Source organism: Ahaetulla prasina, chromosome 1 (assembly GCF_028640845.1).
Source record: "Ahaetulla prasina isolate Xishuangbanna chromosome 1, ASM2864084v1, whole genome shotgun sequence".
Taxonomy (NCBI): Eukaryota; Metazoa; Chordata; class Lepidosauria; order Squamata; family Colubridae; genus Ahaetulla; species Ahaetulla prasina.
In genome coordinates, this window is record NC_080539.1 from 74783074 (window position 1) to 74855162 (window position 72089).

Sequence of the window (72089 nt, forward strand, 5' to 3'; positions counted from 1 at the left end):
GAATATTGTCCAATTAATTGTCTAATGAAAACCATGCACCATTCTTTACCTTCGTGGCTCAGCAAAACTAAAGACAGTGTAACTGCATGCAGCATAATTATCTTTGCTATTCTTCTAGAGGGATTGTCTATGCCAGGGGTGTCAAACTTGCGGCCCACAGGCCAGATGCATCACGTGCTGGCTTCACCCCCATTCGGTTTAGCAAAGGAAAAAAGTCCCGATATGTCACATAACACCACCGTGACACCACGAGTTTGACACCCCTGGTCTATGCAATGAACCAAAGGATTGCTTCCTATCTGTGTAATATTCACCTTAAAATAAAAAGTCATTTGAATATCCACTGAAATCCATAAATTGTTTTGCACAGCCCAGATCAACTGGGAAGTAATGTAAGAGTTCGCTGTGATAAATCGTGTGATCCTTAAATAATTTTTAAAAATATATTTGTATCCACCTTTATTTTTTCAAATAATTCAAGGTGGTGAACATATCCAACACACCTTCCTCTTCTTATTTTACCCACAACAACAGTAATCTATAAGGGTTGGGCTGAGAATGACTAGTTCAAGGTTAACCAGCTGGCTTTCATGGCTAAAGCAGGATTTGATGCCGTGATGGCACAGTGGTTAGAATGCAATATTGAGAGCTACTTCTGCTGACTGCCAACTGCTAATAGTTTGGTAGTTCAATTCTCACCAGCTCAAGCCTTCCAATCTTGCGAGGTCGGTAAAATGAGGACCCAGATTGTTGGGGGCAATATGCTGATTCTGTAAACTGCTTAGAGAGGGCTGTAAAGCACTGTGAAGCAGTATATAAGTCTAAGTGCTATTGCTATTGATCTCATGATCTCCTGCTTTTTAGCTTGGTGCCTTAACCACTAGACCAAAATGGCTATTAATATCTGAATAGTATATTCATATATAATTTCTATCTTATATATTTATACATGAATAATGGAATTATTCATCAACCATATGAATAAATGCATATTTCTTACCCAACTTACCCAAAGTCAAATATAATATGGTTATATAAAATAAAGCAGAGACATCACCCTGCCAACAAAAGTACGTATAGTCAAGGCTATGGTTTTCCCAGTTGCAATGTATGGCTGTGAAAGTTGGACCATAAGAAAGGCTGAGCGCCAAAGAATTGAGGCCTTGAACTGGAAAAGACTCCTGCGAGTCCCTTGGACTGCAAGGCAAACAAGTCAGTCCTAGAGGAGATCAACCCTGACTGCTCTTTAGAAGGCCAGATCCTGAAGATGAAACTGAAATACTTTGGCCACCTAATGAGAAGGAAGGACTCACTGGAGAAGACCCTAATGCTGGGAAAGATTGATGGCAAAAGAAGAACGGGACGACAGAGAATGAGGTGACTGGATGGAGTCACTGAAGCAGTAGGCGTGAGCTTAAATGGATTCCAGAGGATGGTAGAAAATAGGAAGGCCTGGAGGAACGTTTTCCATGGGGTCGGACACAACTTCGCAACTAACAACAACAACAACAACAACAACATCAACAACAACAAAAGTAAAGGGCTTTTAGTTGATGCATAAAACACATTATGGTTTTGATTAAAATTATTTCACATTTTGACATGGAATACTTTTATTCCAACCTACCGCTCTGTTATATCAGGGATCTTAAAGTGTGTGTGTGTGTTGTTGTTGTTTTTTGAGGGAGAGAGGGTGGGTGAGGCAGAGATAGCCAATATTAAATTATCAATTAAATGTGAAAAAGAAGTAAATGGCACTGAAAAGAGAAAGATAATGAATAGCATGAAAAGATTGTTCGCTTTTAAGCACTAGCTCCTTATCTACTTCTTTTTAACCACACTTTGAGCTCATCTTATTTAGGTATTGCCTTCTTAGTAGAATTCTGCTCTGAAGGAACTAAGAAAGAGTGTTGAGTTTTAGAAAAAGTGGAATTCTCTTTCTCTAACATTAATGTAAATATTTTTCTGATGGTTAGTTAATACTATCCAATAGGTCTTGAGCAGGGGTGAATTTCAGCAGGTTCTGACAGGTTCTGGAGAACCGATAGTGGAAATTTTGAGTAGTTCAGAGAACCAGCAAATACCACCTCTGCCTGGCCCCGGAGTGGGATGGGAATGGAGATTTTGCAATATCCTCTCCCCAGGAGTGGGGAGGGAATGGGGACTTTGCAGTATCCTTCCCCTGCCACGGCCACCAAGCCAAGCCCTCCAAGCCACACCAACCCATCAAGCCATGCCCACAGAGCCAGTAGTAAAAAAATTTGAATTCCATCACTGCTCTTGAGCTAGCAGTGATGGAATTACTAGCCTAAAACCTGCTGCTTCCACTGGTGATCTTTATCTCTCACATAGGCAAGAATATTACAATACAAGCCCTTAACAGTGAACGAGGCACATTAAGAACAGGAGTGGGTGGATTCTCCCTGCTTTGTTTCACTGCCTTCCCACCAAACAGGTAGCTGGAAAACCAATCACTTTCCTACATGTGAGATACAACCTGGGCTTGGGGAAGGAGGCGAGTTTTGACAATGACTAGACTGGCTACTTTAATCATCTTTCAAAACTTGTTCTGGTTTTGCAGTTGTTGTTTTTTTGTTGACGCACTCAAAAGAAGCTCCATTATTAGGTAACTGGGCTCCTTTTAAATATAGGCTTAACATGCTCCAGAAATGTTCAAAAGTAGCCAAAAAAATAGCTGACAGGCACAGGTGGGGCTCAAAAAGGAGCAAGGAGAGAATCTCTGCCTTTTCTGTTTCTGCTGCCAGTTGTTGTTTAAGCTAATCTAGGCTTACCACCTGGGGGAAAGGAATCCAAGAGAGATCTCATTTTGAAAGAATAATGCCCAGAGACTGCTTGGAAGGGATATATATATATATTCCTATATATATCCAATCTAAAATGGCTGATGGAAGCCATGCTGATCACATCAAGGGTAACTGAGGAATGGCTGACAGAGTGCAATTACTGATATCCAAAGAAAGCTTATATTGGCATAAGGCAGGGCTGTCAAATTTGCGGATGTGTCATGCGCAGGCCTGGCCCATGCCCGGTTTAGCGAAGGGGGGAAAAGGGGGAAAAAGTCCCGATACATTAGGTGACACCGCTGTTTGACACCCCTGGCATAAGGGGAAAAGCCCAATTTAACAATGGTAGAGCTATGGATGATTTAAGGCTGCCTCAAGTATGGGCTTGGGATCAGGTGAAGGAAACGTCACAAGTACACAGCTACAAGAAGCTGGTATATGTTTATACTACAGTTACTTGTATGTGAGGAAAGGTTTTCAGTTTATTACTGTGTAAAGGGCCAACATTTAGCATCTCTGTCCATTCATAGAAGATGATTTCTAAATATCTTTGCCCTATTCTCCCGTGGCTCTGCCCTGTTTTGAACCAACAGTAAAGCAGGTGAAAACATGACTGTCCTTTACTTCTTTAAATATTTATTTATTTATTTTATTTATTTATTTTGTCACAACAATATATGTAAGTATCATACAGAAAGATTATATAGAATATAAACATATATATGAGTAAATATTAGGAGGTATAAGCATATATATATATATATATATATATATATATATATATATATATATATATATATATATATATATATATATATATATATATATATATATATATATATATATATATATATATATATATATATATATATATATATATATATATATATGAAGAAGAAAAGAAAAACAATAGGACAGGAACGGTAGGCACATTTATGTGCTTATGCACGCCCCTTATGGTCCTCTTAGGAATGGGGTGAGGTCAATAGTAGAAAGTTTTAGGATAAAGCTTTTAGGATTATGGGAAGAGACCACAGAGTCAGGTAAAGTATTCCAAACACTGATGGTTCTGTTACAGAAGTCATATTTTCTGCAATCTAGATTAAAGCGGTTGACATTAAGTTTAAATCTATTGGTTGTTCTTGTATTATTGCAATTAAAGCTGAAGTAGTCTTTGACAGGAAGGACATTACAATAGATGATTCTATGAGTTAAACTTAGGTCTTGTCAAAGGCGACGGAGTTCCAAGTTTTCTAAGCCTAGGATATTAAATCTGGTGGGATAAGGTATTTTGTTGTTTACAGAGGAATGGAGAACTCTTCTTGTAAAATATTTCTGGACACGTTCAATTGTATTGATGTCAGAGATATGGTGAGGGTTCCAAACAGGTGAGCTGTATTCTAGAATTGGTCTAGCAAATGTTTTATATGCTCTGGTTAGTAGTATAGTGTTTTTGGAAAAGAAGCTATGCAATATTAGGTTTACAACTCTTAGAGCCTTTTTTGCTATGTTGTTGCAGTGGACTTTGGCACTATATCTATATCATCTATATCTATATAACATCTATATCATCTATATCTATATCTATATCTATATCTATCTATCTATCTATCTATCTATCTATCTATCTATCTATCTATCTATATCTATCTATCTATCTATCTATCTATCTATCTATCTATCTATCTATCTATCTATCTATATATATATATAACATATATAATATATATTATATTATATTATATATAATGATATAATATATATAGTATATATATATATATATATATATATATATATATATATATATATATATATAGTATATATATATATATATATATATATATATATATATATATATATATATATATATATTTGTTTTCTGAGGTTTTCACGGGTGTTTGTATATAGGTCTTTGGTTGTTCGGGTTTTCTCCCGTGTAAAATTGGAAGTGTCTTGGCGACGTTTCGACGAAGTCTCATTCGTCATCTTCAGGCTTCAACCGTGCTTCTGGGAGCAATGTGTGATCGCAGCTGTTTCTTCCTTTTAACTGCTAGTGGGGTTTGAACTGATTGGGTGGGAGCTTGGCTGTGCTCTGATTGGATGGGGTTTTCTGTGCTCTGATTGGCTGGGGTGTGTCCTGTGTTGGTGGGGGCTTGGTTGTGCTCAGTCTAGTCTGTGCTGCAGGGGATTTGAGCTGGTGAGCTGCACTGCTGCTGTTTGGCCGTGTTCGTGGTGGTGCTACATCTTCATAGTGGGTGTCAGTCTGCTGCATGTATGGATTGGAGGGTTTGAAATGGCTAATGTTGCAGCTGCGGTCTGGCTTCTGGTCCTTGGTCGTGCTTCCTGATCAGTGTGGGTTTGGGTCTGCTTTCTGGGTGGATGTGGTGGTGACATCCTGTGTGGACCTCGTGAGTGTGGGTCTGGTGTCATTCCTCGTGTTAGGGACACGTTTGTCAATAAGGGCAGGTTTCCAAATGGCTGGTAGGCGGGAGGTATCATCTCGTTTGTTCATGCTGTGTGGGCGTTTTCTATCTCGATGGCTTCTCTGATTATTCTGTTGTTAAAGTGTTCAGTTTGGCGATAGTTCTGGTCTTTTAAAGTCAATATAGTGTCCTGTGACTTAAAAGTGTTGGACCAGGGAAAGTTGGTTCCTCTTTTTGAATGAGTTCTTGAAGAACACAAGAACTCGTTCAAAAAGAGGAACCAACTTCTTCCCTGGTCCAACACTTTAAAGTCACAGGACACCTATATTGACTTTAAAAGACCAGAACTATCGCCAAAACTGAACACTTTAACAACAGAATAATCAGAGAAGCCATCGAGATAGAAAACGCCCACACAGCATGAACAAACAGATGATACCTCCCGCCTACCAGCCATTTGAAACCTGCCCTTATTGACAAACGTGTCCCTAACACGAGGAATGACACCAGACCCACACTCACGATGTCCACACAGGATGTCACCACCACACATCCACCCAGAAAGCAGACCCAAACCCACACTGATCAGGAAGCACGACCAAGGACCAGAAGCCAGGCCGCAGCTGCAACATTAGCCACTTCAATCCCCTCCAATCCATACATGCAGCAGACTGACACCCACTATGAAGATGTAGCACCACCACGAACACGGGCCAAACAGCAGCAGTGCAGCTCACCAGCTCAAATCCCCTGCAGCACAGATTAGACTGAGCACAACCAAGCCCCCACCAACACAGGACACACCCCAGCCAATCAGAGCACAGAAAACCCCATCCAATCAGAGCACAGCCAAGCTCCCACCCAATCAGTTCAAACCCCACTAGCAGTTAAAAGGAAGAAACAGCTGCGATCACACATTGCTCCCAGAAGCACGGTTGAAGCCTGAAGATGACGAATGAGACTTCACGAAACGCCGCCAAGACACTTCCAATTTACACGGGAGAAAACCCGAACAACCAAAGACCTATATATATATATATATATATATATATATATATATATATATATATATATATATATATATATATATATATATATATATATATATATATATATATATATATATATATATATAACATCTATATCAGCATTTCTTAACTTTGGCAACTTTAAGAGAAGTGGATTTCAACTCCTTGCCAACTATGTTGGTTAGGGAATTCAGGAAATTGAAGTTCACCTATTTTAAAGTTGCCAAGGTTGAGATTTGCTAATCTATGTTATTTGCAAAATAATTCAACCCACTGCATGTTTTTTTTTAAAAAAAATGCTGACATTATTTATAGAAAACAAGATATTTAACCCAAAGCACCCCCCAAATATCATATATAGCCTTATATATGTCTCTTGACCCAATTAAAAGTTTAAATGGGAAATATAACTGGAAAGAAGAAAGTGAAACAAGCATCGAGAAATTTAGATATATTAAAAAATGTGTCAGCACCATGCTATTTAATGTTGTTTTTTGACTGCACGTTCTAGAAGATCCTCATTCAAAATTTCAAAGACTATCGGATCAATGCTTCTTTCACTAAGGAACAATTTATCTTAACTCCCATTGCAGTCCATAAACCTGTCATTTTGAGTATGTTGTTGTAACCTCCTGTTTTTGAAGGAATGTGCTGAGGATCAAATCGAGAGCTGACTATTTTTAAGGCTGAGTCAAGGACAAGGATAATTTATTGCTTTATGTCTTGCCAGAATAGGATAAGGATAGGACAAAACCATAACATATTGATTAAAGGTATTCCAAATGCAGTCGATCTCCAGCAAGATCTGTAAATTCAAGTTGATGTTATTGGTCAAAGCTCCAATGAACATGCAAGACAATTATTTCAAACAATTGTCCAATGAATAATATAGGTCCAATGATAATTAGATTAAAATAGAATTCCACTGCAATGAGGAATGTATAATCCGGGTTCATCGCCTTTCTACTTAAACCGTGGAAAGATTTGTTCAGCACCCCATATAGGGCTGGTTATTTATTAATTTCAAGATGGACAAAGCATCAGGAACATCCAATGCAATCTGAGCCTCAGGACCAAGTTTAGTACCAGATCTCAAATACTTCCAGAATGCTAAAGAAGGTAAGTTAAATTCCAATTTACAGTCCACAGTTGTATTTAAAACAATTGCCTGCTATTATTTATTTCTCCATTGGTACTATAACTCTCTGAATTCCTAATTAGCAATTACAATTTCTTATACTGAAATAGTACAGCCCACCATATGCTAGAGCAAGGGTGTTAAACTGGCAGCCCGGGGGCGGGATGCGTCACATGCAGGCCACGGCCACCCCAGCTCTTGTGAAGGGAAAAAATATCGCGATATGTCACGTGACAGCAATGTGATCAGTGGTGGACTTAGCCAGTTCACACCACTTTGGGAGAACCAATTAACTTTCTGAGCATTTTGGCAAACTGGTTGTTGGAAAAAATCATTAGGGCAGAGAACCGTTGTTAAATTACTTGAATCCCACCACTAAATGTGACCCAGAGAGTTTGACACCCATGTGATAGATACAACACTTGATTCATTGCTGAGTTTTCTGCAGAACTTTGGATCTTGTTCCTAATTTTATAGTGTGGTGATTTGTCCTAATAAAGGTGTATCTTTCTCTGGCAAATATTATTATTCCCAAGAAACCTATTAAATACTTCTTTGATACCAACTCCAAATCTATTTTACCCTGAAGTTAAAAGCAAAAGAAGATAGAATTGGTGAAAATTAAAGTATCACCGGTTCCAATGAAATGCATTTAAGCATATATTGAATTGTTTGGGATGATATCAATGGGTTATAACCAGTGGTGGGTTGCTACAGGTTCGCCCAAGATCGGGCGAACAGGTAGCGGTGGTAGTGGGAGGCTCCGCCCACCTGCCCAAACGCTTCAGTACATGCGCAGAAATGTCACACACGCGCACACGCCCACAAGTGAACCGATAGCGACAGGTTTTGAAACCCACTACTGGTTATAACACTGCAAAAATATCTGAGATCACACTCCTTATTTCATACCAGGAAACTTCAAAACCCGCATTAGAAAAGAAGCCATATGAGAATGCTTGCTTTGCCATGTAGTTCAAACCAGCCTTCTTTCTTTTGTGCATGCAGTGTCTCCTGAGTGGTTTACTGCTGTGAAAACAGTCAAGTTCTCACAACATCAGCATTCTCATTTGATGAGCTCAAGTAGAAGCAGTTGCTATTTTGTTCAAATAGTCTTTTCTATCCAGTAAAGTGGCAAGGGAAATAATCAAATACAAAACACTGAAAGGTATTATCTTAATTGCAAGATCACCTGATATATTTCTCTAGCGAGAGATTCCTTTCCAAAGAATAGCATTTTCTTAAAGGCAACATAACAGATTGCCTCAAACTTGCAGTGCAGCCAAAAACATCAGACTTCTGGTCAGTGCAGGTCCTGGAAAACTGTACTTTCTGAATCCATTATAGCTACTCTGAAAGACTATCTGGCCCTGCCAAAGATGAAACCATTCCCACAGACCCCCTCCCCCAATCCTCCAACATACTTCTAGTATGTATTTGCTGACTTGACAGAAAGGTAGAAAGTTCACATTTATTGAGTTCATGTCTTTTGTTTGGGCTTTGCTTTCTTCTCCTTGGAAATCAAGTCCATTCATACAACATGGTTAACCTGGTTAAAGTTATAGCACTTGCTGTACAGTAATACAATACACTGCATTTGTTACTTTCAGAATGTTAGCTTTTCTGCAGCTTATCCTGCTAGGTCAGGGGTGTTAAACTCATGTCCTCACGTGATGTATTGGGACTTTCTCCCACTTCGCTAAACTGGGTGTGGGTGTGGCCAGCACGTGACGCATCTGGTCCGTGGCCGGGAGTTTGATAGCCCTGTGCTAGGTGAACCTAAAGGTTATATGCAAAACACTTAAACCTGACAACTGATTTTCTGCATTTGTTGAGTAACCTAACCAAGTGGACGTGATTCACTCAAGATTCTAAAACAAAAAAGTCAAGATCAACCATACTTAGCATGTGCAGTAAATAAATCTGCTACCTCTTTTAATCGATCCAGCTAAATGTATTGTATGAAGTCACTAATTATAAGAACAAACTATATATACAGTACACCAGGTGCAACATATCTTGTTAAAGTAATGTTCTGCCCCATCGGATTGGGGTAGGAAGCCTGTTGTGAGATTTAGTTTTAGAAGCCTACTTGGAGGCTGGGAATTATGGGGAAAGCTATTCACATCTGCAAGGCACCAGATTTTGGATTATTATGGACAATTATGCAATGCAAAAGCTCCACTACTGTTCTTGATTTAATGCCCAATATAATTGCCTTCATGTATCACATGCATCAGAAATCTCATTAGGTAGAATTCCTTAATCGTTCCAACTCTGGCAAAATCTTAATGACTAACACTGCAGAGGTAACAAATGTTATGGGAAAATAGGCTATCCTATCTTTTTAAAATGGAATGAAAATCTAGCTTTGTGAAGATAAAAAATGAAAACAGATAACTTTATATCAGATTTTAAAGAAATGATGTATGTATGCTCCTACTTTAATAACTTCAAGTATGTGAGCATTAATCCCTAGAAGAGAGAACTCATGCAGTTCAATAACAGAACCATGTTTAGACATCCACTTCCACATGTACACAAATCTATGTATAGTATAGTCGATATAACAGAGTGACACAAGAGCTCCATTCACTAATTGAAAAACTCAAGAGTAGGAAAACCTGAACTGCAATAAAAATGAAAATACTATTTTAATTATAACACTAGTTTACACAGTTCATGACACAGAGATCCATTCTGTTCATATATCATACTTAACCTGGTTAAAGTCATAGCAATTGCTAAACAGTGCTACTACTAGTATGTAGTAGAGAACTACATAGTTAGAACTATGTAATGGAAATACCATATGTTAAATGATACTTGGTCACATTATGAAATAGTCAATTCTTTCATAATTATAAAGCAGTCGCAAACACGATTTTACATATTTATTCTTTATTGTATTGCACAAAGTATCTATGCAACTCAGGGCCATCACAATAGTCCCTGAATACCAATTGCTCTAGCACAACCTCTTCTGAGCATTGTAACTAGTTGGCGCTTCCTTCTAAAATGTAAAAGAATCCATCACAAAATTTTAAACATTTGTCAATATTAATAATCAAGAGGACAAAGTTAAAAGATCAAAATATGGATTTTATGTGAATGCACACAAATATACAGTTTATACTCAGATTCTCAAAAAAAATAAAAAGGAAAGAAACAACAGTTCTCTGGTGCAATCACAAGAGTTTCTGTTTGTAGAAGTTGTTAAAAGTGTAATGTGCATAGAAATAGATTTCAGCTCATAAAATAATGCAGCTTTAACTTCACTTTATTTCTTCAGATTGTCTAGTACTGAAAATGTATTGGCGTAAGAACTTGCACAGGAATCGCCCTTAACTTCAGTGGCACCAGTTTGTATTGGCTACACATTCTTAATAGTTGAACAGAAAAAGCCATTCCCATTTCAGCTTAAAACTATACATTAACACTAAACAATAACAGTGCAGCCAGAATGAAAAAAACATTGCTAATATAATAACAACAATAGTTATAGTAGTACTAGTAAAAAGAATTGCATCATTCTGGGGAGTTACAAATAATTTTGAATTAATTATTTTTATTTCATAAAACTTCTGCCTGGCATACATGGAATATTTGAGAATCAAACACTTTCTGATTTTCAGAATAAGTTCAAATTTTACATTGACATCTCTTGTTTTAATGAAACATTTTAATACAGCTGAAAATTGTGTCATTAAAATATGTACTTATTTGAAAACATTTGCCATGCTAAAAAATATGTAAAAAAATAGTTTAAAGTCATTTGTTTTTAGAAAACATGTCAATTGCAAAAAGAACCAATTTCTTTATATACACACAAAAGAGCACAATCCATCCAAAGGTAAGCCTATTTCTTTTCCATTTATTCTCAATAGCTGAGATTTAAATATTTACTTAATTTTGCTCATTCAAATCACTTGAGGTTTGACACCTTTTTATATGAATAAGCAAAAACACTGTGAGACTACTGCAAAAAAATCACCAATGCATTAGATTGCAACTTTAATTGCTTGATATTGGATGAATGGTGTCTGCACATTTCAAATATATTTATTTGAAGAAAACTGAGAGGGCACAAAGCAGCAAGTTCTATGATTTGTTTTTGTCCATTACACTGAGTACTTCATCCAAAAGTGAGGGTCCGAGGTCAAGCTGCAAAGAAAGGAGGGGTTCTGCCAGGTCTGACAGAGGGTCGTCTGATTTAGGCTGCATCTTGGTTTGATCACATGACAGATGAGGGTTGTCAAGGAATTCCTCTGTTTGCCATTTGGTGTATTGTTCTGAATGGCTAGTTGAATGACTGCCTGTTCCATTAGTATAATACGATGCTGGCGCTTTCTGTTTCCATGTGATGTCATCTTTGTATATTTTCCCATTCTCCAAGTGTTTGCTCTTCTCCTGCAACTTTTCTTCCATTACGGGCTCGCAACTATGCCTGGGATTCCTCAGGGGTCCCAACGAGTCCCGCTTTGAATTAAATGTCACTGGTGACAACAAGGGCAACATAAGGGCTTGAGAACCACCGATGGCAGGAAGCGATATGGCATTTTTAAGGACGGGAGAAGGAGTTTCAATAAACACTGAGTCAGAAGTGCTGTTTGCCCTTAGGAATTCATTGCATCCTTCATATTGGCTGGCTGCTGTTTCTCCCTCATTTCCAGGTAGAAGCTCATAATTTCCTTTCAGAAAAGAGATGTCTCCAAACACATCATGTTGTCCTTCTTTGCCAATGTGAATTGTGTGGCGGAAGTCACCCAAGGGTGGACTGATCATATCCGGAGACAAAATGTCCCTCAACTTGAATTTCTTTCCTTTCTTATTATTGTCAGCTTTCAAGTAGATGGGTGTTTTGGCTGGCATCTTTTGACTATATGTGGAAAGAGAAGACTTTGTCTTCTTTTGTCCAAAAAAAAAAAAAAAAAAAGGAGGGGTGTCAAAATACTCTAGATGTACAAAATCTTTTTCTCCAACCAATTCTTTTGTGTTGGTATAAATCTATGCTACATTATTGATTGCAGTATCATTTATAAAAACATTCATATAACTACCACGGATTCTGTCTCATGAACAAAATTTTGGAAGCTGAGTTGTTTTTATGTATTGTATGTTTCTTTAAGATGACTGAGAAAGCTAGAATGCGGTGTTGTTTTCTCTCCCAACCCTGTAAAAGAAAAAAAAAAGCTTAGTATTTACTCTCTATAATACATTCAATTTCTATTGCAGAAACGATGAATGGTACTTTTAATAGTTCTGGGCTGATTACCTCTGTGAAATAGCTTTTCTTCATTAAGCAAGATAAAAAAATAATCTAAGTATGAGCTAACCAGCCTTTTTTCTAACTTGGCTCCTTAGACACAATTGCCAAACACAACTATCTTAATACATTTACTATTTTGGTTTCGTGTTTCTTGTTCTATCAGGGAATAGAATTCTTATCTTCAGTGGTCAAACTTAAGGACATTCCATTTAAACATCTATGCTAAAAAGGACCTTAACATTTATTAGCCTTTGAAACACAAAGTTGAAATATGTTTCTATTTGAGGTTTTAAAGGTCAAAGCCAAAACTGTTTAAATAAATGCCTACAAATCTTTTGATTCATCCAGGTGATTAGTTCAAATACTGGCCTAACTTCCTATTTGTATAATGTGGTAAATTCTGTTTCAAGTAATACTTCACGCAGGGAGTTTAATGAGTTGGGTTGATTGTCCTGGTACCTGTGTGGTGTGTGTGTATACACATTAACATACAGTTGCAGAAAGCTCAGGTTGTAAGTGAAGATTAAATATAAGTATTGAAATCGTAATCTTAGTATTAAAACTGTAGTTTCAAACCTTATTGACATGTTTTGTTCCTGTCCAAATTTGCTTTTAGTGGCTAGTTTCCAATTTTAGGGCAAAACAATTTAACAAAATCAAACCATAATTAAATTATCAGTTAGAAGCCACCCATTGAAATCTAGCATTGTTATTAGTAACCAGTTAAATAATCACTATCTCAAAAAACAAATGGATTTTAAGCTGTGAAAGCAGATTTCAATCAAGGATTCAAATTAACTTCCTATTCTGCATTTCATATATTTCATAAGGACACACACTAAGTAATAGTTATTCTAATACATACAAAAATATAAGTGGCTCTTCTCATAATAAATAGAAGCAAAGAGAGGCCCTTTCTAAAAAAAAAGCAACAAAAAATTACTAGAAATATACAAAAATGCATTCCAATTATATAACAATAGAAAAAAGGAAATAACTGAATATTCTAAATCAGAAGTCCTTACATTTTGCAACACTACAGCCCTTTAAAATTAAAAGACAATTCTTAAAAAATGTTGTTCTTAACAGAATTTATTGTAAATAACTCATTTTAAAATATTAGAAGCATAAGAAAGAAAAATATGCTGAAACCAAGAGTAACATACCATGGGGGATAAAAAAAATTGAAACTTTGCGGGATTGAATGAAGTCAAATGCCTTCAAGAAGGAACTGTATTGTGAAAAGCAAGGGAACAGAAAATATTCCCAATGTTATGGAAAAGATCCAAGTGGCTTTCACAACAAGCTTTCATGATAACCTGAGTGAGGATGAAAGGCTTGGGCAATGAGATAGAGGCATGCACAATGACTGGAAACAGGCTTTTATCTTCAAGCAAGAAAGAATAAGAAAAGATATGTAAATCAAAGATGTTAATAACCAGAGGAATATAACCAGAAAACGGAAATGAGAGCTCTTTTAAGAGAAATGACAGGAAACTATAGGTAGAACAGGAATGCTCTAAAGAATAATCATGATCTGATAGAGCAAATGAGATTGAAGAAAAGAAGAAGTTGGAACAGATAAATATGTGCATGTACTAAAAATGCAAATAGGAGATTAAGGAGGAATGCAACAAAAATTTAGATAAGATTATGGAGGATAAGGTTATTTCGGTAACAGCAAAGCTGGAACAGTTTGGCAATAGTCTTTCTAGTAGTAATATGTGAAACACGAATACTGTGAAAAATAAGGGAAGAAACAGGAATCTTTAATTTATGGATTTGGAGATAGATTCTAAATATAACAAACTTTAAGAAAAACCAATCAATCATGCTAAGCTCCGTCATGATATTTAAGATTGCTTGGAGTGGTTTGTTAAGAATGTGCCTGCACTCTTCATGTTCTCAGCTCTGATTTTATTATTATTCCTGTACAGGGGTGAAATGCTCCCAGTTCGGACCGGATCGCGTGATCCGGTAGCGATCGTGGCCGCTGGTTCAGCGATTCGGTAGCCTGCCCGGGGTTTTTTACCTTCTGTGCATGAGCAGAAGGTTTTGTGCATGCGCAGGTCTGTGCGTGCATGTGGCGCTCACAGAGAACGTAAACTTCCAAACTGGTAAGGAAGGTAAGTAGATTTCACCCCTATTCCTGTAGTTGAAAAGCAGTAAAAACAGAACAAAACATGGTTGCTTTTTCTGTCCTTACTTCCCATAAGGCTAAAAAAAATCCAAAATATACCACAGGTATGATTTCATCTCTTGAAAAAGGTGGGATGATAATGCCTATAGAAAATAGAAGGAAACATAATCTATGGCGCTCTGGCTTATGTAACTTCAAGTTGAAAAATGTGTTAATCAAATAGTATGTTGAAGAGGCTAGTCCTCTTTTCTGATATGCCTGTTAGCTAAGTGCCTGATAACATTTTTTTAAAAAAAACTGTTTTTCAATGGGTAAGAACAAAGTTGTGCTTCCATTGTTTCCTGTGAAGATGTATTTTATTGTTTTCAAAAATGTTTCAAAATCATACTCTATGCTAAATTTTCTGCAATTTAAGTGGTAGGCAGCACTATAGACTACTATTCAACTACTACCCGATTGCTTGCAGCCTTGGGTAAAAAAAAATCAAATAGCTGATCAAAATACCTAAATCATATTCTTATTTAGGGACAATGGTTTAAAATCCTGTCCTTAATCTAATCATTTTGATTTTTACAACTCATTCACAGGATAAAGAAATAGATTGCTCGAGTTTCTAGAGATATTTGGAATATAAATCTTTCTGATGAAATGCATTTAGAAGCAGTAAATCTATCCTATCATGGTTCTACATGTAAATGCTCAGAATTTGAACCCAACAGCTTAAAAAAGTATAACACAGGATCCAATCTGGGTTGGTGATCGGGACCAGACATTTAGTTTTTTGAGCTTTCGGACTTACAAGGGAGCCCATCCTTTAGGGCACTTGTCAGGAACCAAAAGCTTGGAAGATTAAAACTCTTATTCTGGTGACTGACCCAGTTTGGATCCTGTAAAATTAACCTTGGACACATGTATTTGCCTTCATTCTCAAGTATAACACAATCCACATCTCTTCTCCTGAAGGTGCCTCTCTGTGCCCTCAAAATATGTTTTTGGAAAAATATGTGTGATTTTAAACGTGCATATTTAATAAGTATTTAATTTAAGAGTCAAGGTGGCACAGTGGTTAGAATGCAGCATTGCAGGCTAACTCTGCCCACAGCCAGGAGTTCGATCTGACTGGCTCAAGAATGACTCAGCCTTCCATTCATGATAAAATGAAGACCCAAATCATTGGGGGCAATAGGCTGACACTATAAACTGCTTAGAGAGTGCTGCAAAGCACTATGGATCAGTATATAAACCTAAGTACCATTGCTATTTAATTTAACAAATCAACTGTTTGTGACAGACTGGCTTATGGGAAATGCTCACCTTTCGTTGTCTTTATAATGTTGCAAAGTTTGTGTCGTTGCAGTAGAGGGTAGATCTGAAAGAGAAGAAGAGACAAAATTGAAATAATAATATTTGTGATAAATGCATATTAAAATGTATTATTTAAATATACGTGTCCATTTTATATTTTGATAATCCTCTCCTGTCTCCTTAGTGCTTCTTCCATTGACTTATTTCAAATTATCTCATATGGGAAATCTGAACCAATTGCAGGTTTTATACCACAACAAAAGAATTGTACATTTGTGAACATACGTTTATTAATTATCTTATAGATTGTGTAAGGTCCACTAATTTATTAGGAGAAAATTTCATTTGAAATACTGAAATCAGTTATGAAATCCACATTTGCAAAACTATCATGACAATGACAATTTAAAACACAGCTAGATAATAAAAGCTATGTTACTCATTGTTTAGAGTTACACAATTCTTTTCCAAGCTTGCAACAGAATGTGGAAATTTAGAAATAAGGCACGCCCCTAGAAAGAAAAGAAAAAACATTAGCGTGATCTAGGTAAGTTTGAAATTAGTCGTTTTGACCATTTAAAAATAATTATGGTATTCTTCTAGAACATTTGTAAATCTCAGTTACATCTGTGGATTTTAAGACAGCTATGCTAATTTGTATTTTATTGTAATCAATAGGCTTGAACTTTTATTTCATCAATCATCTGCATGGGGAGAGTCGCAAGCTTTATTTTAAATAAATAATTGAACTTGCATGTCTTTATCTCTGTCTTTTTCTCTATCTCAAGTGAAACAAATAAGCAGTCTTTAAAAGGGAAGACTGTATGTATTCATGTCACCTATTTTTAAAAAAACAATCAATTTCTTTTTAATATTTAGATGTTAGAGAATGTGAGGATTGCAGCCTCCAGAATTTTTTGCTATATAATCCAAATATGTCAGAGTGCAGAATATAATAATAAATAAAATTTATGAATTATAAATAACCTAGCTCACACTCGGAATTTCTTTTGCTAGAGTCCCCTTATATGATTTGTGAGTAGCTATTCAACCTACTGTGGGAAATTTACAAGTTTGTTGATGGATTTAAGGTAAACATGAGCAGAAATTGGTATAAATATTATGAAGCTGGTATGATGAGAGTTGAACTTTTTCAGTGGACTTGTGAGTTTTTTATTTACCCATTACAAACTGGATAGGCCTGAAAATTATGGCTTTGTAGAGTTTCTTCGCCCAAAATCAATAGTTATTCTTCAAATGTTATGAGATTAGTATAAATGTTTGTGTAATAGCTGCCAGGAAAGGACATTAGTACTGTAAGACTATTGTGGAAAAACTATGTGCATATAAATCTGAGAAACCTGTGCAAATAATGGCTCGTGCAGAAAGCATGAAACCAGTTTTATATCTTCAAAAAAAGACAGCAAGAAACAAAAACACAGTAGAGTCAAAATATTGCTAATGTGCATTGAATTAGTGAAAAGACAGGCAAGAAAATACATGCAAACCATAATCTTTAAGCTAGTTTATTGCTTATATTTGATGTGGCAATGTTTATTCTTACTCCGTATATTAGCCTTGGAGGTTTAATTCAGTAATTCCACCTCTGCATGCTAAATGCAGCTGGACTGATCTATGTTAGCCTTTGTAGCACAGAATTGCCTTTAAAAATTCTAATATAGCATTTATATGTGTGTGTCTCTCTCTCCGTGTTCTTGTATGCGTGTAAATATGTGTATATATGACACGATCACAATTAAAAAAACATAAATAAAGTGAGCAAAAATCCATATTTTTTTAAAAAGCATAGAGCATGATAGCATATAAAAATTCATCTGTAGCATTAAATTCTCCATAGCAGAGGTAACTTATTGCCATAATTAAACAAGGGAGGCTAAATACGAGTTGACCAATTGTTAAGTAAAGGATTCTTCAAAACATTTTGTTGAATTGTTAATTTTGCTACTAGTATTTTCTGTGAATGTCCCTGAATGATGGATTATGTACTTTAGTTTTCCATTATTGGATGGAAAATGGAATTGTCATATCTGAACAATCTGGAACTGAACACACTCAAAACCGCAGAAATGGTGGTAGATTTTAGGAGAAACCGTTCCATACTTCTACCTCTTACAATACTAGACAACACAGTATCAACAGTAGAGACCTTCACATTTCTAGGTTCTACCATATTACAAGATCTAAAATGGACAGCTAACATCAAAAACGTCATCAAAAAATCATAACAAAGAATGTTCTTTCTGCGCCAACTTGGGAAGCTCAAACTGCCCAAGGAGCTGCTGATCCAGGAATTATTGAGTCTGTCATCTGCACCTCTATAACTGTCTGGTTTGGTTCTGCAACCCAACAAGACAGACACAGACTTCAGAGGATAATTCGAACTGCAGAAAAAACAATTGCTACCAACCTGCCTTCCATTGAGGACCTGTATACTGCACGAGTCAAAAAGAGGGCTGTGAAAATCTTTACAGACCCCTCACATCCTGGACATAAACTGTTTCAACTCCTACCCTCAGAACAACGCTACGGAGCACTGCATACCAGAATAACTAGACACAAGAACAGTTTCTTCCCGAACGCCATCACTCTGCTAAACAAATAATTCCTTCAACACTCTCAAACTATTTACTAAATCTACACTACTATTAATCTTCTCATCGTTCCCATCACCCATTTCCTTCCACTTATGACTGTATGACTGTAACTTTGTTGCTTGTATTCTTATGATTTATATTGATTGGTTCCTGATTGCTTATTTGTACCCTGTGACTATCATTAAGTGTTGTACCTTAGAATTCTTGATGAACTTTTCTTTTATGTACACTGAGAGGATATGCACCAAGACAAATTCCTTGTGTGTCCAATCATACTTGGCCTATAAAAAATTCTATTCTATTCTATTCTATTCTAAATTTTTAAAATGAAAACTATGAAGCTTCTTTAATATTCCATATTTCTATAATAAGATAAACAAATTGGAGAAAATGGATGTTCTTGTTTAGTAACCCTATTTATTTATTTTTTAAAAAATATGCTCTATTCATCTTTACTATTTATGCCTAAGTTCAGCAGTAAAGTTATGTCCAAATTTCCAGGTATTACATTTTAAACTTTTCTGAAAAACACACTTTTCATATAGAACAAAATACCCATTTTTGTTAGACATTGTTGATTATTACTGGTCCTTACATGTGTTCGAAGATTGCTATAGATAATTTCCAGTTTAGTTTGCCCATCACACTCCCAATCATTCCCCACATCCAGATCACATACCACTCCCAAAAGGTACCATAAATATAGCTTGATATTTATTAAACATCAGCAAAAATCTAATTCTGTATGTATAATAATAGAGTGAGAAGTAGCATCAACAATCCCAAATGCAGTGGTCTTTGGTTAGGTTTCATCTTTTTAATGTACATAATGGCAGCAGAATAGAGATAGAATATAGGAATGGCTCCTCTATTTTGCACCATTAAAGAAACAATTTGATTGGTGGGAATGATGTATCCAACAGAAGATTATATGGACGAATCACAGAAGGCCTGATTCAACATTCTCGTGGTTGGGTGCCATGTTAGTCTTTTATATAATTAAAGGTTAATACCCTAAATATCCCAAGTAAACCTTGTCTTCTGATTTCCATGCTTGTAATGAGTATTGCCAAATAACTCACTCTTTTTTTTTTTGTGCGACTGTGAAGGAGTTTCCCAGATCACAAGCTTCTATGCAAAGAACAGCGCCTCCACAAAAATATAAGGCATCTGATTCTGCCTTTTCTGTGAATGATAACTTTCCAAACCAATTTAATGAGGATCAGTCAAAAGAAAGGATGCACAAGCTTTCATTTTTGCAAAGCTCTTCATCAGATTATATACAAACTAAGGAAAAGAAACAAAAATGTTTTTAAAATATAGGTACGCTGACTCAGCTTTGAGGCTTGACATGTAAATCGGTCTCAAACTGCAGTATATAAGTACCAATTAGTACTGTAACTATTCATTAGCGGTAAGTGTTGTTGGAGAAGTAAGTCACACCTGTGATTCAAAGGGAAACAATAGTAGCTGCTCTCCTTTTAGTTTCTACCCTCTGCCCATTCTGAGGCACAATGGATATTGATTCAGGCTCTGGCTTTCAGTGAAATAGGTTAAGTTCCTGGCCTAGCACAGAGCAGAAATAAACTTTATACTAGGAAATTTCCACAAGTACCCTTTCAAAAAGGGATGCTTAAGGAGATACTACCATGTGATTTCCTGAACCTTTCAATATGCACTCACTAAATCTGAGAATAGTTTTTCAAGAGCACAGTTGTTTGACAGACTGGCTGTTGAAATAGAGCACATCACAAGGGATTTTTAAATTAATTATATGCTGGGATGTAACAATACGAGGTGGCATTCTAATGAATTTGTTCCATGTGTTTCACGAGTTGCCTTCTTGAATCTGAGAAGCCTCCTTCTATTTTGGTTCAGCCTCTCTATGAAGAGACTCTGCATTTGGGAAGGCAGAATTCCAATTCAAGCACGATTAGAAATATCAGGAAGTATCTATTGACCTTGAATGAGTTTAAATATGCAGGATTGGATGGTTTGCACTTAGGTTACAGATAGTTTGGCAGAATCTTTAGGTATTCTCTTTGAGAAATTTTGCAGAACAGGAGAAAAACCAGATGACTTGGAAAAAGGCAAATGTTCATATCTTGAACAGGGAGGGAATGAGAACTGGGGAACTACATACTTTTTCAAGGCCAGCCTTGTCAGACTAAATCTTAATTGTTTATTTATGATTCCAATAGAGGTAATGAAAATGCTATGGACACGCTATTTCTTGATATTTGACAAAGTACATGTCCGCCTTCCAAGGTAGACCAAATTTGGAAACCAAAAACATACCAGGTAATACTACTTTTATTATAAGGTTATAGTAACAGAATCTTGCATGCTGAGATGTTCTTCTCTCCCCCGCACCCCATCTTATCTTCTTGCAAATTAGGGAGATCCTTGCTTGAGATGTTGATTCAAATTACATTCTGTATGGGACTCAGATTTTTTTTTTATCTAACTCTTGTTATGTTGCATTTCTTTCTCTTCTTCCTAAAGGTTATTCTTTTTACCCATTACAGTAACCCATGATTTTCTGTTCTGAAATATAAGGGTTGGATAAAAAGTATTTGTTAACAGTTTTTCACCAGACTGGAATATAATATATGAACTGTAGGAGCCAGATAGTTATTAACAATACGAACAAGAGATGGAAGAAATGCTTATCATATTTGTAGATGATACAAATTTAGGTGGGATAGATAATGTTGTAGAACAGTGTTTCTTAAACATTTTCCCCCTCTCGGGACACTTTCTACCTATAAAAAATATTTTTTTTCCATGAATTGTATTTATTGATATTTGCCATATTAAAAATTAAAATTGATGCATTTGCTGCAACTTCTTCTTACGATTGTTTGAAGTGATTTAAATATTGTATTATTTTTCAACATAGGCTGGCAAACTATTTTGATCTTGCAGATCTCCAAGAGAGTCTTGGGGGACCATAAAGTTGCCAAAGCTGAGAAACAGTTCTTGGAAGACAGAAAATTCAACATTATATTGGTAAGTTAAAGAAGTGAACTGAAATAATAGAGCAAAAGGCAAAAATCAGTAGTAGTTTGGTAGCACTTTTTCAGATTAACCATTTTATCAGGGGTGAAATGGTCCTCGTTCGGACTGTATCATCCGATCCGGTAGCAATGGCGGCAAGTGGTTCGGAGAACCGGTAGCAAAAATCCCTGCCGCCCCCCTGGCCCAGCTTAAAAGCATTTTTTGTAGAAAAAAATGCTTTTAAAGGGTTCTGACAACCTCAGGTGAGTTGCCTGATCGCCAGAACCCTTTAAAAGTATTTTTACAACCTCTTCAGCTGAAGAGGTTGTAGAAAAAATGCTTTTAAAAGTAAAAAAAAAAAAGTTGGCCATGTCCACCCAGTCACAGTACGCCCCCACCAAGCCATGCCCACAGAACCAGTAGTAACAAATTTTGCATTTCACCCCTGCATTTTAGTCAAAGATCTTATGGAAGATTATGCTTTAATAAAGTGTCTTGTCTGAAATGATCATTTAATTTCTAGCTGGAGAGAATACATGTGAAAAGAAATTTTAAATTATATTTGATCACAAGTCGAAAATCACAAAGCATATGTCATGGATGAACTTTCTCCCAAGAATAAAATAAATTATGTACTATCAACATAATCCTAACTATGGGTTTTAAACTATGTTTCCCTGAAAATAAGCCCTAGCATGTTTTTATGCATGCGCCTAATATAAACCCTACCCCCAAAATAAGCCCTACTTAAGAGCCTGCGTAGCCACCCACCCACCCATTCCATCTGGTTTCTCATGGTGTTGCAGCCACGAGCTGAGGTGGTGCCCCACACGCCCCATACCGGCTTACCTCAGAGCCCTTGCAGCCAGGCCATCCACGCCTTGAAAATTGCCTCACGGCAGCAACACCTATATGCAGTAGGAGCCATGATCACCGGCCCACTTCTTCTGTTTGCTCATGGTCGCAACAGAGCAGGAGGCTGAGCGGTGTGTGTTAGTACCACAGCCGCAAGAGAGGTGTCGGGGAGTGAATGGTCTGGCTGCGGGGGGCCTAAGGTAAGATGGTGTGGGGCGCATGGGGCAGCTCCACCACCACTCCGTCTCATGGCCGCAGCATTGGTGTGTCACTCAGCCTCCTGTTCCATTGCGGCCATGAGCAAGCAGAAGTGGGCCGGGGACCATGCAGGATCCTGCTGGATGGGACTGCTGGAGCCGCCACTGCGAGGTGAGGCAGTTGTCCTGGTGTAGGTGGCCTGGCTGTGGTGGCCTAAATGTAAGCTGGTGCAAGGCCTTGCATCCCCTCAGCCTTGTGGTGATGGCAGCACTGGCATGCCGTACGGCCTCCTGCCCCACCACAAGCAAGCAGAAGAAATGGGCCTCCCGTACATGGGGGGAAAAAGACACCCTCTGAAAATAAGCCCTAGTGCTTATTTTGGGGCCCAAAAGAACGTAAGACCTGGTCTTATTTTCAGAGAAATATGGATAATATATTATGTCCTGTTCTGGATATTATACTTTAAGAAGCATTCAGAGAAATTGAAACAAGCATAGAGGGAGCCAACGAAGATGATAAACAGACCAGAAACTAATTCTTATGGGTAAAAATAACTATACTTAGTGAATTAAAAAGGAAATGACAGTACTTTTCAAATATCTGTGGTTTTGGAGGGATCAGAAAAAATGGTCAAATTCTGTTTTACAGTTATATGTAAAGAATACATAGTAATGATATTCAATTTCAGGAATGCTAAGAAAATCTTCCTATTAGTAAGTTAAATTCCATAATGGAACTGATTTTAATTACACTGATTTTAATTTTATGTTCATTGTACTACCTTTTTCCCCTGGCATTTATTTTACAGGTAGTTTTCAACTAATGAACAAGTTACATAGAAACCTGTCAAAGTTATAACAGATCCCCCAAAATTTACCTATCTCCCAGATTCAAAGTTCTAATATTTGCCCCACCGGACAAATGACCTTTTTGGGCACTCAGCAACTGGTCCACATTTATGGCCATTTGCAGCATCCCACAGTCACGTGCTCGCAATTTATATTTTTTTCTAGAAACTATTTCTGATGCCCCATAGCAAACAATGGGTTCACTTAATGACCATGGCAAAAAAGGACATAAAATCAGGAATGGTCATGTGGAGACTCACTTTATATAACCGCAATTGCAAGCTCAGTTATGGTTGTGAGTCAAGGACTACTTGTATTGCTGTAAGCTATTAACAACTTCCGTAAGCAGAACAGATTGGGCAGAAAACAGATAAATAAAAAATAGGATAAGAAATGAATGCATTCTCCCTTTGCTGAAAGTATAAAAGCACAAATTGGATTGCCGGAAATGCTGCAGCTGACATCCCCTCAATGAAGTGGAAGACTGGACTCAGTAGTCCAAATAGCCCCTTCCAACTGGGATCAAGCAAACAGAAAGGTTTAACATGTAAAAAAGTAAATTCATTAAACCGAACTCCTATGAAGAAGCTCAGCATTTAAGCTTGCTTCACTACAGGTAGTTCTTGACTTACAACAGTTCATTTAGGGACCGTTTGAAGTTACGACAGCTCTGAAAAATGTGACATGACCATTTTTCATACCTACGACAATTGCAGCATCCCCTGGTCACATGATCAAAATTCAGATGCTTGGTATTTATGACCGTTGCAGTATCCCGGGGTGATGAGATCACCTTTTGACACCTTCTGACAAGCAAAGTCACTGGGATTCACTTAAACAACCAAGCCAGATTCACTTAAACAACCGTGTTACTAATTTAAGAACTGCATTGATTCACTTAACAACTGTGGCAAGAAAGGTCATAAAATGGGGCAAAACTCACTTAACAAATGTCTTGCTTAGCAACAAAAACGTTGGGCTCAATTGTGGTTGTAAGTCGAGGACTACCTATATCTCTTTTTACAGTTATGTTTACTGTCACCAAACAATTCGTCAATGATGTAATTAGAGCTGTTTTAAAAATGTTCTACTGACATTTTCTGGTGTGTGAAAGGCAAGTCCTAAGTGGTAGTGACATTCTACAGTCTTACGTTTAGCTATCACCTTTGGCTAGGATGAGACACAAAGGAAGAGCAGCAAGAAGCATTTCTAGACTCCTCTTCCTCTTTTAATCCTCCTTGAGGTCATCTGAGCATTGTCCATTTATGGGCTATTACTTTGGTTTCTGCCTACTATAATAGAAAAAGACTGACTCCGTTTTGCAGAGCAGGTTCGCCTGGTCCGCCAGTTGCGCCCCTTTCTCGACCGGGATGCCTTATGCACGGTCACTCATGCTCTCGTCACTTCTCGACTGGATTATTGCAATGCTCTCTACATGGGGCTACCCCTGAAGTGTACTCGGAGACTTCAGTTAGTCCAGAATAGAGCTGCGCGGGTGATTGAGGGAGCACCATGTTGCTCCCGGGTAACACCACTCCTGCGCAGTCTGCACTGGCTACCTGTGGTCTTCCGGGTGCGCTTCAAGGTTTTGGTTACCACCTTCAAAGCGCTCCATGGCTTAGGGCCCGGGTACTTACGGGACCGCCTGCTGTTTCCACATGCCTCCCACCGACCCGTACGCTCTCACAGAGAGGGTCTTCTCAGGGTGCCGTCCGCCAAGCAGTGTCGGCTGGCGGCCCCCAGGGGAAGGTCCTTCTCTGTGGGAGCACCTACCCTCTGGAACGAACTTCCCCCCAGTTTACGCCATTTGCCTGACCTTCGGACCTTTCGCCGGGAACTGAAAACTTATCTATTTATTCAAGCGGGACTGGCCTGATTTTTAAATTCTAAATTTTAAATTTTAAATTATAATTTTACTGGATATTTTATATGGTCAATTTGACGGTTTTAATTTCGGCCTTTTATTGAATAAGCTTTTTAATTGTTATTTTAATATGTATATTAATTGTTTTAAATGAAGGCTGTACACCGCCCTGAGTCCTTCGGGAGAAGGGCGGTATAAAAGTTTAATAAATAAATAAATAAATAAAAATAATAAACTATGCCTCACTTTAGTGGGAAGAATAATCCGAGAAATTGACAAGGCTCATAAATCTACAAGGCAACAGTTATTTTATATTTCTTTTTTTTTTTTAATATGGTCCAAATATCTGTTTATCTAGGAATCAACATGGGAATCTCTGGCTGCGATTCTGAAGTCCTATCCTCAGTGTTTGCCTTCTGAAAGTCAACTTTATTATTATTTATCAAATGTATTATTTATCAAATGTATTGGTTGCCCGTCTTTAAAATGAGTTATATTTGGAATTGTGTTTATTTTAACTTTAGGTTTTTCAATAATAGCCAGTGATCTACTGTTGAAGGAAATAAATCAATTCTATGTATAAACAGGATATTTTATGAAATTAGTGTATGTTTACAAATTGTATAGCTTTGAGTCATGTATTTGTATAAAATGCAGAGTAGGAACTGAAGAGCTCTTATATATCAACATTCCTCTTAAAAATATGGATCACAAAGACATTCATTTAGAAACACATCCCACTGAATTCAGTTGAAAATATTTTCAAGTGACTTTAGAATTTACTGCAGGTAAACAACTCTATCCATAATCACAGCACTCCATACTGCCTACCAAAATTATACCTTTCTATCAACTTTTATCCAACTGATATAATTACTGTGGTAGAGCAATATTGCAATAGGGACTCAAGTGAATGGTTACTGTATGCTACAAGCCAGAATTTAGTCAATTATTTACCTAGGCATTTGATGATCTGTTTGTTGTAACTTTTTAAGTTGTGTTCATTGATCATATTACATCATTATAGGTAGTCCACAATTACCGTGCTTCCCTGAAAATAAGACCCTGTCGTATAATTTTTTGAACCCCGAAATAAGCCCTTGGCCTTATTTTTAGGGAGGTCTTATTATTTTGGAGCGCATGGAACAAGACAGGGGTTCTTTTGCTGTCTTACCTGATTTCCAGCTCTGTCTCTCTAACCCTAACCAGAGGAAATGGCGGGGACCGGCTGTGCATGCATTTAAATATTTTCAGGGGGGCTTATTTTAGCACATGCGCTCAAAAGCCCAATTGGGCTTATTATCGGGGATGTCTTATTTTGGGGAAAACATGGTATAATTGTTCATTTAATGACAGTTCAAAGTTATGAAGCCTCAGAAAGTGGTGTATGACTTGTCCTTAAGTTACAACATGATTACAATTGGGTACCTGGCAACTAGCTTGCATTTATGACCGTTGCAGTGTCTTGCTGCCATGTGATCATGATTTGCAACCTTCCCGGCTGACTTCTGGCAAGCAAAATTAATTGGGGGAAGCCTATTAATTGTTCAGTGCCAGTAAAACTATTTAGTTTTACTGGCACTGAATAGTTTTATTCAGTCAAACTATTTACTAAATAGTTTGACTGAATATTTATATTTAGTAAATATCCCCCTGCAACTCAGACTAATCTGAGCACAATCAAGCCCCCACCCAAACAGGACACACCCCCAGCCAATCAGAGCACAAAAAAAAACCCATCGAATCAGAGCACAGCCAAGCTCCCACCCAATCAGTTCAACCCCCCACTAGCAGTTAAAAGGAAGAAACAGCTGCGATCACACATTGCTCCCACAAGCATGAAGCTGAAGCCTGAAGATGACGAATGAGACTTCATCGAAACGTCGCCAAGACACTTCCAATTTTACACCGGAGAAAACCCGAACAACCAAAGACCTACAAATATATATATATATTTATATATAAATATTACATATAAATATTTACAGATCCCTCACATCCTGGACTGTTTCAACTCCTACCCTCAAAACGACACTATAGAGCACTGCACACCAGAACAATTAGACACAAGAACAGTTTTTTCCCGAAGGCCATCACTCTGCTAAACAAATAATCCCCTCAACACTGTCAAACTATTTACTAAATCTGCACTACTATTAATCTTCTCATCATTCCCATCACCAATCTCTTTCCACTTATGACTGTATGACTGTAACTTTGTTGCTGGTAATCCTTATGATTTATATTGATATTGATTGTTCCTGATTGCTTATTTGTACCCTATGCTTATCATTAAGTGTTATATCATTAAGTATTAAATTGTACCCTATGACCATCATTTGTGTTGTAAATGTTGTACCTTGATGAAGGTATCTTTTCTTTTATGTACACTGAGAGTATATGCACCAAGACAAATTCCTTGTGTGTCCAATCACACCTGGCCAATAAAAATTCTATTCTATTCTATTCTATTCTATTCTATTCTATTCTATTCTATTCTATTCTATTCTATTCTATTCTATTCTATTCTAATTACCAGTCTGGGTATCATATGTGCAATATACAGTGTGTGTCATTCAACCTAGCAATAAGAATAGTACTGGTCATTTTTGCATGTTTTGGCCAGTATGTGACAAGAGCAATCCTAATCCAGTTCTATTTCAAAGAGGTTTACCGGTCCGATGTAGAAATGGGCTAAATACAACACTATGCTAAGGTTGCAAAGCAATCTAAGAGAGAGTGTTCTTTTGTTTCTGGTTTTTTTAAAACATCTCTCTCTCTCTCTCTCTTTAATGTGTAGAAGACATACAGAGCTATGCAAAGCTGACTATCTGACTTGATGCTCCCTCTACAAAGGAAAAGGGAGGGGAGCCTGCAGCAAAAAGGAAATGACAAAGGGCACAGGAGGGGGGGATTTACAAGTCCCAAGCAGGGCTGAAAAAGAGTAAGAGTAGGATGAGCTGTGATTGTTACCTCAGTGTATTTTCATGGCAGACAGAGGCCAGAAGGAACTGACAGCCTACTCATGTTTTGCAAGTGGCAGCATTTTAAGAGAAGCTGATTTAAAGTAGGGAACCGCCTCTTGCCTTCCCCCCACCCTCCTGGCAAATGGGAGAGAATCAAACTTTCTGAATTTAGGCAAAATAAGCAAACTCATACTTCTCACTAAAATATAGTTTTGAACATTACTGGGGGATTGCTTATTTTATGAAATTCTTTCTGTTTGTTTTATCAAGTTATAAAATACTATCATTGTATTATTTGCTTTACAGATTAAATTTTATTAAAAAGGCCCAAACCTGACCCGTTACATCATTTGTTTTATTCATTGCACAAATCTGTGCTATTTTAAGGGAACTTGATATTGTAGTTTGATAACTTCATCCTAATACATGTGAAACTCTTCTTTTTCTTACCAAAAGACCATTATTACTTCTCATACTAATAACACAAAGTTTTATTCCCCTGACTTTTACTATGGCCAGAGAAATTTGTTAGGAGAACTGTGGAAGGATTAAAATGAGGATCTGACTTGAGCTCAAGAAAAAATGGATAGAAATCTAACAAAGGAATATATAAATGTTCCCTCCTAAAACACAGCAATTCAAAAGAATAACCGTAAACTAATTTATTTTCCAGCATAATTTTAGCTATTTGTCCTCAAGATTAATTTTTAGAGGTTAAATAAAACATTACAATTTGGCTGGTATTATACATTGCTTTCAGTAATATGGTTTGCTAAATAATCCACATTAACTGGATTTATACAGCATGTTAAACTAAAATTAGTTTTCCCTAAACCTTAATTGGCTGGCTTCACTCACTCACCAAACCAAAATCTTAGCATCGTGTGTGAAAGCAGCTTATAGCCATTGGTAATTTCTCATTGTGAGTCAAAACTGCTGACTCCCAGATATTATTGAAGCAGAACGATGACAAGATGCAAAACAGCAGGAGAATAAAATAAGCTGCTTATATTGCCTATGTGCTGAGATATTACAAATCAAAATTGTGGCTTGGTCCAGAAGAAGGAAGCTTTCTACTCTGGCGAGTACTCAAAACAGAAAATAAAATTAAGAATATAAACGGTTAAAATTACAGCTAAGCCTCACTTAAAAATGGTAATTGGTACCAGCAATTCTGATGCAGTCATAAAGCATGATGTTACAATGACATTGCCAACTTGCAACAGCAGCTGCAACACTCCCAGCTGCTATTGCTACAGTAGGTGAATCCTATGCAGTTGGAGGTTATGTGATCTTGCCATTTGAAACCTCCTGCCAGCTTCCCCCACTGAAACCAGCAGCGAAGGTTGCAAATGGCAATCACTTGACTGCTGTCACTTTGTTGTACGCCAGTTGTACCACAACTGTTGTAATTATGAGTCGGTTGCAGAGTACCTGAATTGCGATCATATGACTGCAACAGCCACAATTATGAGCAAAGCCGGAAGTCCCCCTTGTTTGGTGCTATGGTAACTTGGAAAGGCCATTGAATGAGGACTACCTATAACAGTGATGGCTAATTTTTTGCGGACCGAGTACCCAAAGCGCATGTGAACCCCCAAAATGCAATGCCTGTGTGGCCCCCTGCACGCGCCCCCCTCCCTGCACGTGCACCCCCACAAACGTGGCAGATCCGAAGACCAGCTGGCCGGTGGGAAGTGCATGTGTGGCAGAGCTGAACTGGGGCAACGGCTCATATGCCCACAGAGAGGGCGCTGTGTGCCACCCCTGGTCACATCACTGACTTATAAAGTCAAAACTTAATGACAAACGCTAAAATTGTCTAAACTATTAAAGCTTAGCGGAAGATAAGCTGCTTGACAGTTTTCCTAAACATAGAAAGTAGAGACTCCAATGAAACTCCTTCAGAAGCATGTGTTATGCCTGGAAGCAATTCAGTAGGAATATGGACCAGAAAAATGGGCATCTTCAAAAAATCAGATCTTAACAGCCAAATAAAGACTTGACAGAGAGTCAGTCAGGCCCTAAACTGTTTAAGGGCTTTAACACTCAGGACAAACAATTTACAATTTTCCCTGGTAAGTAATTAACAACCTATTATCAGAGGAAGGGAGGCAAATCACAAAATGAGCATTGCAGCATTGTGACATTTTTGTATGTGCGCTGTGACATTGCATGGATGTACATAAGGGTAGAGTTTGCATTGCAGTGCTTTTTTTAACCATCCTGGAAAAAAAAGGATTCTGCAGATGCGTCTGTAATATGACCTTATATTTTGTATTGATTGGTGGATTAGTTACTGCATTTTTTTATCAACAGCAACCTCTGCACACTTTTGAAGGATATCTTCAAAACAGTGTGGGTTGTAGTGAAAGCAGGCAATGAAAGTGTGGCTGTACGTTTTATGTACCTGTGAATGGCTCTGCGGATGTCCAAGGTATGCCAGAGTCTTTTGCGTGGATGTCTGGGGTTTGGGCAAAAATCTGGTAAAATTACCTACTGCGCCCTGTGAAACCAGGTGTTAATTTTCGGTACAAATATCGGATCTAGGCGGAGAATGACCCTATTTGGGTGAAAGATGCACAAGTCAGGTCGCCAGAAAGTGCCACCAGCTCCGAAATCCTGCGTACTGATTTGATTGCGACCAGAAAGGTCACCTTGAAGGTAAGCAGGCTAAAGCTGGTTGATGTTAAGGGCTCAAACGGAGGAGACATGAGCACCTGTAAAACCACTAACAGATCCCAAGTTGGGTATCTATGGACAGTTGCGGGTAACAGGAGACCCCTTTCAAAAAACTATGCACCTTAGGGTGCTGGGAAACAGGGGTCATTCCTTCACCTAATAGGACTGTGGCCAGGGCTGCCACCTGCCTGCGGAGAGTGTTTGTGGATAACCCCTTTTCAAGACCTACTTGCAGAAAGTCTAAGACCTGTGGAACAGTCACATCTGTCCTTAGCGCACTATCGACAGAATGAAGCCCATATGGCTTCATATATCCTGTTTGTTGAGTCCTGCTGTGCAGCCAAAATGGTTGGGAATCACTTTATTTGAAAATTGTCCTGTCCTGAGGATCTCCCTTTCAAGTGCCAAGTGGCCAACTGGAGCCACTGGGGGTCCGGATGTTGCAGAACCCCTTGGCTGAGGGAGATCCTGTGGGGTGGTATCTTCCATGGCCGCACAATGGATAGCACCACCAGGTCCACAAACCATGGATGCCGGGGCCAGTGGGATGCTACCAGGATCACCTCCGCTTCCTTCTCCAAGATCTTCTGATGACCCTCGGTATTAGAGGAGTCAGAGGGAAGGCATATAAGAGTTTGGCAGGCCACTGGCAATGGAGAGCGTTGGTGCCCTCTGCTGATTGCATCTGAAATCTGGAGAAAAATCTTGGAAGTTGAGTGTTTTGTAGGCTGGCAAATAAATCCAGGGTCGGGATTCCAAATCTGACTGTTATTTGGTGGAAGAGGTCTGGGTGGAGTCGCCACTTGGACTGGTCAATGGTTGTTCTGCTCAACCTGTCTGCTTGAGTATTGTCCACACTGGAAATGTGTTCTGTTCGTAATGACAGCAGATGTTTCTCCGCCCAAAGACTTAAGGCCTGCGCCTCGTGCATCAGATCCTTGGAATGAGTGCCGCCCTGTCTGTTGACATGCGTTTTGGCTGTCACATTGTTGGTTAGGAGCAGCACATGCTGACCTGTCAATGCTGTCTGAAAGTGTTGTAACGCCAGATGAGCTGCCCTCAGCTCCAGCCAATTGATGTTGTGAAGGAGCTCCTGTTATGACCACCGACCTTGGGTCACCCTGGAATTCAAATGGGCAACCCAGCTGAAGAGGCTGGCGTCCGAGGTGAGAACCATTTGGGAAGGTTCCCAGAACAGACTGCCTTTTTTCATGTCTCCTGACATCCACCAGTCCAAGGACCGGACTAGCTGCCTGGGAACCCTGATTGTGGCCAATGAATTGCTGCGCCCTGATCTCTGGCTGGGAAGTAGTAGCCATTTGCAAGGGCCCTGCATGCAAACGAGCCCATGGAACTATTGTTAAGCATGATATAATTTTCCCTAATAGTTGGGAAAGCAGGATCAAAGGAACTCTGTTCAAGGCCTTTATCTGCCTCACCATGTCCCTTATACTGTGATGTCTGCATGTTGATCACCGCCCCCAGATGGGTGATGATGGTGGAAGGTATAATGTGGTTTTCTCCCAGTTCACAGAAAATCCGTGATTCTGGAGAGTCTGGACCGTGATTTGAAGGTCCTGTTCTGCCAGTCTTAAGGACAACGACTGAAGCCTTATGGGTGTAGCCCGCAGATGAACTGCAATGACATCTAACAATTTGGTGAATGTTCGCGGGGCTGAGGAAAGGCAGTGCTCTTGTTCTGTTTCCCTCCCCCAATACTCCCAACAAAGAGTCAGTGAAAGACCTCCTCTTCTACTTTATTTACATAGATAAATGTCCTGGCCACGTCTACCCACGGGCCTGCCAAGTTTCTGGAGATAACGAGGAAATTATAGATAAGGCCAGAATTATTCACAAATATATTCTTCCCTCCATTGATACAGTTTGCCCGCGCAAATTCATTGCTTTGTCCAAGACAAAAAACCAGGAAGTCCCGCCTCCTATTTATAGTCTCTGCAGATGTCCATCATTCCTTGGCCTTATCCCAACGCTGTTTCTGCTGCGCGCGCCGGTCACGTCAGCGCAGTCTTGCATCACTCCAAAACTGTTCTTGGGACGTTGCCAAATCAGAAGAAGGCTCCAGAGAATCAGGCCTTGCCGGCCCCTCCTCCTCCCTTTGAGTGGGTGCCAGGGAGGGAGAGGGCCCAAGAGAAGAAGGACTTGCCAGGTCTTCTCCCTCACTTTCTGAATCATCCGAGTCCAGGAGTCCGGGTCCAGGAACCTGGGTCACAACAGCTCTGTACTGCCAATGGTTGCCTACAAATGAGAACCTGAGGAATCTCCTGTGGGATAGTCTGATCGATACATGGAAATATGCCTCCTTGAGATCTATTGAAGTCAAAAGAACTCCCTGTCTGATCCAATCCAAGATGGTATGCAAGGATTGCATCTTGAACCTTTTGTACTTTATGTGTACATTGAGGTCCTTCAAATTTAAAATGGCTCTCTGTTCTCTTGAACTTTTGGGAACCAGAAAGAAAACTAAATAAAAACCGAGGCCCCTTTGTTCTACTGGCGCTTGTTCAATGGCCCTGATGTTCAGCAAGTGCTGGATCTTGGCCTCCATTAGGGCCCTCTTGGTGACATCCCTGTGCATGGGGCAGTGAATGAAAAGTCGTGATGGGTTAGAACAAAACTCTAGAGTGAGCCCAAACCTCACTGTTTGTAGTGCCCAAGCATCTGTAGTGGTGTCCTGCCACTGGCTGGCAAACAGTTTCAATTGGCTGCCAATGGGGACGTGTGACTCAGAGTGTGAATGGTGGTAAGGTCAGGTACTGGCTCCCTGAAAGGGCCATTTGGATTAGGGTTGTCAAGCCCTATACCAGAACGATGGCCTGTCTTGTGTTCGGTCCATACCCTGTGGGTATGGCCTCCGGTAGTGTGGGGCGGAGAATCCTGCCTCAGATCCACGAAAGGGCTGCCTCCAATAATAGGGGGCAGTCCTCCTTTCCGCTCTTTTGTAAAGATGCGGAAGGGCCTTCCGCTTATCTTTCCCTTCCACTAGGATGGGGTCCAACACTTCCCCCAAAAGTTGACCTCCTTTAAATGGAGCTGATGCTAATCTCCATTTTGATTTCGTGTCAGCTTGCCACTGGCGAAGCCATAATAAGTGCCTGGAGTTAACATTAGATGCCTGGGTCTATGAGGCAAACTTGGCCACATTGAGGGTTACATCAGGTGAGTACTCGGCTGCTGCGATCAATTTGCTAATATCCTGCTGCAGTCTTAAATCCTCTGGAGAGGCCTTAGCCTGCATTTGACGCAACCATAATAGCGAAGTTCTAGAAAAGAAGGAAGCTGCTCTGGCTGATCAAATAGCCCAGGCGGCAGCCTGGTGAGTTTTACGGGCCGACAGCTCTGCTTTCCTATCCTCTGCCTTTAACCCTTCTGCAGTGTCTGAAGGCAGAATGGCCGTTGAAGCTAAGGTGGCCAGCAGGGCATCCACAGCTGGGATCTGCAGGAGCTCCTCTAGTTTTTGCTCTGCTGTGTACATGTTCTTGTCTATTCCACTAGGTGCAGGAATGAAAGCAGGCTGATCCCACTGCCTTTATATGACATCCACAAAGAATTTGGGTGAGGGGAATCACTTCCTGTGTTGTAACCTGCTCTGTAAAGAGGCTGGCACAGGGAACCTGAGATGCCATGGGGTTGTCAATAAGACTGTCAGTCTTCCCCATATTGGCTGTCGTTTTGGCCTTAAATAATAAGGTCTTAAACAGATTAGGGCAGAATAGCCCAGAACACATGGGCTTGTCTGGGGAGGCACCTTCATCCTCTGAGAATTCAAAGTCTCCCAATGATTCGTCCCCTTTGAGTGAGGCCTCGCTTTGCACTGAAGGGAGTGGGGAATGTGGTTCTCTCAGATAACCCATATCTGGTTGGAAGTGATGATGCTTAGTCCCTGACCAAGAAGGCACTGGAGGTAATGATCCCATTAACCTCCTTTGGTGGAGAGCTGCATCAATGCCTTGTGCAATGGTCTGAGCAATGACATTGCACAATTCTACAGACAAACCCTGATCTAAATTCTCCTGAGGGCGGAGTCCTGCCGCAGTCGGAATAAATGTAGCAGATGGAGCTGAAGCCTGGCTGCCAGACATAGCCTGCAATTCTGATGCAGAGAAGCCAGAGCCAGGATCACCTTCTTCCTCATAGGAGGTTGCCTGAAATTACTGCAGCTCCGTAATCACATTAGAAGACCAGTTTAACTGGTCATCCAGTAGTGTTTGAGATGGCATTTCCATGTCTAATGACATGCAAGCTCCACTAATGCTCCCAGAAATCCCTGGGGCCCTTGCAGCCTCTGTCTGCTTTGGAGTTTTTGCAAACTGTTTTTCTGCCTTCTTTGGGCATCTTTGTCAGATGATGAAGATGTTGATTTAGAATGCTTGGCCTTGGATCTAGTAGAAGGCCCTTTGGCTGCTGGTCTTACCTTTTTGGGCTCAGAACATCTGCTGTCTGGGGGAGGATTCAGCAGAATTACTACAACTGGAATCCATGCAGTCCGCCATTATTGCTGGAATCGCTGATTGATTTATTTATTTATTTATTTATTTATTTATTTATTTATTTATTTATTTATTTATTTAGTTAGTTAGTTAGTTAGTTAGTTAGTTAGTTAGTTAGTTAGTTATTTATTTATTTATTTATTTATTTATTTATTTATTATATTTGTATACCGCCCTTCTCCCGAAGGACTCAGGGCGGTTCATAGCCAGTAAAAGACAAAATACATATAATACAAATTAAAAAGTATATAAAAAACTGATTCGATTAATGGCCTAAATTTTTTAAAATACAATTAAAACCCCGTTTAAAACCCCTAATTCAAAACCCCGGTTTAAAACTATGTTCAAGCTAGTCCTGCATGTCGAAACAACAGCGTCTTCAGCTCGCGGCGGAAGGTCCGGAGGTCGGGGAGTTGACGAAGCCCCGGAGGCAGCTAGTTCCAGAGGGCGGGAGCCCGCACAGAGAAGGCACTCCCCCTGGAGGTTGCCAGCCGACATTGTTTGGCTGACAGTATCCAGAGGAGATACTCACAGTATCTGTGAGAGCGCACTGGTCAGTGTGAGGCTACTGGTGGCAGTAGGCGGTCCCATAAATAGTAGGAGGTCCCGTAAATACCCCCGTCCTAAGCCATGGAGTGCTTTGAAGGTGATAACAAGCACCTTGAATTGGACCCGGAAGATCACTGTTAATAATTAGCTTGTGAAATCACACAGTAAATTATCCCCTAAAAGGAAATCTTTATCACTGATCAATAAAGCAGGTACTGATTGCACAGTCCAGGCCACAGAATTAGCGCCAAACTGGCAACACAGTTTGTAAGTGCAGGCAGGCTGCAGAAGCAGCTGCAGTGGCAAAGGCATGAAACTGACAACACAGTTACAAACGCCACCCCCAAAGGCGCACGAAAACTGGCAACACGGTTTACTTGCGCATAATGGCTGCCTTCCTTGCTCCAAACCAAATCCTCAGTTGCTGGAGGCCTTTGTCTGCACCGATGCTGTCTTTCGAGTCTCCTGGCCCCAATTCACAGCTTGCAACAGTTCTGATCATCGCTGCCACCCTCAAAATGGCGGCCATCAGCTCTGCGATCACAGCATGGTACCGCGAATAGTGCTCCCAAAACGTTGCAGCCAGCCGCACCGCTGATAGAAGCCTCAGTCCATGGAAAGCAAGTTCTGACCTCTTCTGAGGCCTTCTGCCACACCGGCTGATAAAGTTAGTGTGCCACGCGGCAAAAGCGGCTAAGGCATGCATTGCAGTGCCGCTACCAGAGTGGAAGCCAGCTCTCTCTCTCTCACAGCATTCCAGCCAATTCTACAATAATTTAGTTTGAATGTCCTAATTAATCCATTTATTATGTAAGTAACTCAGAATATGTCTCTCAAGGCCGACTGAGTTGAAAAAACTGAGGCTCGGCCGGGAGGAAGAGGCGTTGCCAACCGAGGCTCGGCCGGGAGGAAGAGGTTTTGCAACTCAGTCTCTGGCCAATCAAACGAATTTAACCCATGCTTGGACTCTCCAAGCAGCGCACAGGAGAAAAAAACAACAATCTGCAACCATTTTGCTTTTCCATTTCTCCCTTCCACAAAGAAGTCAACCAAAGGAACACAAGCAAGGTTGTGCTGGAAGGGCTGTGGAAAATCTTTATTACATTCTTGCTAGCTGGAGAATTAACCAAATAAAATAGAATGAAAATAGTTATTAAGACTCTGACATATATTCAAGGTTTTGGAAAAAAACAAAACAAAATCAGTTGATTGAAATATTTAAGTTATTTTATAAAGGAAAGTTATGGAATGTGTTTTCAAAAAACGTTGCACCATCCTAAAGAGAGTAGTAATAATGTTTTTCTAAACCTGGTGTTTATACATATATGTTGTATTGGTGGCTCAGTGGCTCAGTGGCTAAGACACTGAGCTTGTCAATCAAAGGGTCAGCAGTTCAGCGGTTCGAATCTCTAGTGCTGCCTAATGAGCTCCCATTACTTGTCCCAGCTTCTGCCAAGCTAGCACTTTGAAAGCACGCAAAAAATGCAAGTAGAAAAATAGGGACTACCTTTGGTGGGAAGGTAACAGCATTCTGTGCGCATTTGGCGTTTAGTCATGCTGGCCACATAACCATGGAGACGTCTTTGAACAGCGCTGGCTCTTCAGCTTTGAAACAGAGATGACCTAACCCTAACCCTAGCGTCGGGAACGACTAGCACATATGTGCAAGGGAAACCTTTACTTTACCTTTTATTACAAATATATGTTGTATTTCCTAACATGTCCAGCCTAACATTCCCTTTTGGGTGACCCTGAATCTCCCAAAAGTGTGCAATTTTAAATTTAAAGTATTAATATTTACAGTTCTTGAGAAAAAAATGTTGGTTATCTATTCTAAATCTTAGAAGACCAAGATGTCAATGTACCAAGTTATCAGTCTGAAGTACAGTAGTGTTTCCAAACCTGGGCTGCAAAAAATTCACACATCGCTAGATGGCAGCAAAAAAATAGTTTTCTATATCTCTGCCCTTCTGCCATCTCTTGACCACATAGATTTTTGCATCTTAAATCTGGCAGCTACACTCTTGAGATATCAATTGTATCTTTTCAGTAACACGTACTGTATTTATTCCTGCCATGGGACATATATAACTATTACTAAGACACCATTTCACAAGTAGTGTCCTAGATTTAAACAAACATGACTAGATAGACACATCATGTTAGGGCATGGTTTGCTTAACCCTGATTTCTTGAACCCCACATGGTTAGGTTCATATAACTTTGTAAGCCAAAATCAAGCCACATTTTTCATTCCTCATAGTGCTTTTCAGTCACACCATATAACATTATTTTGATTATAAAACAATGCAGAGAAATTGTGTTCAGTGACTATTTATTCAGTCTCTTGAGCGTGAGGGTATAAAGCAAATTAGTCACATTAATGGAACTCAAAGCAGACAAATTGTTCACTTAACCTCCTCCAGGCATACTTCAAATACGTTGGTGAGGTAATATAGAATGGTTTTCATCTCCATACCAAATCCTGTAAACTCTGTCTTGTTTTTTGTGTGTAATATTTCCAAATAGGGCTTTTATGCCTATAGCTGAAATCCAGAGTTTACATGTCATACATATCACAAGATAAAATTACAAACTACTGGTCTCAGTCCCTCAACAGTGTTGCTGATAGTTGTGGATACAAGAGCTCTGCCTTCTTTTCCCACTGTACAGCTAATGTTCGCAAGAAACTAAAATTTGGTGATGGGTTTCTGGGGGAGAGAGAGGTGGTTAAGATGTGTCTGGGAGTGAAACATAGAGAGTATAAATATATGTGTTCATGGATGTACATGGGAGCCATACCTCCAACCTTGTAGCCTATGTGGCGATCAAAGCCACAAATATATCCAAACCTTGTAAAATTAAGCCACAGGTTTCCAAACTGTGAGCCATGACCCCTGAGAGGTTGTGAGCAAATTCAGTGGGTGGGGGAAATGTAACTGCCAGAGCCAGTGGGGGAATGTGCTTCATCATTGCTCAGCTGTTGGTTCAGCTGTCCTTCCACCCACATAGGGGATGCTGAATGATTGCTTCTTCCTCAGTTAAGTTGGGCTAGAAACAGTCTCAGCAACATCACCCAGGAAAGGTTAGTAGGGAGGCTAAGCCTGCCTCCATCCAAGGATGAGATTGCACATAAGCCCACATTGTCATGGCTTAGGTCATGTCATTATATCCAATTCATATAGTTATTACATGCTTATACTCATATATATGCTTATATGTTATATAGTTGCTTCATGCTTATGCTTATGTATGCTGTTATGACAAATAAATAAATAAAAAAATAAGTTTAGAGCTTGTAAGGTGGCACAAAACTAGCATAGTCAAGAGTCTGAAAAAGATATCCAAGACCACACCATACCCATGTTGCTTGGACTTGTGCATTTGGTTATAAAATATCCTAGGGCAGGGGTCTGCCACCTTAAACGCTCAAAGACCATTTCGATCCGTTTCCACAGAAAACACCAGGAGCCATAAAACCTGGCTGGGCGGGCCAACCTGACATCACTCAATCCCACCCAGTCACATGACTCCCCTAGCATGCCTACCCATTAGGGCAGAGAACTGGCGTTAAAAAACACTGGGAACCACAAAACCCTTTTGACATCTCTTACTCTTCTCCCCTTCCTCTCTCCCCCTGTATCTCTCTTTCGCTATGTCTCTCTCTTGCCCTCTCTCCCACCTCTCTATATCTTTCTGTTTTCCTCTCTTCCTCCCTCTCTCTCTTGCCTGTGTATCTTTCTCTCTCTGTATCTGTGTGTATGTGTCTGTCTGTATCTGTGTGTGTGTCTGTCTGTTGTGTCTTGCCCGCTCTCGCAGCAGCCGGGGCCTTCTTATCTGCTCCCGAACATGGAGGAATGTATGCCTCCCGGCCCCAGTCCTGGCTCCATGCCCAGACAAGCTGAAGAGGAGGGGGCACCTCCCAGTCCCAGCCCTGGCTCCATGCCCAAGCAGGCTGCAGAGGAGGGAGCACCCCCCGGCCCCAGCCCTGGCTCCATGCCCAGGCAAACGGAGCAGCTAGACCCCTCCCCCTCCTCCACAGCATGTGAGCCTGAGGAAGGTTTATTTCCAACAGCTGCTGATTGGAGTGACCCTCGCATCAGAAGACTGGATAGGCGGAGGCAACAGAAGGAAGGGAGGGGCAGGCCTTAATGAGTGCTGAGTCATGGAGCCACACCCCATGGCCTATATAAAGGATCTGCTTTCTGGCAGTCTCTGAGTCAGGCAAAGTCGAACTTATCTTGCTGAAGTCACTTTCTGGTCTCCTGCCTGCTCTGAGGACTTTGCTAGGACTTTAGGCAGAGCTGCAGAGGCAAGCCTGATTCGGATTTCCCTGACCCGGCCGTCAGCGGAGGAGTGGGACACGACACTGTCTTTCTTTCTCTCCCTGTCTGTATATCTCTCTCCCCTTCTCTCTGTATCTGTCTGTCTTTCTGTGTGTTGTCTGTATTTCTCTCTCTCTCTCTCTCTCTGTCTGTATCTCTGTCTCTGTCTCTGTCTGTCTGTCTGTCGGAAAGCAGAGGCTGGGCCAACCTGGTGAGCTCTCCTTGGGGCTCTTCGCTACTCCTTTTCTTTTTTCTTGGCAATCCGGGCTGGCTGAGGAACAAGAACAAACCGTGGTGGAGGCTTCCCTGAAAATGACCCTCTTCCCCCTCCTTTCATGATCCCCTGGCTGGTTGTGGTAGGGCTGGAGGGCACACATGAGCGGGGAGACCCTCTTCAAGTGAGCGGCCAGGCTTGGCCAAAGTGCAGCAAAGGCGCATGGGGCGGGTAGGTTGACTGGCTGACAGATGAGCGTCTTTGGTGAGGGCACTCCGGCTTTCTCGAAGGCTGACCCTCGGGATGGGTGTACAACATTTGGCAGGGCCAGCCCCCTTTTCCCGCTGCCCTGAGCTTCTTAAAGCTGAATGCTGCGGGCCCATCCCCCTTTCTGTCATCCCTCTTTTTTTTTTCTTTTTTTTTTGTTTACATTTATACCCCGCCCTTCTCTGAAGACTCAGGGCGGCTTACAATGTATAAGGCAATAGTCTCATTCTATTTGTATATTTTTTTACAAAGTCAACTTATTGCCCCCCCAACAATCTGGGTCCTCATTTTACCTACCTTATAAAGGATGGAAGGCTGAGTCAACCTTGGGCCGGGCTCGAACCTGCAGTAATTGCAGGCTCTGTGTTTTTAATAACAGGCTTCTCTATTGCCTGAGCTATCCCGGCCCTCTTCATGGATCCCATTCCCACCCCATCAACCGTCGTGTTAGCGAGGCCGGCATCGGTCGCAGCCAGGTTGGGCCAGTGTCTCGGAGCGTAGAGCAGGTTGTGCATCTCCCCAAGCGACCGAGGCACACCCAGCACCAACAAGGGCTGGAAGAAGCGCCAGGAAGAGATGAGGCACCGGGTAATCACCCCCAGCCGCTTCTCCATCCCATGCTGTTGCCCTTACCTTCTCAGGCCAGGCAAGGAGTGACTGGGAGAGGAGAGCAAGGAGCGGGGCCAGCAAGTGGTGGGATCACTTGCCAGGGAGCCACAGCATGGGGACAAAAGAGCCACATGAGGTTCTGGAGCTGCGAGTTGCCGACACCCGTCCTAGGGATATAATGGCTGAATAGCAAATGGTAAATCTGAGAGGGTAGTGAGTAATTAATGAAGGCATTTGGGGGGGTATTCATTTCTTTGTTAAAGTAATTTTTCCACCTCTTATGCAACAGAATTCCAGAAAGGATGAGGATGATGCCAACACACAAGATAATGAGGTTGTATAAAAAGAAACAGGCACTGGAAAGTTCCCTCCTCCTTGCATTTAACTGAGTCCTACAGAAGGATCATTAGTGGAAAAACAGAAATGTGTGAGGAAAGATGTGAACACTTAGAGAATGAGTTTATTTTGCACTTTTTTTCCTTCATCATCATGACTATATCATTATTCATTATTATTTAAATATTATTTTATTAGTATTAATGCTATTGTTGTTAGTGTTCCAATGTGACACCGATGAAAATGTTATGCAGTACATTGAAAAAAAAATCTAAATACGTTAGTCCCTTTCAGCTGGCCCTTTCCAGGCCATTTTTCCTTTGGCACAGCTCTCATATTACCATCCCCAATGGGGCAGCCACATTTTCTTCCAACTCCTGTATCCCTAAATAGAAAAACTGCTCATGTTGTTATTTCACCCAAATGGGAGGGATGGCTGTCCTGAGACTGCCCTTTTTTTGGAATGAGGATTCTGTAAATATGCACCCAGTTTGGGGAAGAAATACCTCCAGTTCTTGTTGCAGCTGGAATTAGCAAAGTAGATGTTGCCCAAGACTTTTGTCTGTGATCTCTCCTCCCTTGACAACTCTTCCTTTTAGGGAGGGATCACCTTAAATCGACTAGGGCTGTGCCGATTCCTATGTGGTATCCAGTGTATTGGTAAATTGTATTCATGGGAAAAGGGGGCTCCATATAAATTCATTTATTATTTTAGGGGGATCATGGCACTGTAAAATTTGAGAGTAACTTGGTTAAGTGAACAGAATAAAATTACACATCATACAACATTCCATTCCCACCAGAAGATTGTAGTTTAAAGACTCTACTGCTGTTCTGAATACAATTACTGTGAATAGGAGCCATGAGCACAGTGAGATTAATTTGTAAGCAAACATGCATTTGATTGGCCTGTATGTCAATGTTAAAAGCTGATTAAACAAAAAAATACCATGGCAAATGGGAATTTTCCCAGGCATTTTAATGAAGTGACAATGCAGACAAATGTGAGAAATCTTTTTTAGGAATTGTTTTTTTTTAGAAAGAAACATTTTTAAAAATTTTTTTCCTAACCCCATATTATTTTCTTAAAAATTCATTTCATTTTTAATATTCAGTACATAGTAATATTTGACTTCTAATATAGTACTGAAAAGCAATAAGGTATTTCCAATTATGTAAATATTTGATCTTGAATATATCACATCAGGCAACTAGGTATAACTAGTAATTTTGGTAGATTCCCAAATGCAAAAAGATTTTCCTTTACTTTCAAGCCAAAATAAACTAGGCCAAAAACACTTGAGTATTTTCAGGAATTGACATTGACAACTGATGAAGCACTGAATTGTTTTGACATGTAATTCATGTAGCTAATCATTTCAGGACTAGATTTATGTTATTTAACTGAGTCAATTTACCATGGTAAACTCAGAAAAAGTTCCAGTCTTATTTGTTTCGTTTTTGCATGCTTGTTTTGTTGACTCCCCACTACGACTGCTGGAAACAGTCTGAATGAAGGCATATGATTTAACATTTTTAATGCATTTTAAATTAGCTGAGGTTAAGTGAGTTGAAATTAAATCTCTTCCAGTGATCTCTGTAGATCTGTTATGTTAATGTCCACTCTCTCATATATTTAGCTCAAATATATATTTGAGCTTTTTACATTTTTCAAGGAGACTCATTAATTTCATCGGATAGTATCCTGCAAGGTAGAGATTGAGATACAATAAACTACATCAAGAATTTCTTTTAAGGCACCTAGAAATAAACCACAGAACACTGCAAGAACATTATTCATGTATTGGAATTTATAATCCGTTAGGATTTCCTTGCCTTTGATGCCATGAGATAGAAAGTGGAATATGTGTTTAATAAAATAAGCGAAAGTTTAATAAGAGACATTTGTGATCATTTATCTATTCTATTGTAGCTATGCTCAGGTTAGAGTTAAGATTAGCTCAGCTTTGGCAAATAACATTATAAAGATAAATCTCTGTTTCTTTTACAAACTATTTAACCATTTATTTGAAGAGTTCATTGACTCATTTGAAATCAGGCAAAACTTTTTGTGAACATCATTCCTCAGACAAAGCACTACAGTTCAAGAACTAGCTTTTTTATTAACATGAGTCTTTATTAATAAAAAATAAGCTCATTTTATTAATGAGTTTACTTAACAACCATGGTTTTAAGATTTATTATTGTAAGCTGCCCAGTTACCGTGTGGTGAGATGGGAAGCCAATAAATTTTAGAAACATTATCTATCCATCCATCCGTCCATCCATCCATCTATCCTACCACTGCAAAAAAATGTAATAAATCAGGTTGAACATATGGGTGCCTCAATTTACAACCATCATGAGATATAACAACAATTCCAGGTTCTGTTATAGTTGTAAATCGAGGACAACCTGCATAACATTTTCTAATAGTTGGACCAGTCTGAAATAGAACGGTCCAACTATTCTCTGAATTGCATTATGTACCCTAAAATAGGTTGAAATAAGATTATTTAACAGAGTGAATTATTCAACTCAAGGGGCAGAAGTCTTCAAAGAATTATTCAAAGCATACAGAGAATTATTCAGAAGAATTATTCAAAGAGAGAGAAGTACTTTCAGGGATATATATTTATAAAGTACAGAAAATTATCTGTCACTATTACATTCTATATTTGACACTATAATTTTAATTGTATTTTCCAGCATATATTCCAGCTATATATTGCAATGTCAATATAAACATTATTAACTTCAGCATTAATTACAGGAATATTCTAAAGACAAAACAAGAGATACCAGTGCTATAATCAATAAAACAAGATAACTTTGCTTTTTACTATTTAAATCAGAGAACCTTTTAATACTTTATTAATCATTTATGTTTATGACAAGTTAGCATTATGTTGCTACCAGAGCAGCACAGGACAAAACTATTAGTATATTTAAATTTGTTACTCAAATGCTTTTTCAATATCTGGTCTATTGTGCCCAAATAATATGTTCCAGCATTTAATTCCTTAATTATTGGAGAACCTGTGTATTCATCTATGTATTCATGAACATAAATACATCCATGTAACTCTGAGTTTCCATGTATTTTTCTAGAATTGTAAGCTGCAGCCACCTATGGAAAACTCAACCATCTGTGGTCATTAGTTAGAGCACAGCTGAACTTCCACAGCAGCATATGAACCAGAAACCAATGCTATGCACCCAGTAACTATAGCTTTTTCAAATACTATTCTGGGCAATGAGAAAGTCATATTAGGAGACAGTGTTAATGCATACCCAAGTGTTAACAAGGAGTTATCTATGATTGTCTTATGCATGACAAGCAGTGTGCACAGAAGACAACTTATGCACACTCCATATGTGTTTGAACGGTAACATTAAGAATTCTTGGCCAATATGAGTCACCTCAGAAAGTTATAGTCCCAACAAATTTACCTGAAGCTGGGCTGAGGGATAAACGGTTGAAATAATGTGGATCTTATAACTGCAAACTAAAAAATTAACAACAGAATTATGGTAAATAAAAGTTCATCAGAAGGAAGAATATTCTTATCAAAGTCCTACATTGTTTCTCAATTGAAAACTTCCTGTTAGTATTATAATTTGAATTTAATAACAGTAAAAACCATTTCCAATTGGGAATTTAATTTACCATTGGTAGTACTGGCAGCAAGCTGTAGAATCATCTTATTACCTAGTTTCTGGATATCTGTAAGTAAAAACAGACACTTCACTTCGAATGGAATGCGAATCCCGAAAACTTTAGACAAAATAATAGTATGTTTCTGTCTACTAAAACGTCCCACCTCTAAGTTGTTTGCCCAGAGAATAAATTGAATTAAAGGCAGTTGGGATTCAAAGTTAAATCACATTATCTATTGTATTTAATTTGAGCTATTGGCAAAAGTAATCTCACTTTCATTACTTTATAAGTAACTCAAGGGAGCAAACATACATAATACTCTCTCCTCCTCCTTTTTTCCTCACAACACCCCTATCAGGTGGGCTGACAGAGAGTGATTAGTCTAGAATCACCCAGCTAGCTTTCATGCCTAAAGTGGGATTAAAAACTCACAGTCTGTATAATTTGTAGGCCAGCACCTTAACCAGTTACCAAGACTAGTCTAGTACAAGCCATCAATACATTTGCTCAGCTAACACTGTTATGGCAATACCCCAAACAAAATGCTGTACGACTCCCATTTATCCTTCCTTCCCTAGTATTCCTCACAAATCTATCTCCCAGGGGCTTTCAAGCCATCCAGAGCCATCACCAATCAAAGTCTTCCACACTGGGAGTTCATCCCCACGCACCATTCTTTCACTCCACAAAAGTTGCAGAGCATTTCTGGATTTCACCCAGAAAGCACATTCTAGCAACTCCCCATTTCTTCAATCTAATCTTATCTGGTCTGCTACTTTTTTCTTGGTCAGTTACTCTGTAATTCCAGATCCATGGAATTTACCCACCAAACTTCTGATGGTGGCTCCCAGTTCTTCCCTGCGCAGTTATCCATAGTCAACTATTTCCTTCAGTGACTTTAATTCTCAGTGCATCAACTTTGCCACAATTAATTCCACCAATGTCACCTGACCTAGCTCCAAGAATTGCCTGGCATTCTCTCATCCCTGGTTCTAGCAGTACTCCTCTTGCCACACCTCAGTGTGGTGGCAATACGTTTTCTTTGTAGTCCCCCAACCATTCTTGTTGGAGTTAAGCAGACCCCCACCTCTGGCCACTACACTGGTCAACAACAGAGGCTTGCAATTCACACTAGAACACATCTCAGGGGAATCAAGCAGCAAAGAGTGGGCCTCCCCAAAATAGATCACATATAAGCTCTCTTCTTTGAAATAAGTCTTGGTGTAGAAATTATTTAAGATTCCATAAAAGCCTTTTAAAGACATTCTAATACTCTTGGTCTGAGGTTTTCAGAGCTGACAAAATTCATGACATGAAATGAGTAAAAGGTAATTAGATTTCAGTATGGTACCAATTTCACACACTGAGATTAAGAGTTTATAACTGCTATTGCCTCTATAATTATAGAGAATAATATATGAAATTATGTTCGGTATGCATGTAAATCTGTGCTCCCAAAAGAGATATTTTCTTGGCAATGCAACACAGCCCTTGCCTTTTGATATTCCGTCTGTTACTAATATCTCTCTTACAGAAACAGTGAGAATATCCTGAAGTAAATTTTCTTAGCAAAAACAGCTTGGTCATTTATATCATATTACCCTACACAGAATAGTTTTACTAACCCTTAAAAGCTAATGAATGTTATTTCCTAAATATCAGGATATCCACAAACCTAAGCAGGCAATATAGAATTTCTACTATAATTAGAGGTTCACATTTTATAAATATGATTATGATCACAGCATAATAGAAACTAGAGAGTGAGTTTGGTGTAAAAGTTAAAGTATAAGGTTAGAAATGAGGAAACTATGAGTTCTAGTCCTGCTTTAGACATGAAGTAATTTATATCATATTACACAGTAATAGTTTTACTAGATGACTTTGGGTCAGTCACATACTCTCAATCATAGGAAGCAGGCAATGGCAAACCACTTCTGATATCTTACCAAGGAAACTGCAGGAACTTCCCTAGGAAATTTCCAAGAGTCAACACTGATTTGAACACACTCACACAAAATAGCACCAAAATCTAAAATACAAGTAAGTACTCTGAAATCCAAGGGATTTACTTGTTCCATATTAGACATGACATTGCAGAAAAAAATCCTATACTAAATAGTTTACTAAAACCTATCAAAGGAAAACCCTATAATATTGTTTTGTATCCACTGCTTACTGAGATTACACTCTTACATTGTATTTCTTTACTGATTGATTAATTATGTTTAGAAGATATCCATGTCTGCAATTTTGGGAATTCTTTGACACCTTCCTTGAATCAAGCTCCCTTTTTTTAAATCTCTGAAAGTACAAAGATAGCAATAAAGTTGGCAAAGAGGTAATTTGATTCACTTTAATCACATTTAAAATGGGCACTTCTACATTCCATTTAGCTAGGACTCCAGAAAGGATGGTGGAATTGTTCCATGTATTATATTGGAGTAATTAATTATAAAAAGGAAGAAAAACATTTTATAGCTGTCTCCCAAGTAGAATCTCTTCACAGAATTAACTCAACCATGGTTATTCAACTCAGCTTTCTAGATTTACATCGTATATAAAACCATAAACTAATCACAAGGAATAGATTTTCACAACTTGCTAGGCTAAAATATGATATACTATTGTGCTTTATATACACAAGTGAAAAGTCAGCTATAGCCTTATCAGATCTAACTGAGAAGTCTTAATTTCAGAAGACAATATAGTACCTAATCTAAATCAGGAAGAGTTTAAAAAAAACAAAGGAAATATAGGCAAAAAAAAAGTTGCCTCCCTAAACACATTTTAAAATTTGTTGGTTTTAATTAGCAAGGCAAGAGTTCTTAAGTAAATATGTGTTAGTAAGTTCATTTTAATTTTCTTGCTTTCATCACTGTTGTATTCCAGTACTTCCCAAACATGAAAACAATTATAAATTGCTTTACTCTTTCATCTCCTATTGTTATATGACAAATGTTGAGGAACCATGGAATGAATTATCGTTTCCTACCACCAAATAAGCAACTCAAAGAAGGAAAGAAAAACACTTTCATTTTTTCAAAGCTAATAAATCTCAGATTTTTGACATGTGCTGTAGTTAGTATGCATATTAAAGCTTTTACAGCATTTATTTATGAAATTTATACATTGCTGCAATTCAGTTGGACTGTAGTAGAACATAACCTTGAACTCTGGTTAAAGTACAGTATTTCAAGAAAATTCTACCCACAGCCTGGAGTTTGATCCTGATGGGGCTCAAGGTTGCCTCAGCCCATCCTTCCAAGATCAGTAAAATAAGGACCCAGATTGTTGGGGGCAATTTGCTGACTCTATAAACCACTTAGATAGGGCTGAAATGCACTATGAAGCGGTATATAACTCTAAATGCTACTATTGCAATTGCTATTGAGACAGCAGCAAATTTGAGTTACAAAGGCCCATTGACTACATTAGGCTTATTTTCTTCCATTCTGATGCTGAAAGTCATCCTCTTCAGCTCAGTTTGAAGTCAGCTCCACTATGAGTTAGGTCAGGGTCAGCAACCTGTGGCTCTGGAGCCACATGTGGCTCTTTCATCCCTCTGCTGCGGCTCCGTCACTCAAAATATGTGTCACAACTGCCAATGTGCAACACCCGCTGGCATACGATATATTGAGCTTTTCAACCCCCAGTAGGCCAACCATGGATAAATCCAAGAAAAGAAAAGTTTCAGAAGAAAACAGAACATTTAATTCAACTATATATGCTAGTTTTGTGGCCACTCAAGAAATAGTCAGGCACAGGAATGGTTTTGTGGCTCCTGATGTTTTCTTTTCTGTGGGAAACTGGTCCAAATGGCTCTTTGAGTGTTTAAGGTTGCAGACCCCTGAGTTAGGTCGACATGAAAGCTAGGACCACTCATTGCTCCAGATATAAGGCTCTCGTACAGCCCTCAATCCCTTTTCTTAGACTACTCTTACTATTTGTTAGGCTTTCAAGGCAGTAACACATAGCAGAATAATATACTAAGTTGTGTTCCTGCAACATGTTAACCAGTGGTGGGTTTCTACCAGTTCACACAAACTGATAGTGGCGGCTGCGGAAGACTCTGCCCACCCGCCCGGACATCATCACAGACGCTCTGCGTATGCGCAGAAGGTTCTGTGCATGTGCACGCTTACAGTTCCAAACTGGTAGCGAAGATAAGTGGAACCCACTACTGATATTGACCCATAATTAAATGAACCATGGTTTATAGTATTCAAGTAATCCAATTTTCTATATTTGTGCAATGCAAGCCATAAATTAACTACACAGACGAAGTTCATCCCCCATATTTGAATAAAAAGGTCATTAAGGATTCAGCATGAATACAGCCAATATAAAGTTTATAGCGGCATCTGTGGAGGTGAGGGTTGTCAAAATCTGTAGAAGGGAGGTAGATTCAATGGCACAATCTAAATAAACATCAACACTTTTCTACCTGTATTAATGTTACCTGCACATACAAAAGGGGCAGGGCTTCTATTGTGATGCTAAACATGTCATCTTTCAGACCACAGCCCCTGCCTTCCTGTGAACACCCTTGGTACTTTGTGATCATCCATATACAGCTTTCTTTATTTCAATGAATTATTTCTTGACGGAAGCCAACTTTTTTAATTGCTTTATCAAAACTTTTGTTCCTTTAATAATTCTGGTGATAGTCAATACTGGAATAAAAACAATGTACATTTGTCCCAAACATCTGTTCTTTGCTAGGGTTCACACAGTACACTATCATAGGATAGCATTTTTCAAACTGCTATCATGTATGGGACTCTCATTTTCAGAATTACAGCCACTGGCCACACTAATTGGGGATTTTTGGAGATATAGGTCTCAACCTATCTATATAGTGGGCACAAGCTGAGGAAGACCACTATGAGTTGTTTATAATGCTTTCCTATCTTCACAACTGCCATTCCTCTCTTTTTTAGGCCTAACTCAGGGGTGTCAAACTCGCAACCCGGGCCCAGAGGCATCATGTGCTGGCCACACCTACCCCCGTTTTAGCAAAGGGGGTGAAATCGTGACATGTCACGTAACGACAATGTGACACTGCGAGTTTGACACCCCTGGTTTAACTGATTAATGCATTAATCTACTGATTTTCTTCAAACCGATTGTATTGAGAATTATGGCACAGTATCTTGTGAACACTTGACAATTTTTACACTAAGCAAACATACTTAAACTCAGCATATAAAATGGCTAGAAGCGTATTTTAAATGGCTAGAAGTCTATAAAGATGAATAATTCCAATCAGTTCAGATGAGTATGGACAATGAAATTCTGCCAACTATTTTTTAAGAAGTTATTATTGCAACTTATTATGTTGCTTGAACATCAAATTAAATTTTGATTTTGCCCTTTCTGGTGGACAATGATGAATTATGGAATAGTAGATAAAACTAATAAAGCAGATCAAGTCTTGACCCACAAATACAATTGAATTGACATATTCCTTTAAGAGCAAAGAATGATCCATCTACCAGATGCATTATTGTTCCTACCCTCTGTTTTAATTGACAGCCTCCAATTCAGAGTCATTTGTATAAATGTGTTTGCCATCTCTATAAATGCAAGCCTAGCTACTAAATTGCAAGAACAGAGAGTGAATGTAGGGAAATTGCCATAGGCGATTGAATAAAATTAACCCATACTCTGACAGGATGACACTCTGACAATTTAATTGCTGCATCCCATCTATAATTAAATACTGCATCTAAAAGCAGCTACGAAGTTAGAAAAATATAGGGCTAAACCTAGATGCAAGAAAATCACAAACAGCTTTAAGAACACACATCATTATTTTTCAGATGACACAAAGTAAAATACTACAGATAAAAGTCTGTATGTTCCAACTCAATTAATATACGAGATTCAATAAACTGGGAATGAAGATCCTGTGACTCTCAGAAGTTGCTGAATTCCAGTTCCCCAAAGCCTCAGCTAAGGTCTAGTGCAGCAGTTCCCAAAGTGTGCCCTGGGAAACCCTGGGGGATATCAGATACTCTTTCCAGGGGTCTACAAAATCAAATAAATATGTTAACATTTATCAATTTTAATTTCTAATTCAGTAGTACAATAGTGGTAGATACAACCCATACAAACCAAAAATCAATCAGTGTTAAGCATGTAAAGGAGTTCTGAGAATGAAATAGGTAGGGATGTGATGTGATGTGATGGCTCAGTAGCTAAGATGCTGAGCTTGTTGATCAAAAGGTTGGCAGTTCAGTGGTTCGAATCCCTAGTGCTGCGTAACGGGGTGAGCTCCCGTTACTTGTCCCAGCTTCTGCCAACCTAGCAGTTCAAAAGCACGTAAAAAATGCAAGTAGAAAAATAGGGACCACCTTTGGTGGGAAGGAAACAGCGTTCCGTGCGCCTTTGCCATTTATTCATGCCAGCCACATGGTCATGAAGACGTCTTCAGACAGCGCTGGCTCTTCGGTTTTGAGACAGAGATGAGCACCGCCCCCTAGAGTCGGGAACAACTAGCATATACGTGCGAGGGTAACCTGTACCTTTTAAAGACATATGTATCCATTAGAAGGCACATGATGAACATTGTGATACAAGCTCAGCCTCAGCCTTTTATATGAATTGTTTCTAATGTTCATAAGGGATAGAAACTTGAATTACAATACTAATTTGGTCATTTTGATGAAACCATTGGATGCTGCGAATGACTCTTTCTGGAGTGTCACAAGTCCCTATCCTTAATGTTCAGGGCCTAGCACTCTTATATAACAGTGATAAGAAACCTGTGACCTCCTAAGTATTTCTTTCATTACTGCCCAAGCTACCTCTAGATTTCTGTATTTGCGGTAAGACCAACTTCATTCTTACACTAGTCCAATTATGGGGTTCAAGCGCACCCTTTATTTACCACATTGGTAATACGAAGTTGCCAAGGTCATGCCTCTAATGCTCAAGCCTCACCTGTGGGATTATACTTCTCAAGAAACTTTCCAAAATTTCAAATCAGATGTCTTCTGGCAGTAGCACAAATTAGGCTTTATGGGTCTTGAACAGCTATTTATTTTATTAATTACATTTATATGACCATCCATGATCCATCCCACAAGAAGCAACTCCGGGTGGTATTTGCAATACCGTAATGCATGATCACTGAGTAGAACCTCTTTGTCTAGAAGCAGAATAGCTATCTATTCATGAGCTTTCCAGGAGTATCTATCTGAGTCAAGCTGAAGCCAGAACATTGGGCCCAAAAGACACTTCTGTTTCATGAGTGCCTCTTGACCATTAGGTCCACTTGCAAATATGTAGACAGCAAAGATAAAGCCTTCATCTTAGCTCATGCAGATTTTACATTGATATTTAAGGACAAATGAATCCAAACTTCACTTTTTGAAATGCCCGTAAGTAACAGCTGAAAATACAAACAGAAGAAATATCCTTACTACGAAGCTAGAAGCTCGTGAAAAGAACAGTGAGCAGAATTCAGCTAAGGCAATACCCCCTTTCACTTCAAACTTCCTTTCAAATTGATATCCACCTTCATAGCAGGGTTGAAAAAATATATGGCAGCTCCTTTAGCTGAAGAAATATGGTATCTCTCTAGGTTTATAAGCTCTGAGTTTTATCTTACAGGATTTGGACCATGTGCTCACTTTCAGTTTTCTGTGCTCTCTGTCCTTTCCTTTGAGGCAGTTAAGGTCACAGCTGCTTGACTATACAATAATCCAGTGTTTGAGCAGACATTTATTTTTAAACTTGTCCACCCAGAAATCCAGAGTTAAAAAAAGAAAGAGGGCAAAAAGAACACTCTTTCAAAAGTTACAGTGTGGATTTTTAAAAAAATTCAATAAAATATTTTTGAAGGAAAGAATTGTAATGTAGTTTTGCAAGGAATATCTAGTTGGCAAGTGAGGTCAGGAGACAAAGCTAACCCTGTTTTTTTCCCCTACCCAGACGCTTAAAAAATAAGAATTCCACATCAATCCAATATCTCCATGCTGTGAGAATGGAACAAACCTAAGGAAAAAGTATAATATTCCAAGAAACTGCAGAACTGTACAACAATGGCCTCATGCCTGATATCTTTCAAATGCATCAATGGCTTTGACCATTGGAAGAGGATTAAAATGTCCAAAACGGGGATGAAGATGTTCACTTGGGGCTCTTAGTAAACTTTATTATAACATTCATATTTGTTCTTTATTACGGAAAGGCAGTCGTGCTGCAGTGAGACCTGTCAACCAACATAGTAAGCATGTTTCTCTGTAGAGCATAAATGCTGATCTCCAGCACTTTCCAGCATAGTGGCTGGTAACTAATTTACAGATATATTACTAAGCTAAGTTTCATTCCCCAATCAAGGTTTGCTGAGCTATGGCTTGGTTCGCACAGAATTCTAAACATCAATTTCTTGTCCAACATTGTTATTAAGCTCATGCATCATGAGAGGCAAAAATAAAGCCCATCCTATTATGGCTCAATGTAATATATCTTTCCCAAGCTGAAAGCTACCCTAGATGATTTTAATCAGTCTCTTTCAGATTAAACTCTTAACTAAGCTCACCAAATTTTCAAATAAGATAGCATGGACAATACATATTGCCTCAGGCTCTTTATCTCCTAGTTAGTCACTGATTTTATTTTCATCTTTTTTTCCTGGATACCATCAGCTGTCACAAGTCATTATAAATCTGGATGTGAAAAGTGCATGCACATTAGCTCCACATAAGGAAGGGAAGTGCGGTTTGGAAAACTACACACATGAACACAATATCAGATCTCCCCATCAGGCTGTTAACAGATAGCTTAGCCATTCCCAACCACGTGCCCTCTACGGCTAAAAATCAAAGACGCTAAAAAAAAAACCCCAAACGAGGAAAGCACATTCTGGCAATACTTCTGTCCATAGCAATCTATGCAAAATTCGTGCTTATTCTGCCCCTCACTTTCCACACCTCAGCCTCCCCCTTTGCTCTGGTGTCTCCTCAGCTAATTACTAACTCGTTTCCCCACGACCACCACCACCCCAGCCGATTCCTTGCAACATGCCCAACGTCGGAATCCACCGATCTCGCACACAAAGCAACCTCCATCCTTACAAGCACTGGGCGGCTCCCGGCGCCCTCCTCGTTCTCGGTTGCACACGCCAAGAAATGTGGGTTGTCAAAAAGCATATCCTACCAGGCCGGATTGAGGGGTGAGGGGCGGAGGAAAGAGAACCCGCCTGGTCCTCGTCCCTCCCAGCCAGTCAATTCAGCGCCTTGCCATGTCTTGAACCCGTTTGCGGTGGGCGCGCGCGACCTGCGAAGCCCCTACCCGTTCTCTCTCTCTCTCTCTCTCTCTCTCTCTCTGTCGGTTGAACTACAGCCGTGCGGCAACAGCAAAGCGGCGGGCAAATATATATATGGATGGATATATATATATATATACATCCAAGGGACAGTCGCGCTTTGCAAAGAGAGCCAGTTGCACCAATCCGGCGAAAGCAGCAGCTCCAGCAGCTGCAGAGGCGGCGACGGGAGGAGCGCCCAAGCAACTTACAGGCTCCGCCGAAGCGCAAGGATTCCGCTCCGCTCTCCCTCAACCTCTCGCTTCCTCGAGCGCGGGCGCGCGCGCAGATGCCGAGGTCGCGCTCACACTCCTGCACGCGCCGGCTCAGCAGCAGCAACTGCAACAGCGGCGGAGGCGGCAGCTGCCACCCGGAGGCAGGCAGAGACGGCGGCAGCAGCAGCAGATGGTTGGGGCTCGGAGGCGCCTCTCCTGTGTTTCAAGGCGGCCGCAGCACCTGTGACCGCTTGTCACCTAGGAGCGCCCGCCTTCAGCGGCGCTTTCTCCTCCTCCTCACTCTCTCTCCTCCCTTCACTCTCTAGTAGCTGCGTCGCCCCCTGACGGGGAAACTGTTCGGTGTCGACGCCAGCCTTAGCCAGAAAAGAGAAGGGGAGACGAGGCGGCGGCGGCGGCAGGCTTGCGAAGGCAGTCGCCTCTTCTCGCCTCGTCAGCAAGAGCAGCCCCGCAGAAGGAACCGAGGTTCCGGCCTTTGTTAGAGAGGCAGGTCGGCTCAGATGGCAGCAGGCGGAGGCGCTGCCTCCGCTTGCCTGAGGAGCGAATGGCGTGGGCTGGGGGTTGTGTGGAGGCAGAGGGAGGACGACGACCCCGGGACCGCGCTACTACAGGACTGAATGGCCAGAGACGGAGTGACGTCACTGGGTTCTGAAGTCTTTACTTCTGGACGAACTGGGCTGGAAGGAGACCTTGAGGATCCTGCTAGGGAAAGTAGAATAGAATAGCAGCTTCTAATCTCGTTGGAAATTGCCTCTTAACTACTTCTACACTAGAGGTGGGTTTCAGCAGGTTCTGACCAGTTCTGGAGAACCAGTAGCGGAAATTTTGAGTAGTTCAGAGAACCCATAGTAAAAATTCTGACTGGCCCCACTGCCATCTATTCTCTGCCTTCCAAGTCCCAGCTGATTGGAAAGAAATGGGGATTTTGCAGTATCCATCCCCTGGAGTGGGGTGGGAATGGAGATTTTATAGTATCCTTTTCCTGCCACACCCACTAAGCCACACCCACAGAACTGGTAGTAAAAAAAATTGAAACCCACCACTGTTCTACACTATTAGAAACCTTCACACCAACAAGTTTGAGAAAATGAGTATGGAATGGTATGGAATAATTGAGTTAGAAGGGATCTAGGAGGTCTTCTAGTCCATCCATATACCATTTCAGATATATCCATCCATATACCATTTCAGACAAATGGTTTTCCAGTCTCTTCTTAGAAACATCCAGTGTTGGAACATTCACAACTTTGGGAGGCAAGTTGTTCCACTGGTTAATTGTTCTAACTAACAGGAAATTTCTCCTTAGTTCTAGGTTGCTTCTCTCCTTGATTAGTTTCCATCCATTGCTTCTTGTTCTGCCTTCAAGTGCTTTGGAAAATAGCTTGACTCCCTTTTCTTTGTGGCAACCCCTGAGATATTGGAACACTGCTATTGTGTCACTCCTACTCCTTCTGTTCATTAAACTAGACATGCCCAAGATGATAGCCCTTCAAAGGTTTTTATCTTATAGGTGGGTAGCTGGGATCTTGCAAACATCTTCCTTTCTCCCTTGGTTATTGACATGCAAAGGATTGTAGTATTAGCCAACCTCTCCTTACTTTAAAAGTTCTCAACTCAGTACCAGTTGGAAGCAATTACCAATCTTGAGGTAATGTTCTTGGCTTGCTCTGTCATGCCTTCTTTTGGGGAAACACTAACGATCCAAACGTAAGTAATACTTAAAAGCAGGGGAAGAAACTTCAAACACATTCCATGAACTTCAGTTTTAGCTGGATTCTGATGCATACAACCACCATTGTGTAGTGCAGGACTGCTAAACTCCAGGCCCATGGCTGGATACATCATGTGCAGGCCACACACCCCCTCATTTTAGCAAAAGGGAAAAAATCTCAATATGCCATTTGATGCCACAGTGATGACATGAGTTTGACACCACTGGTACAATACTGATACAATAGTAGAATTGCTGCATTTAATCACATTCACACGACCACCCTGCTTTCCATCTTAGGTTCTGTTTCATGTCTTGCCTTTACATTATGAAAACATCTCAATGCATAAATAAATGTTGGCATGATTTTGATGTGAAAATCCAGTTAAAGTAAGTTATAAATAATGTAGGTATGACTCCAACCAACTGTATTGATAGTTTGCTTGCGCTTGATTTAAAAAAAAATACTTGAAGAAAACACTTTCATATTTTTGAATCATTTCACAAAATGAAACTTGAATAGTACTTGAAATTCTCAATCGTTCATATTTTGTAATGCAAATACATCAACTATGTATTTTGGATCTACATAAATATACAGAAAACAAGTATACAGAAATGTACATATTCATTAACATAATACAGAAAATTCATTGGTGTTTTTTTTTACCAAATACAATTCTAGGGTTGCCTGACTTCAGAACTACTCTGGGTTGTTTATAAATTAAAAAAGGAAGAGACCTCATAACATCAAAAATGGCACTAGTCATCCAGGGATACACCCTCTTTCTCATTTAGCACCCAACTTAAAGGGGTCTGACAATCCCTCTAGTTTAAGACCTGGAAAAAAAGCCATGTTTTGAAGTTTCTTTTAAAACAGGCAGAATAAGAGCAGTTCAAATCTCCGCTGGGTTGCTCTTGCAAAGGGCAAGTGCTACAGCAGAGAAGGCACATTTCCCGAATCCTGCCAGATGACAATTTAATTGATGGAATTCAGAGCATGCAAATCTCTGATTGTATCTAGTGGAAAAGAACCATGGGAATACATGGTCTCTTAGATAATTAGGCCCTATATAATGTAATGCTGTATAAATGTTAACCAGTACCTTGAGTTGCACTTATAAGTAATGAGTGCAGCTTGCACTTGACAAAACCTGAAAGAGATGAGCATAACAATATTTGTCCATCACTACTTGCATTGCCATATCTGCAAGCTTCCAAGGGGTATTCAAAGGCAACTCAATGTAGAGTTCTTTGGAATAGTCTACAGATGAGATGACTAAGGCATGAGTTACTCTAAAAAGAGTCAAGAGGTTCAGGAATGGGTACAGCTGGAACACAAGATGGATCTTGTGACTTTGCTAGCTATAAATGCCACTTGCTCCTTAAACAGGAGCTGAGAGGCTAGGAACCCTCCCACATTGGGCACCAGGCCTTAATAAAAAAGTGCAGCCCATTCAGCCCCAAAGGTAACCCCATCATCTAAGCCAAGTAGCCCAAAAACCCATAGCTAAGCCTGAGCCTATTCCTCTCCAGGGCCCCACAGTTTCCAACCCCTAGTAGCCTCCAGGCACTTGACAACATTCTTGGCTAGTTGGTTTAGATAAACAATTGGGTCATATTCATAATTTTCACAGACCCAAGTATTGATAAACATGGTTAATCTCACCTTGTAGAACAAAACAAACAAACAAGCACACTATCCAAGAATGTCTGTATGCTTCATAATTCATTTTGTTCTGTAATAAGTTGTTGAAGAGTTCAATAAACAATCATACTCCTGATGGTGGTTGAAGGTTTTGTTTTACAGTCTGAAAAATCAGTCATATATGTCTCTCTTTTATTTTTCACAAACAACTAGCAAGCATGTTGTGATCATGAACTCTTGGGAGGCCATTTTGTGGGGAAGTTTGTAATATATTCTCAAAATTCCACATGTGTTCACTTGTCCAAAATGCTGCCTATTCCCAATGTATTCTGGAGAAAAAAAAACATTTGAATACTGTGTTCTCTCTGTAATGTTGTTACTGTTCCTCTTCCTCAATCAATTATTGATTATATACCTTAGTCTTTTTAGTCAATATGATTTGGATTGACCTCATATGTTAGTCACACATATTCTAGTAATGGTATTGGATTTGAAATCTAACATGTTTAACTTCATTGCTTTCAATGGGAAACATGTCCAACTAACAGTCTAGAGCAGTGATGGCTAACCTTTTTGCCATTACATGCTAGGGGCAGGGGGGGCACATGCGTGTGTGCCACACTCATAATTCTATGCGCCCTGCCCCCACGCATGCAAATCGGCCCCCCATTATCCCCCGCTCCTGGCATGCGATGGCAAAAAGGCAAGTTTGTGGAGCCCCGCTTTTCACGTCTGATAGCACTGTGACATCAACCGGCTGTCCAAATTTAATGTAATGTTAAAACTCTCCTATACCCTCTATGATTCTGGCAGGTGCACATATATCATCCAGGCAAGTAAATCAATTCGTACATACAAATTTTCTTTCTACATGTTTTCTTTAAAATTTAGTGTGTTTTAGGCTTACATTATGGATACTTTTGGCTCCCTAATAGTATGCCTGGAAAATACTCAGTAACGGTTGGGATTTTTTTAAAAAAAAAACATCTTTGTATTTATTGGAGACACACCATAGCTAATGCTGAATCATTTTGACACATGCAATTTTATAAACATTGGCATTCATATGGATCTATTTTTAAAATGGCCTGGTCATTTTTGAAATGGCAAAGGAAATAGTGCCTATTTAAGAAGAATAACATTAGCCTCACCAGAATGGAAAGAAAGAAAAGGGAAAAAAAGGAAAGGAAGGAAGGAAGGAATAGATATTTCTTCCTAGATATTTTTAGCAGGTTACTGGTTAGAAAATGCATAAAAAGCATTAGAAATTTTTATAAATATTGTGAATACTTCTTAGCTAACATTGTTTAACTTATTCCAATGACATACTTTCAGAAATTTCTATTGGCAAACACCTAGACTTTACACTTTGACAGTTTTATTAAAGTTTCATTTTTCAAACTATGTTACCTTTGGCACGGGCAATCCAGTGCCAAATGGGAATGGTTTGAAAATATAAAATATGCTGCAAGTCTTATTTAGACTAAGAGATTAAAAAAAACCAAACACATAACATTCATGCCACATGTAAGCATCAGGAATAAAATACACGTAACTTCTTTTACCTCAGATGCGAAACAGTATTTTTCCCACATATAGATACATATCTTTACTTGACTCCTATGTTTGAAATATAGTTCATTCCACTCACTGCAAAAAGTTAACATAAATTAAAATAATTTTAAAAATGTTTTTAATTGTGCTAAGAGAATATAAATATGTTATAATGGATTCAGAGACACTGATATGAGCTAATGATAGTTGGCTTCCCAATTTGAAGGTACAACTTAGTTTTGCATCACTCCAAACCTTCAACAATATGTACAAATAAAATTCCTTGATTCTTAACTAAGCTTCGTGTTTCTGGGGGCAGGGGACTCTTAACAAGGAATTTTAAAACTAGTGTTGGCATTTATCAGAATATCAATAAGCAGACACACGAGAGCTTCAGACTTCAATTTTATGTACTGTAGCAATCTGAAGAGAAATATGCAAACTTTATGTCTTATGAAAGGTTTTTTTAAGAATTATTGTAATAATGAAATGAAAAATGGAGACAGTCACAGAAAAATTTCTTGATATGTCTAATAACATCTAAAGCTATCTCCTTATATGGGATTCTCAAAATGCTTCTCATTCTATTAAAAGAATAATGCAGATGAATATCTCATTAATAGACATTAAATATTCTAATAATGTTCTTTGACTCTAAAGAAAAATATTATACATGATTGTACATGGCATTACATTGCAGTGCATTAAAGATATTTCTAATAAAGTATATTGCAATAAAAATAGAAAGTAAATGTTTTCTTCAGGTTAAAACTGGCTTCCGGTGAACTTTGGCAACACACTATGAGAGTTGTTCTGGAACTGCAAAAACAAAACAAAAAAGGATTGTGTACTTGTATGTATCTATGAGCTGCTGGTTGCCGAACCAGATCCTTAGAAGCGATCTAACTTAATATTTTGCCATAAGACAAGAACATCTTTACACATTGGAAAAAAGAATCTGAACACTAAATACAAGCTCGATGGACATTACCTTGTAGATGACCCCCCACACCGTTAAAGACCTTGGAGTTTTTATATCAAATGATCTAAGTGCCAAAGCCCACTGCAACTACATCGCCAAAAAGGCTTTAAGAGTTGTAAATTTAATCGTACGTAGCTTCTTCTCCAGAAATATTACACTACTAACCAGAGCATATAAAACAGTTGCTAGACGAGTTCTTGAATACAGCTCGCCTGTCTGGAACCCATACCTCATTTCGGACATTAATACAATTGAGCGTGTCCAGAAATATTTTACAAGAAGAGTTCTCCACTCCTCTGATTACAACAAAATACCTTATGTACCAGATTTGAAATCCTGGGTTTAGAAAATTTAGAACTCCGCCACCTTCAACATGACCTGAGTTTAACTCTTAGAATCATCTGTTACAACGTCCTTCCTGTTGAAGACTACTTCAGCTTCAATCACAATACACGAGCACACAATAGATTTAAGCTTAATGTGAACCGTTCCAATCTTGATTGCCGAAAATACGACTTCAGTAACAGAGTTGTTAATACCAGACTCTGTGGTCTCTTCCCAAAATCCCCAAAGCTTTAACCAAAAACTATCTACTATTGACCTTACCTCATTCCTAAGAGGTCTGTAAGGGGCGTGAATAAGAGCACCAACGTGCCTACCGTTCCTGTCCTAATGTTCCCTTGATTGTATCCAATTTCGTATAGTTATTACATACTTATGCTTATATATATGCTTATATATCGTATAGTTATTTCATGCTTATGCTTATATATACTGTTGTGACAAATAAATAAAATAAAATAAAAATCTGCCTAGATATCACAAAAATAGATTAATCCTCAAATATGCTGTGGAAATTGCTCACAGGGGAAATAGGAAATACCTTCTGATGAACTATATATTGTATTCCAAATTCATCACGAGCTTTCATAATTGTTCTCCAATTAAAACTATAGATGTTAGTATCTGCTTCCGTCCACTTGATTCAATTATCCATTTTTCCTCTTTCAGTTTATGTAGTCAGCATAACATTGCAAAGAATATGTGTACTACATAAAACTGCTTTTTATCAAATAAACTTGTGTTTCGAGCCAAGAGCAAGATAGGAAATCACCAAGGTTCTTTGTTTGAAGTTGGCCTCTTAGAACAGCACAAGTTTCTTCACTGTGATAATTTTGCTTGTAAAGCCCAGCATAAAAGAAGCATGCTGTAGGAAAGGGCAAATTAGCTCAAAGAGATTCAGGGCTGCTGATTTGGCCTGGTTAAAAAGCCTGCTTGTTCCAGCTATAAATAACTTGAGTGTGAGGAAAATCTGAGCTTCCCAAGGAAATTGTATTAGGATATGACAAACAGAAAATAAAAGCCATTTAGAAAATGTGTCAAACTTCCTATGACAAACTGCTTGCACGTTGTTTTTTCATTTGGATATAAAGTTTGTTGTACTTCTCTAGGTGGATAGATATCTTCTCATGCCATTTTAAAAACAGAAAATCCCAATCTGGATTTCATTTTCATTCTTTTTATATTTAAAACTATTAAAGATAATACAAAGTTTATATATGTGGTTGGCTCTGATTATTTAAAAGAAACCCCTCTCTGAAATAAGGGGCATGCATAAGAGCACGAAAGTGCCTACCGTTCCTGTCCTATTGTTCTCTTCATTATAGTATTATATGCATACTTTTACTTATACTTTTACTTATATATATTTTTTCTCTCATGATGAATTATTGTTTATGTTGATGATTGTATATACTGTTGTGACAAAATAAAATTTTAAAAAAAATATTAAACTGAATACCTAACACACAGTTTTAAAACTCTCTGGAAGGCTGTGAACCAGTTTTTAGAATCTTATATTACCATTAATCTCCTAGCAATTTCTTATTTTGAATTACACTATTGCAATTCAAAATATAGTCAGAAAAATGGGGAAATGTCTTTTCATTGTTCAAAATGTACTTACCATTCCCAACTTGGTGCCCTCAAGTACTGCAGCTTCCAAATTACCGGTTGATGTGGCCTTCAAATGTTTGAGCCATTTATAATTCAGTGTTTGCTGTTTACGTATTTGTGGATTACAGTGCAAGTTGGCATTCCTAAAGACCCTCTTCCCATTTCAGGATGAATGGATGTTGGATGGTTTGGTGAATCCTCAACTTTAGTGAAACTGGTTCTGCAACAGAAGTAACACGTGTTACTTCTGCGCGGGTGATTGAGGGAGCACCACGTTGCTCCCGGGTAACACCACTCCTGCGCAGTCTGCACTGGCTACCTGTGGTCTTCCGGGTGCGCTTCAAGGTTTTGGTCACCACCTTCAAAGCGCTCCATGGCTTAGGGCCTGGGTACTTACGGGACCGCCTGCTGTTACCACATGCCTCCCACCGACCCGTGCGCTCTCACAGAGAGGGTCTTCTCAGGGTGCCGTCCGCCAAGCAATGTCGGCTGGCGGCCCCCAGGGGAAGGGCCTTCTCTGTGGGAGCACCTACTTTCTGGAACGAACTTCCCCCCAGTTTACGCCAATTGTCTGACCTTCGGACCTTTCACCGGGAACTGAAAACTTATTTATTTATCCAAGTGGGACTGGCCTGATTTTTAAACGCTAAATTTTTAAATTTTTAAATTTTAAATTTTAATTGTATTTTATTGGGTATTTTATATGGTCAATTGGACGGTTTTAATTTTGGCCTTTATGGAATAAGTTTTTTAATTGTTATTTTAGTGTGTATATAAATTGTTTTAATGCAGGCTGTACACTGCCCTGAGTCCTTCGGGAGAAGGGCGGTATAAAAGTTTAATTAAATAAATAAATAAATAAATAAATAAATAACCATAGGCTGAGGGTATCTTGCAATTCTTGCTGGAGTGCGTGATTTCCAGACAGAGTGAATGTCATGAAAGGCCTCTATATCCAGTGGGCTAGGCAATTTTTTCTTCTTTTATAGTAACTACTATGTTTTCAAAGTTGCTTCCTTGCATGTACCAAATGCCAACTTGTTTCAGTCCAAAATAAATCATTACTTTGAAATAGTATTTATCACTCAGTGTCTTTAGCTCCAAAGGCAATTTCATGCATATTTTTTCCTGCATGGTAACCAATGGGTACACTGTTTTCATGTAAAAGATATTTCCCCATAAGAGCACTGAAGCTTGGACTTCTGGACTTGTAAAGGGATGAATTGGATGTATGTTAAAACTCATGCCATGTTGTTTCTTAGGGATACATAATACATTAAAACATTTATGTGCAGATACTGTATAATTATCATCTTCTGAACTCAAAATAAAGCTCCTTCAGGACAGATTGACTGATTGTTCCAACTTTCAATGGCAATAAGAAGCATTTTGTCTCATACCCTATAAGAACACAAGGTCTGTGGGTGTATGGCTTGCTTTGACTCCATCATCCATTTAATCCTTCAGTATTAAGCATTTGTTTTAATTGGGAGCAAGTAGATACTTACACAGAAACACAAAGAACCCCAATACAAAGCACAGGTAAAACATACAGATTATTATTTTTTCCTGAGACTTTGCTAATTGCTAAAAAGCATATATCCCACCATGGAAACAAAAGAACCATGGTGGTTGTGTAGCAGGGCAATAGCTAGCCCAAAAGAATTGTTTGAACCAGTCTTTATATACACTGAGAGCATATACAACAAGACAAATTCCTTGTGTGTCCAATCACACTTGGCCAATAAAATTCTATTCTATCTGGTCTATATCCTTTAGCCATGGGAGACCAAAGGAGGCACTCACCAGGCCTGTCCTAACTACCTATCAGCTTTCTTGAAGCTGATTTAAACTGAGACAAAAAAGTAAGTCAAAATCATAATGGACCCATTGCTCCAGCAATCGACGTTCCAGATCTATCCGAAACCAAGGAAGGCAGGTTTACGGTTCCCTCAAACCCTTTCTAAATAGGAAACATCTTAGTCTTAATTTAATCAGCATGCAGAGTTCCATTTGGGACTTGAGTTGCATAAGAAATATTTCTTCCACAAAGAACTCAGATTCTTCTACGAACTGATAGCTACAGAATGGACATTATCCCCCACTGATCATAAAGACTGCATTTTTTAAAAAGGAGGTGGTTTTAAGGCCAAGACAACAAGCAAGCAGCACAGCTATGATAGGATCCTACCCACCCACCCCCATCCCTCTCTTCTTGTGTCCTTTTGGTCTGACTTTATACATTTGCTTCTTTGCTGTGCTGGTTTCAACAAAGCCAACAATTGCATCTCTGCCATATCCATGTGCGATACTAAAGACTTGGCTGTGTCCCCTTGCATTGAAGAAAAGAAATTCTTTATACAATCTACTTGATTATGATGGAAAATTATGCTTGTTTTTTCTCTGTTGAGTAATAACAGTAGACAAAAATAACTATAAACCACAAAAATTTTGCGCAGTTTGTTTGTTCATAGCTCCAATTACTTTATTTCAATCTTCTAAGCCTGAAGCAGATGTTTATAGTTCTTATCATTCCTAAGAGGCCTTTGCTGGATCCAATAGTTATGGACAATTTTCATTCAACTTCTAACCTTCCCTGTTTGGGGAAGGTTATGGAGAAGGAGGTCAGTTTACATCTGCAGAGGCCTCTGGGACAAAGAGAGTCTTGATTTGTTTCAGTTGGGATTCAGATCTGATTATACAGTAGTAATGAGATGGCATTGACTGCACTTACCAAAGATTTTTGATGGGCTCAGAGTGATTTGGATAGTACAGTCATCCTGGTCCTCCATGATTTCTCAACAGCCTTCAATATAATCAATCATAGTATCCTTCTGGACCAACTGAGGGGACCTGGAAGTACTCTTCTTCAATAATTCTCTTCCTTTCTCTGAGGCTGATTCAATATATCCTTGGAGCACTCATTTCTAAAGATCTAAGTGCCAGAGCCCACTGTAACAACATTGCCATAAAGGCATTAAGAGTTAATCTAATCTTGCGTAGCTTCTTCTTTGGTAATATTGTACTACTAACTAAAGCATACAGAACATTTGCTAGACCAATTCTTGAATACAGCTCATCTGTTTGGAACCCTCACTGCATATCGGACATTAGTACAATTGAGAAAGTCCAGAGATATTTCACGAGAAGAGTCCTCCATTCCTCTACCCGCAATAAAATACCTTATGCCACCAAACTTGAAATTTTGGACTTTGACAACTTAGAACTATGCCAACTTCGGTCTGACTTAAGTGTAGTACATAAAATTATCTGCCACAATGTCCTACCTGTCAATGACTACTTCAGCTTCAGCCACAACAATACACGAGCAAATAATAGATACAAACTGAAGGTAAACTGCTCCAAACTCGATCGCAGAAAAAATGACTTCAGTAACAGAGTGGTCAATGCCTGGAATGTACCACCTTACTCTGTGGTTTCTTCCCTAACCCCCCAAAACTTTAACTTTAGACTGTCTACTGTTGACCTCACCCCATTCCTCACAGGTCTGTAAGGGGTGTGCGTAAGCGCACCAGCATGCCTACCGTCCCTGTCCTAATGTCCCTTTTTACTCGTATCCTTTTCATGATTAGGTGGCTCAGTGGTTAAGACACTGAGGTTGCCGATCAGAAAAGTCAGCAGTTTGGCGGTTCGAACCCTAGTACAGGTCTCCTGCATGAGCAGGGGGTTGGACTAGATCAAGGGTCTCCAACCTTGGCAACTTTAAGACTTGTGGACTTCAACTCCCAGAATTCCTCAGCCAGCAAAGCTGGCAAAGCTGGCTGAGGAATTCTGGGAGTTGAAGTCCACAAGTCTTAAAGTTGCCAAGGTTAGAGACCCCTGGATTAGATGACCTCCAAGGTCCCTTCCAACTCTGTTACTGATGTATTCAAATTATGTTTATACTTTTATCTGTTATCTTATATAAGCTTGACAAATAAATTAAAAATAAAATGTAAATTCAATATTGGTAGGACAGAGATCAAGCCCCTGCAGTATGGGTGCCCTAGAACTCCACCATCTTTCCATTTCTATTTAACATAAAGCTACCTGGGAGATCACCTGCCATCATGGGATATTGTATTATCAGTACGCAGATGTACCTAAATGTGCATCAGCCCTGGGCCAACTGGGTGAAGCTAAGATTGTTTCCCAGTGCCTGGAGGCTGTTGGAATTTGGATATGGGAGAACAGGCTTCAGACCAACCCTGGAAAGACCAAGCATCTATGGGGTTTACAACCTCCCTGGGCATGAAGATTTCCCATATTTAATTATAACCTTAAGTTGCTGAACTCAACATCTTCACCATGACAGTATTAACAAAGCCAGCAGTTGAGTCTCTGCCGTAGCTGGGACCTTAAAAACACTAAAAGTTTCTTATAGCGTTTTCAAAATATATATTACCTAAATAGATGTGATGCATTTTTAAAAAAAACACAGGGAAAGCCCATTAAAATCAATTAAAAAAACATAATAAAGTGACAAAGTTAAATCTAACCAAGGAAAAAGATCTTCCAGGGAATGACCAGAGATAATCTCAGTTTATAGGGATAGGAGTATCTACAGGGATGGAGGAAAGAAGCTTAAAAAAGCCAGAAGGGCATCCCCAACCACATGATTGAACTCCCCCCCCCCATTTTTGATGTGCATCAATGTCACGGCTACTATCTAAACTTTTTATACACTCTCCCCAAATGATCTTTCACAGGGAAATATGAAAGAGAAAGTATGATGCAAGAGTTCTATCAGGCTGGGCACTGCATAGTTATTGCTTCCCCAACAGCAATTACAGGAATTAAGTGCAGATTATTTTCCTCTGATTGAGCTTTAAAGATTTGATTAAAAAGAGCAATTGTTTTTGATAAGGCATGAGCCCAGGTGTGTCGTGTGTAGATAGATAGATGATAGATAGATAGATAGATAGATAGATAGATAGATAGATAGATAGACAGACAGACAGACAGACAGACAGACAGACAGACAGACACCATGTTTTCCCAAAAATAAGATCCTGTCGTATATTTTTTTGAACCCTGAAATAAGTGCTTGGCCTTATTGCCATGCCCTCGAAAGCCCAATTGGGCTTATTATCAGGGGATGTCTTATTTGGGAGGAAACAGGGTAGATAGATAGAAATTTTTAGTATCTGGAGATTTTCTTGTTAATTGAAAGCATTCTGCATCTGGAATGAATAATAGAGCCATGTGATGTTTTTAATTTGAATTAGAATATATAAGAATTTTGCTGGCAATTATTTATACCATGTTTCCCTGAAAATAAGACCCTGTCTTATATATTTTTTAACCCCAAAATAAGTGCTTGGCCTTATTTTCAGGGAGGTCTTATTATTTTGGGGCACGTGGAACAAGATGGGGCTCCTCTTGCCATCTTACCTGATTTCCAGCTTTGGATTTAAATATTTTCGGGTAGGGCTTATTTTTGGGGGAAGGGCACTAGCACTTTTTTTTTGCTTTTGTTGTAAAAAAATATATAAGAGGAAGTCATGCAGACCTCCAAGTCTGTAATGCAGCAAGCAATTCCAGTTCTTTGTTGCCAGAACTTGTCAAATGATACTTGAAGCTCATCACAACATTAAAACAATGCATTTGATATCATCAGCTTCATTACCATCAACAATTACCAGCTTGTAAGGTAGACTATGACATGGTCATGTCCAGTGTATATACAAAGCCATTTTATTAATCAGCTTTTCTTTCATTGTTCTTAGTCCGAGCTTGGAAAGCAGCTTCTGCCCTACATTCCTAGGAAGTGAATAATATCAGTGGAGATTACCCTCTAGTACCACATCTATTACTAACAGGCCATTATACAGATTGAATGCAACCTAATTAGGAAATGCTGTAGTCAGCTGGGTGGGGAAGAACTGTTTTACATGAGCTTTACTTGTTATAAAAAGAGTGTTTGTAGTGAAGGATTTGTGAAAGGTATCCTATGTGGTTTTCAGTGTTGAGCTTAGTTTTCACAATCAGATCTCACATTCCTTATATGAGTAAGCCCTGACATCTTCTCATATCTGATGGTCAGGGTTTAAAGGCAGGAACCTGGAATTTATGTAAACCAAATTTTGTTATCTACTTACTTGTGTTTAATTATGGGGTATTAATGAGTAGGTTCTAAAATTTTGAGCACTTAAGGGAGTATTCCATTGGGGCCTGTCTCTATCATCCACAATTCTATTTGGTTTGTCTCTGAGAATCTGGGCTGGAGTTAAGGTTTGTTGCCATTGCAAAAGGTGAAAAGTCCATTTCCCCATCTTTTTGTTCTAGATGGGAAGAACAATGGTTAAGGTGCCGGGTCATATAGTGAAGATATTAAAAAGAACCTGACCATGCCTTCTTCATCAAGTAGTTGACAAAGATAAAGATTTTGAGGAACAGTGTATGAGGAGTTCTAGCTCATAGGTACATACTGAAGCTCAAATACTTGGGCCACCAAATGAGAAGAGAGGACTCATTGGAAAAGACTCTGATGTTGGGAAACATTGAAAGCAAAAGGAGAAGGGGACAGTAGAGGATGAGATGTTTAGATAGTGTTATTGATGCAGTGGGTGCTATCAGAGACATAGTGGAGGACGGGGGCTTGGGTTGCAAAGAGTAGGACACAACTGAACAACCACAACCATCACATGGTTTCTCACCATCCTATATTGCATTAAAACTGCTATCCAATTTTAGCAAACATATTGTTACAAGATCTTGCAGTTCTTTTGCACACTCTATTTGATCTCCCATGATCTGTCTCAAAGTAAAGTATATTATTCTTTTCCCACACAAATATCCTGCTATCTTGTTTTTAAAAGGCAGGGACAGGAATCGCATTTTATGGTGATCAACTTAGTCCTTACAAATTTTATGACGTACACACTTGTTAATCTTTAGGTGTCAGAAGATTCTTTGTTGCTTTCATTGCACCAATTAACATGTATATTCTTTGGGAATTAGAAGGGTATCATGTCTGAAATGCTGACTAAGTATTTCATTAGGGTAAATGGGGATTGAATGGAAGAAAGAAGAAGCTGGTCTTACATATTCCATCTTAAGAGTCTTCTGTAATTGGCTTAAGAAAAATATTTACCCAAATACAGTTTTCGATATGTTACTATTCTAAAATCTACATATTCTATGCTCAGCAGCAACATGCACGCAAATTGCAGTGCATGAAGAACTTAACATACACACTACATGTGTTTGGGAGAGATGATAATCAGATCCCAGAAGTTAATATAAACTTTAAAGAGGGAAGATGCTTGTCTAGAAAGTTTGATTTCTGTAATTGCTATCTGTTGCACAACAGCTGAATGTCGAGATCTTTGAACGGCTAAGCTATAATCTCTAATTAAAAGATTGGTGATCTGTGGACTCCATTGTGTTACACGATTTATTTTTATTTTTTTGGTCTGAGATGTCTGTTTGGAGCTCTGTGTCAAGTTTCTCCTGGGCAGGCAGGCTGAGATGAAACCAAGTAAATAGGCACACAGGAATCCAGGAACTTCTGGTCAATAATTTATTGTAGGAAAAGGTAAGTCGTTACAAAAGAATTCCAGAAACTGCAGCATATCAAATGCAATTCTATTTACAATGATATCAAAATTCGTAGTTGTGGCCACTTTCTCACACCTGAACTATGCAAGAAGCTAGATGGTCCTCTCTTTGGGCAGCAAGCCCAGTTTCCATCTATTTCTTATTTTAGCAACAGACAGGTCTAATATCAAGTTGTTTTTCTCTGACTGTGAGAGAACTAATCCTTACCCCTTACTTCTTGGCTGCCGTTCACTATCTTTTTTTCTATTGAGAACAGCAAGAGATGCCAACAATTCTCTAAACTTATCTATTATCTATTATCTAAAATTATCTATGACAATTGTTTGTGTATACTGTTGTGACAAAAAGAAATAAAAAAAACAACTTCCAGGTATCCATCAGTCCTCATGCAGCAAGATTTTCAGGCAAAACATCCTTGAATAGCTTAATCACATTGAAAAAAAAATGGGTACAATTCTGTATTTAGGGAAGAGGGAAATGAATGCCTACTGCTGTCTACTCATTAGGGCAGGTCAAGCTGCAGATAGATTTCCCTGCAGGGAGAGGTGAAGCTGAGGAACAGTTGAACTACAGGTCTTAAGATAGGGAAAGCCTCATTTAGGCTTTGGAAGTGTTGGTGTTTCTTTACATCCCATTCAAAGAGCTCTGATGAATCACCCTAAAGTCCATCTACGCCAATTTCTGTTTCTAAGAGAAATCAGCCAAGTGTCTTGAAACACTGACAAGCAGCACAGAATAAATTAAATGATTTTTATTTTTCTCCTTCTCTTAGGAGACATGTTTGGTCCTGGGGCAATCACTTAGCTCTTTTGCTGAAATACAGGTCTGCACTGATCCTCCACGAATCTGCCAAATTGTTTGCCAGAGAGAAAGCTTCGTTGCCATTGGTGTATCTCGTAGGATTGGATTTGGGTGGATCAGTCTTTATATGCTCTATTTCCCCCTCTGCTAGCAAGCAAATGTTTTGTTACTGCAGGATGTGATGCGCTGCTTCTGGTGAAAGAAACATCCTCAAATCCATGACATTAAATTCAGCGGTGAATGTTAAGAGGCTGAGATGGCAGAAAACCTTTCAGTGGTTTTGACAGCAACCTGCTAATTAGCAGGGTGTACCATCTAAAGAGTGCCAGGCGTGAAATTTTTTAGAGGCGGTTCCTGCCAAAGAAGGCGGGACTCCCTGAGGCCAAGAGGCCAAGAATACAGATCACCTCTTTCTTCTCAGTTCTAATGATAGATGTTTTGATTATTGATGGCCTTTTTGAAGGCAATCAGAAGCTGAAGTATTTTTCTACACCAGCAACACCCTGTTGTCTACCCATTCCCTCTCCATCCTTAACCCTCTGTCCAATTCCATTCTGGTTCGATGATAGCAATGGAAATAAACTATGTCTTGATCGCTATGCAGAAAGCTCTCTGCCCAGGTGTTGCAATGGAAAGCAAGCAAGCAATTTGGGCCTCTACCTTTTGCCAGCAGGGAATAGAATCTGCAGAAACACTCCGGGGCTTAAGGGCCTTCCCAGGC

General features: G+C 39.3%; 1 protein-coding gene and 1 long non-coding RNA gene across 4 annotated transcripts; one reads left to right on the forward strand and one right to left on the reverse strand.

Moving 5' to 3' along the window:
- Positions 1–10283: 10283 nt before the first annotated feature.
- On the reverse strand, positions 10284–55387 carry CDC42EP3 (CDC42 effector protein 3). 3 transcript variants are annotated; one of them, XM_058164329.1, is made up of 3 exons: positions 55133–55387; positions 16117–16171; positions 10284–12566 (listed from the first exon to the last, which is right to left on the reverse strand). In XM_058164329.1, exon 3 carries the CDS (start codon positions 12263–12265, stop codon positions 11495–11497), a length of 771 nt encoding a protein of 256 aa, XP_058020312.1. In that variant the 5' UTR covers positions 12266–12566; positions 16117–16171; positions 55133–55387; the 3' UTR covers positions 10284–11494. The 3 variants fall into 3 exon arrangements, with proteins under 3 accessions (XP_058020312.1, XP_058020320.1, XP_058020328.1); XM_058164337.1 differs by lacking the exon at positions 55133–55387 and adding an exon at positions 54773–55126; XM_058164345.1 differs by lacking the exon at positions 55133–55387 and adding an exon at positions 54691–54744.
- LOC131188795 (uncharacterized) lies at positions 20507–27929 on the forward strand. Its single transcript, XR_009152841.1, has 3 exons — positions 20507–21023; positions 21625–21734; positions 25846–27929. It is a non-coding gene; the product is annotated as an uncharacterized LOC131188795 (long non-coding RNA).
- Positions 55388–72089: the final 16702 nt, after the last annotated feature.

What these genes read in the sequence shown, in the direction of transcription:
- CDC42EP3 (XM_058164329.1), bottom strand. Translation starts at nt 12,265, where the DNA reads ATGCCAGCCAAAACACCCATCTACTTGAAAGCTGACAATAATAAGAAA.